The 67,291-nt window shown below is 66.2% G+C and overlaps 3 protein-coding genes across 3 annotated transcripts; 2 read left to right on the forward strand and 1 right to left on the reverse strand.

The window, feature by feature from the left end:
• Positions 1–11,456: 11,456 nt before the first annotated feature.
• HES5 (hes family bHLH transcription factor 5) lies at positions 11,457–12,146 on the forward strand (the record flags this gene model as incomplete). Its single annotated transcript, XM_082659344.1, has 3 exons — positions 11,457–11,510; positions 11,586–11,751; positions 11,869–12,146. The coding sequence occupies 3 exons, from the start codon at positions 11,457–11,459 to the stop codon at positions 12,144–12,146; spliced, it is 498 nt and encodes a 165-aa protein (XP_082515470.1).
• Positions 12,147–14,841: 2,695 nt separating this feature from the next.
• PANK4 (pantothenate kinase 4 (inactive)) lies at positions 14,842–30,807 on the forward strand. Its single transcript, XM_082656813.1, has 19 exons — positions 14,842–14,973; positions 18,565–18,647; positions 18,941–19,155; positions 19,592–19,775; positions 20,129–20,221; positions 20,591–20,744; positions 20,828–21,009; positions 21,653–21,734; positions 22,419–22,519; positions 24,849–25,004; positions 25,914–26,026; positions 26,311–26,398; positions 27,295–27,446; positions 28,259–28,314; positions 28,469–28,518; positions 28,895–28,999; positions 29,359–29,459; positions 29,547–29,615; positions 30,302–30,807. The coding sequence occupies exons 1-19, from the start codon at positions 14,850–14,852 to the stop codon at positions 30,513–30,515; spliced, it is 2,322 nt and encodes a 773-aa protein (XP_082512939.1). The 5' UTR covers positions 14,842–14,849; the 3' UTR covers positions 30,516–30,807.
• A 319-nt stretch (positions 30,808–31,126) lies between these two features.
• PLCH2 (phospholipase C eta 2) lies at positions 31,127–59,758 on the reverse strand (the record flags this gene model as incomplete). The annotated part of the gene is given in 27 exon segments (XM_082677683.1): positions 31,127–31,289; positions 32,710–32,777; positions 33,411–33,523; positions 33,808–34,032; positions 34,460–34,628; positions 34,630–35,459; positions 36,897–37,194; positions 39,328–39,407; positions 39,822–39,968; positions 40,291–40,375; positions 40,455–40,579; positions 41,240–41,347; positions 41,734–41,916; positions 42,003–42,100; positions 42,470–42,552; positions 42,877–42,942; positions 45,745–45,903; positions 46,938–47,045; positions 47,427–47,598; positions 49,180–49,300; positions 49,581–49,784; positions 49,938–50,031; positions 51,481–51,651; positions 55,204–55,332; positions 55,493–55,788; positions 57,566–57,712; positions 59,635–59,758. Coding segments are annotated over 27 exon segments (4,566 nt in total).
• Between the last annotated feature and the right edge of the window lie 7,533 nt (positions 59,759–67,291).

Below are 67,291 nucleotides of genomic sequence, written 5' to 3' on the forward strand. Positions count from 1 at the left end.
CACTGCCAACTCAGGGACAAGCAGAGAAGGGAGGGCCAGATTCCGGAGCCCTCACCTCTACCCAGTACCCCCGGCCCTACCCCGCGCCAGGCTCTGGACACTCTGCCTGGCACAGAGCAGCTACTTCAAGTGGGTCATCACTGCCCAGCTGGGGGTGGGCAGCCTTGCTCCGGCCTCCTCCCCTCAGCTTTCAGCCAGCTGTGAGCCCAGGGCTGGTCTGGCCACACTTGCCTTCATCTGTGGACCATGTCCCCTGCCCCACTGAGTGGGTCCAAGGAGACCCCCAGCCCAGTGGCTGTAGGAGCATCAGATGTGCCCTGGGCCACTGCTGAGCCTCACCGAGGGGTCCCCACAATGGGCTGGAAGCCCAGAGCCCCTGACAGCTGGCTCTGACTGCCAGTCTAATGCGGGGTCTGCAGGAGGTGGGAGCCCCAGCAGGTACCCACAGGGAATGCTGATGAAGTTGTTGTTTGGCGTCAGGGCAGCGGTCCTGTGGGGGGTTGGGGAGGAGCTGGGGCATCCAGGGATCAGGGAGCAATGACCATGAAGGGCATGGAGGCTGAGTCCCACAACTGTGATCCCTCAGGTCCCCATAATACCTGGGAGCCGAGGGTCCCAGCTGGGATGGTACCTGCAGGGCTGGGGTTCTTCTCTCCTTTCAGCCGTCATAGGATGGGGGGAGGCGGGCCTGGATCAGCCCAGTGAGGCAAAGAGAAAGGACTTCCAAGCCCAGCGCCCCAGAGCTGCAGGTCCCCTTCCCACCCCAGCCCCCATAACAGACCCACCAGCAACAGGCAGCCCCCATCCCCCATGGGGCCCTTTGTCCTCTCCTGCCAACCCCTAAAGCCCTCGTCCTCTGAGCCGCTGCCCTCCTGTACTTCCTGCCCCTCAAGAAAGCAGGGTACTCCCACCCCCGTGCTTGTGTTGCAAGCCCCCAGTGACCTGACCAGGAGGCAGGGGAGCTCCCTAAAGTTCAGCCAGGCCAACGCAACCATCAGTGGGGAAAATGAGGCCCAGGGCAGGCTGCCTGGTCTCCAGCAGGCCCACAGCGGGACTGCTGGTGGAGGAAAGGAGTGGACGAGTCAGTCTAGGGCCCCCGATGAGAAAGTGGGGGCAGCTGGTGAAGGTGACCTTAGCCAGGGACGGGGAGCTTGATAATTTTAGGACAAAACGGATCTTCCCCAGGTGTGCAAGAGCACACGTGCTCGGGGAAGTGGGGAGGCACGGTGGGTGTGCAGGGGAAGATTCCCCCCAGGCCGTGGAGGAAGCACAAGGAGGGGCCTGGGGGCTGCGTGACCACCTTGGTGCTTTCTCCGGGGAGGGGGAGCTGCCCCATCTGCCCTAACCCGGGGTCCAGTCTGGCCTCAGCCACCACCTGTACAATGTGCAGGAAGACCCTCAGCCTCAGTAAGGCAGCCACCCCTGAGTGGGGCTCCCACACCAGCCCCAGCGGCAAGAGGGATGGGTGGGGCAACCCCCCTCCCGCCCCCCGCCCCCCGTGGGTGGTAAGGACAGCAGTTACCGCAGCGACAGCGTGGTGGGCGCCATTCCACCCTGCAGGTGGGGCAAACCTGCCCCACAGTAAACACGTTAGGGTTTAGGTGACTGTTTCACGCACTCGACTCTGCCTCGCATCAGGAAAGCAACACTCCTCATAGTAAAGGAATGGCCTGGCTGTGTTCCAGTAAAATGTTATTTCTGTGTGCTGAAATTTGAATTCCATCTCATTTTCACTTGCCTCAAAATATTTTTCTCCTTTGGATGTTTTTTTAAGGATTTAAAAATGTAACAGAGTCCTTCTTGGAAGGCACAAAAATGGTGACGGGCCTGATGCTTGCCCGGCCCTAAAATGGTTTGATCCTCCAAAACCCAGCAGGTGTGCGCAGGCATCGTCCTCGTTTTACAGGTAAGAAAACCGAGGCACCGGTAGGGTACATGGCCTACCCGAGTCATCCGGTGCCGAGACACCCCGGGAGGGGCCTCCGGGACTCCTCCCGCCCCAGGCCCCGACCCGCGAGCCTTCCCCTGGGCGCCGGGCAGCCCCGCCGGGAGCTGCGACGCGCGCGCCCATCCGCGCCCCTCCCGCGGCCGGCGGGCTGTGGGTCCGCGCTGCCAGGCGGTTCCCACACTGCACGGCGGGCGCGGAAGCGTGCCTGCCCCCCGCGGCATTAGTGCCGGGGTCTGCCTCTGAATGAATGGGGGCGGCCGCGGGGGGCGAGGGGGGGCAACTCCCAAAAGACCATCTGGCTCCGCGTTATAATAGAGCAATAAAGGGCTTGTCTGCCTTTCAGAGGTTGGGAACGAGCTGCTCTCTGACACCGCGGGGTTTTTAACCAGCTGGGGACAGCGACCCGGCCCTGCCCCGGCCTCGCGGGGAGGGGGCGGGGCGCGGCCACGTGGGCCCGCGCGGCCCCTAATCCGGAGGCGCCCGTGAGACGCGCGGCTCCCGCGCTTTCCCACCGCCCACCTCTACGCGTCCCTGTGCCCACCGCCCTGGCCTCTGCTTTACACCTGGGAAACCGAGGCCCGGGAAGCGGGGGTTTGAACGAGCCTGGGGTCTATGCCCATGTCTGCCAAGTTTGGAGTGCAGCCCTTTTGGGAACCTGGGGCCTGATTTGGTCCCCAAAAGCGGGGGTCCCCAAGTCTGGCCTGGAGACTTGACAGGACTGCAGAAACTGGCTAACCACCGTCCCCACCCCCCACCCCGCCTTGGAGGGCAGGGGTCCCTCAGATCTACAGACACCCTGCCCCAACCCCACAGTCAGGTCCCAGGGTAGAGCCTGACCTCGGTGAGATGAGAGAAGGGGGTGGGGGGAGCTGGGCAGCCATCCAAGGGCAGCTTCGGGGGAAGGGTCCAAGCCCCCCGAATCACAGAACCTGATTGAGTCATCAGGTTTGTGACCTGACCCCCCAGCTGGCCAGACCCGGGCCAGGCAAGCCGCAGAAACGGACACCCGCAGCCCCAGCCCAGCCCTACCTCCTGGGCACCTGCACACAAGCCTTCCTGAGCAGCCCTCCGGCTCGGAGTCCCCAGCGGCTCCCGCTGCAGAGGGAGAGGTTGCTGCGTGGGCCTGGGGCACGGAGGGCCCTGTCCCATGACTCCGCGCCCCTGACTCGGTGCACTGGCCATACTGCAGGCAAGAGCCACAGGCAGCCCACGTGATCAGCCCCAGCAGTGGGGGCTCCTTCTGGGCCGGGGCGCCCAGCAATGCCCCAGCCCCGCTTTGGCCATCCTCGGTCATCTCCAGCAACCTGGAGCCAGTCCCTCCCTCAGGTGGCCTTAGTAGGGAAAGCCCATGCTACACAGGTAAACTGAGGCCACAGAAAGCCAAGGGCAGAGCCCAGCCTCAACCTGGACACCCCCTGTGCCCATCCTGCCCAGTCCCTCCTACCCTGAAACCCAGCTCCAGGCAGCGCAGCACTGAAATGTCGGAGGGAGGGAGACTTTCTTCAGCGAGGACGATCTGTGTCTACACAGGGGGGGCAGCACAGACCCCAGAAACTGGGAGCCAGCTGCGGAGTCGACCAACCACGGGAAGGGCTTCTTGGTCCCACTCAGCACCCGGGGTGAGGCGCCACCACGGGCCCTGGTTGGCTCCCACTGGCGACCTGGAAACCACCCCGCTTTGGATGGGGCCCACCCTGGAAAACTCGGAGCTGGGGCAGCTGCTGCGAGACAGAGGCTGAGGGTCTGACCCCCAGGGGCGGGCCCAGGCAGGGGCTCTGGGGCCTTAGGGCGCGAGAGGAAAACTCTAGGCAGGAACTAAGGGGGGGGGGTAGAGAGGAGGTGAGCGCAGAAGCCCGCCCCTGCCTCTGCCCCTGGAGCATCCCCTCCTCTGACCCCTGGGCTAGAAGAGCTGCAGGGCCCCAGCTGCCCGGCTCACTCTGTGGCCTTGGGCCAGTCCCCTCCGCTTGCGAAGCTTCAGTTTCCTCATCTGTGCGATGCAAAGGATAAAGATCATCGTTCAGTCCCAGAGCTGCTGTCCAGATACAAAGCCCCTCCTCTGGGGCTCGGCGTGCAGCAGGCGCTCAGTAAATGTCAGCTTTACGTTAGTGCCCTGTGAGCTGGGGGCAGCCCCGCCTCGAGGGCTGACTGGTATCCACCAATAGGATGATAAGATGCCCAACCCCTGACAGAGGAGATGTGGAGACAGGATGGCAGACACCCCCCCTCCCCCAATCACCCCCTGCAGCCTGCTCTCTGTCCTGGGGCTGAATGGGCTCTGCCACCAGGAACCCCCCACCCGGCAGCACCCAGACTCAGCTGCGAAGCTGTCTGCAGCCCCAGCTGCCCTGGGGAGAGGTCTGGGGGCCACCCCTCTGCAGCCCGGCTCCCCTATGGGGGCTCCAGGCCGAGGGGCAGGAGAAGGCATCTGGCCCCTGCCCCCCTTCCTCGGGGCCTCAGGTTCCCGCTGTGTGTAAGCATCCCCCCACCCACCATCACTGGACTCCAAGTCTCCCTCTTGGGTCCAGCATAACCCTGAGGAGGAGGGGCTGGTCCTGAGCACGGAGGGCCGTGCTGGAGGGAAGGCCCCTCCCCGGCCACCCTGAACCCCCAGCCCGCTTCTGGGCTCTGGGGCTGACTGACCCACCATGTGGCCCAGGACCACAGCCCACTCCCAGGTAGGGTGGTGGCAGTCCACGGCCACAGGCCTTTGGGCAGGCTATTGCACCCTCAACACCTCAGCTTCCTCGGTTTCCCCCATGAAACAGGGGTAATCCTTCCTGCCTCTGAACGTTGCTGGAGGCCTGGATGAGCCATGGTGCCGCACTGGGCAGGGCACTGACCCCTAGACAGTGCAGGAGAGGGGCTGCTGACAGACAGGGTCTTCCTCACACCCACCCAGGGCCCAGGGTCCACCTACTCCAGGAGGGATGCCCAGAGCAGCGCTCCGCCCAACTCAGGCGCCCCTCCCGTCGGGGCCTCTAATGCTGGGCAGTGGGCAGGGAGGAGAGGACGCCTGAGGTGTGTCCACGCGTTGACCCGCCAAGGAAAGCGGGCCAAGCTGAGGGGCCGGGGGGCAGTGCCAGGCCCTTTACCTCCAGAGCCCAGGCACGGGTGTGTATTCACAGGCACGCACGCAGGGGAGCCCCTTCCAGCCATTCTTGGACACTTCTGGTGCCTGCTTCTGCTCACCCCCAGGTCCGTGTCCCACCATTCTCTTTTCCTGGATAAAGCTTCCCAGAATTCCTCACCTGGACACACCCAGGCTCCCTTCAAGGACCTCCTCGGGCATCACCTCCTCCAGGAAGCCCTCCCTTGGCAACCCTGCCTTTCCCTTCATCGCCCTACATCCAGGGCTCTTCTGAAAAACGTCAGTGTCTCAAGCCTTCCCCAAGACGCCCCCTTGTTCCCTGGGGCCCCTGTGGGAGCCTAAACGTGCCTTTTTAGAAATTATACAAACAGTAGACACTCCTTCCAGAAAATCTGGAGAAAGCAGACATAAGAAAAACTAACCAAGCTTCTGGTCCCCAAAATGTCAGCATTCGGGAGGTTCCCTCCATCTCTCTGCCAATGTCAGGTGGACGCTCGGTCTTCGATGTAACTCCATGGTGGGCTAACTACACCCCCAAAGTGACCTCCTACGTGCAAGGTCTCCCCAGCCCCAAGTTCAGCCCCCGTCCACCCACCAGGGCAAGGTCCAGGCCTCAGTCCCTTCTCAGCCCAGGTGTGCCCAGGTGTCCGCTGCCCCAGGGAAGGGAAGGGAAGGGAAGAGTCCCGCAGCTGGGAGGGAGGAAAGAGCCCCCTCTCGCATCCACTTCTTTGGTCTGGTTCTGGGGGGCGCGGGGAGCTAGGGCAGAAGGGGGCTGGGGAGTGGAGAGCGGGGTTTCCTCCCACCCCCCAGAGCACCCCTCCCCCAGAGCGGCCACGCAGCCGGAGGTTCCCACACTCTGGACCCTCCGCCTGCGGGGCTCGCAGGCCGCCTGGGAGCGGCCGCCCTTTGTCCACGGTCCTGGCCACCCGCCATCTGGAGCAAGAGTCCGACTGGGGATGGAGGGATCAATGAGGCTGCTCCTGCGTGCCACGGGGGAGACGCATGCCACCCCTCCCCGCTTCACTCTCCGCGGCAGGCTCCACTCACGCCAGCGCCCCAGGCCCACAGTCCAGGCGCTGCGCCCCTTCCCCTCCCCCATCCCATCTCCGCGGGTCCAAGTCCCAGCTCCCACCCTCACCCTCCAAGTGGCCTCAGCAACCTCTCGGTGCCTGGGGGCTCTTGGAAAAAGGAAGTAATAATACTGCCTGGTCCCCAGGCAGGTCTAGCCTGGGAAATATACCAGAGCTGTTAGCCCTGCCTAGTACGTAATAATAATAATAAATGCTCAAAAACCCTCTGGTTCCTATCTGTGAAGTGGGGCAGGGACACTCCCCTCACAGGGCAGTTCTAAGAAGGCAGATTCCTGTTCCCTGCCTGGTGCCTAGTAGATTCTCAGAAACCGGGAATCTTACCCCAATCCAGCTCCCGCCCGAATCCCCAAGGAGAGACCCCAAACCCCCTCCCCACCTCCAGACAAACTCAGCAACCTATAGCCACCGCCTCTCCAGTGCTCCCAGGGGCCTGCCTGGCTGGGGGCAACTGGGAGTGGCACCCAGTCCAGCCTTGCCCCTTCACACCTGGGGACCCGAGCCGGGCGCCTTCCTGCTGTCCTGGGTGCTCTTTCAGTGGCCACCGCAGGTGGACCGGCTGGTGACGGAGGTCTGGCCGGGGGCCCCGCTGGGAGCCACTGGAGGGCAGGAGAGGGGCACAGCACTGAGTTTGGATGGGCCCAGGGCGAGAGCCATGGCACAGAACCACCCCAGGGGGCACCAGTCTCTGGTCTGTGCGCAGCCTGAGGTCCTTGTGGTGGCACATGGCAGTGTCACAGTGGGTTGTCACTGTCTCTTTTCTCCCAGAAGGCCAGCCTGCCCACTCCCCACAGCCCAAGAAGGAAACCCTCCTGGGGCCAGAAACACCCAGGTTGTGGACAGCCTGGGGCTTCACAGAACCCTGTGGATGGCACGACCTGCTCCAGGGAACCTGGCCCCAGGCTGAGGTGGAGGCGGCAGAGGCCAGTGGGTACAGCAGTGTCCCTTCCACACCAGTCCAGCCTGCAGGGCCCTGGGAGGTCCAGGGCAGGGTCACTTGGGGCTGGATGGGGGGTGGGTGGGAGGGAGCGTGTGGCTCTTCTCCAAGGAGTCCTCCTTTTTTAATTTTTTTTTAATTGTGGTAAAATACACATAACATAAAACAACCTTAATTATTTATAAGTGCACAACTCAGTGCATTAAGCACAGGCGTGCTGTTGTGCAAACGTCACCACCATCATCTCCAGAACTTTCTCATCTTCCCAAAATGACACTCTGCCCCCATGAGACACTCACTGCCCACCCCCGCCCCCAGCCCCCGGCCCCACCCTCCTCCTTTCTGTCTCTGTGAGTGTGACTCCTCCAGGGACGTCACAGAAGCAGGATCATGTAGGATGTGTCCTTTCTGGCTGGCTCATCTCGCTCAGCACAGTGTCCTCAGGGTCCATCCACGTTGGAGCAGGTGTCAGAATCACCTTCCTTTCTAACGCTGAATAACATTCTGTCATAGGGATGGACCACATTTCACTTATCCATTCACCTGTTGATGGACACATGTTGTTTTTACCTCTTGGTGATTGTGAATAATGCTTCTGTGAACATGGATATGCGAGGGTCTCTTTGAGACCCCGCTTTCAATTCTCTTGGGTACAGAGCACAGGTGGAATTGCCATGTCACATGGTAATTCTACGTTAAATTTTGGAGGAACGACCACACTGTTTACCACAGCAGCTGCACCATCCCTATGAGAAGACCTCCCTTGTCATGGGGAGCAAATGCCCCTGGATCACCGCCCCCATCATGGTGCCCTTTGCTTTGCAGTCAGCCTGGGAGGGGTGGAATTGGGGTGTGGGTTATTTAGAAATAGGTTATGGGGCTTCCCTGGTGGTGCAGGGGTTAGGAATCCGCCTGCCAGTGCAGGGGACACGGGTTCGAGCCCTGGTCCGGGAAGATCCCACATGCTGCGGAGCAACAAAGCCCCTGCGCCACAACTACTGAGCCTGCGTTCTAGAGCCCGTGAGCCACAACTACTGAAGCCCGCGAGCCACAACTACTAAGCCCGCGCACCTAGAGCCCGTGCTCCGCAACAAGAGAAGCCACCGCAATGAGAAGCCCCGCACACCGCAATGAAGAGTAGCCCCCGCTTGCCGCAACTAGAGAAAGCCTGCGTGCAGCAATGAAGACCCAACACAGCCAAAGATAAATAAATAAATAATTTTTAAAAGAAAAAAGAAACGGGTTGTGGTCCTAGATCCCTGAATTCTAGCATAATCATACCCAGCTCGTGGGTTTGGCCTGGAGCCCCACATCCACAGCAGGCACCTTGCCTCAGCGGCTGTTTCTAGACACCTCACCCCACCCTAGACTTACCGAGCTCTCCAGGGTGGGGGCAGGACGAACTCTCCCCGCCCTCCCCCCAGCTGCTGGGGGCAGCCAAAACGGAGGGTTCGAGCCCCCTCCACGCTCTGGGATGCTTCCGCGCTAAGCCTGCCAGCCAGGAGAGGCCCTGGGCTCTTCCCGCCTCCTCCCTCCTCCGCAGCCCCCCCAGGCTGCTGGGCCACTCACCTCGGACGGACGTGTGAGCCAGGAGCCCAGCGACTTTCCCACACTTTGGCCCCATTCACAGTGTTAAACGGCCCACAAAGGCCAGGCGTGTGCCTCGGAGGCCGCGCTGCCATCTGGCCCGCACTCGGGGCGGGATCAAGCCTTTCATCGGCCGGGCTGAGATTTAACACCATTCATTTCATATTTCCCACAACTCAAAATTGGATCAAAGCTGCTACTGTCCAGGCGGAGGGGGGAGGGGAGGAAGGCGGGAGGAGTCAGCCTCCCACAGCCCACCCGCCACCCTCACCTCCACCCTGGCCCACTGCGGGTGGGCGTGCAGCTGGGGTGGGGTGGGGTAGGGCCTGGACCACGTCTCTGGCACGTGTCTCCCTTGGGCCGAGAGCTGGCTTGGGGGAGGTGGCCAACTGCCCCTCTGAAGCTGGCGGGGTGGGGGACAGGGGGACGGGCCCGGCCCGCGTGCTGCCCTCAGTTCCGGGCAGAGCCCTGGGGCCCCCGCTGCCCGCAGCGAGGCAGTCGAGCACACGCCCCTCGTCCCTGCATTCCCTCTTCCTTGGCCAAGCTCCTCCTTGGCGCCAGGTGCCGGGCTGGCAGGGTGTGGGCGACAGGCACACAGGCAACTAAGCCATGCCCTTCCCCCGACAGTCCACCCCCAGGGAGTCCATAGGCAGGCGAGGGACCCACCAAAACGTGCTGGTCGCCCAGCGCAAGCCCCACTTTTGGTGCAAAAATGGCTCCACTGAGCGTCACCGGGTGCCCCTTGCAGCCTGTGGGATATGCCAGCCCACGCTGACAGTGCCAGCCAGGGCTGTGGAGCAGAGGACAGAGCACATGTCTCCAGCACGCCCATCCCAGTTTGCCTGGGTGCCCTCTGCCCTTTTGCATCAAACCTGATCGGGCCGGATATCTGTGGTAGAGGGTCCACCTGCTCGAGAGGAGCCCAGGGCTCAGGGTCACCCACCTCCCAAAGCCAGCCTGGGGCCTGTTTCTCCTTCAAGAGAGGTGCTCTGGGGGTAGAGCAGGTGCCAAGGGGTGAATGGGGCTGCCCTCCACTCCCTTCCAAAGTCACCTATAGGTTCCCCCCCGGGAGCCCCCCAGCCTAATCCATCCCAGTGGGTGACCAGCAGGCTCTTGGGGCTGCCCTGGCCGTCCTGACACCATCCTCCTGCTTCCCGGATGGGCCCATCTCCAGGTCCCCAAAGGCTCTTGTGCTGCGGACCTCTTGAGCAGGTCCACCAAGCAGGCCACTCATAGCTGTGAGTCACTGCCAAGACCCTCGTTAAGGCCCTGCAATTCCCAGCTGCGCTCGGACGTGGCTGCCGTCCAGGGAACTGTGCTCCTGGGTTTCGACTCCGGCTCACGCACCATGATGCCAGCCGCTGGCTCCCCGGGCTGAAGCCCTGCCTCCTCTTTGGACCTTGCTGGGTCCCGCCTTGCCCCTAGAAGGTACTCCCAGCCCCACCCCCTCCCGCAGTCCCCGCAGAACTGGATTCCTGGCTGCAGAGAATCCAAGTAAAGTGATTGTTTTGGGTGGAGGGGTGCTCCCAACAAGCCCTCCCCTAGGGACCCAGGGTGGGGTTGGTGGTCCCCCAAGCAGCGGCTGGCCCTCAGCTGGGCTGACCAAGTACCGGGATCAGCGGTTCCTCCAGGGCGTCTGAGTAGGTACAGCGTTCGTGTGGGCTCCAGGCAGGAGCCTCATGTCTGCCACCTGGCACCCCCTTCCTCAGCACTGGCAAAATGCCTAGGGACAGCAAGCCCTCCAAGTGCCCCTCAGGCAGTGCAGAGCGGAGCATGCGGCCAAGGCTTCCCCCGAGTCACGCAGGAGCAGTGACCACACAGCTGTACAGAGCACGCCCGCAGCCACGCGCCCTCCCGTGCTCCGTGGACAGCCACGGTCAGACTCCCATCCAGATGGGGGTGGGGTGGGACCCTGGAGGCCACCTGCTGATTCAGAGCACCCCAGTTGCCACAGTCTGCTGAACTGCTCCAGGGAGGAGGGAGTGCAGCTCCTGGGGGGACGGCCTAGGTGCCGGGCTCCATGCTGGGCGTTTCGGGTACTCTGGCTCCCTGAAGCTACCCAGAGCCCAGCCAGGGAGGCGTGGCAGCCCATTTTCTAGCTCTGAAGTCACGTGTCCCAGGTGACAGCCTGGGGAGACTTGCCACATGTGCCAGTAGGTCTGATCCTGAGAGCCTGGGCCCCTCTTCCACCTGTGCAGAGGGAGGTGACTGTGTCTGTTCAGGAAAAGGGCGGCTTCCTCCGTCCCCCTCGCCTGTCAGGGACGGTGCCCACCCTCCTGGAAGCCGCCCGCACTTGTGCATTCTAAAGCTTCCCCTTATCTGGGCTCCCGGCCTCTACCAGCCAGCAGCGGGGAGTCGCTGGGGAGGGGGGGGGACGGGAGAGAAGAGGGGGAGGGAGGGAAGGGGAGGGGAGGGGCGCAGCTCCTTCCTGCCCCCACCCTTGTCCCCGCGGCCTGGGAAAAGGCAGCATATTGAGGCGCGGGGCTCCCAGCATCAGGCCCCGGGATGCTAATGAGGGCGAGCGCGTTCCCACAGCCCGGACATTGTGCCGCGCGGCCCACCTGCTCCTCGGGGAGCGCCCATTGTGCCCGCGCCAATTCACAGGCAATTTAGCGTGCGCTAATGGGCCGGCGCCTTTGTGCGGCCCGCGCCGCCATTGGCCGCGGAGTGTGGGAACGGCCGCGGCGCCCGGGCCCCAGGCGCCAGCCCGCCGCCCGCGCCTATATAGGGGCCGGGGCCCGCGCCAGCACGGGACGCGCCCGCTCTGCTCCCTGCTTCCTCGCCTCCTCGCCTCTCCCCGCGCCAGGCATGGCCCCCAGCACCGTGGCCGTGGAGCTGCTCAGCCCCAAAGAGAAAAACCGAGTAAGTGCGCGGCCGCGGCCCCTGCGGCCCCCGCGCTGGCGCGGCCGCGCTGACGCCCCCTCCTCCCGCCCGCAGCTGCGGAAGCCGGTGGTGGAGAAGATGCGCCGCGACCGCATCAACAGCAGCATCGAGCAGCTGAAGCTGCTGCTAGAGCAGGAGTTCGCGCGCCACCAGCCCAACTCCAAGCTGGAGAAGGCCGACATCCTGGAGATGGCCGTCAGCTACCTGAAACACAGCAAAGGTGAGCCGCCCGGCGCCCTGGAGCCCCGGCCCGCGCGACCCCCGCCCCGCCCCGCTCCCCGCCGCCCCGCGCCCCGGGCTCCCCGGCCCCGCTCACCGCCGCCCCGATTCCCCGCAGCCTTCGCCGCCGCCGCCGCCGGCCCCAAGAGCCTGCACCAGGACTACAGCGAGGGCTACTCGTGGTGCCTGCAGGAGGCCGTGCAGTTCCTGACGCTGCACGCGGCCAGCGACACGCAGATGAAGCTGCTCTACCACTTCCAGCGCCCGCCGGCCGCGCCGGCCGCGCCCGCCAAGGAGCCCAAGGCGCCTGGCTCCGCGCCCGCGCCCGCCCCGGCCAAGGCCGCCGCCGCCGCTTCTGCGCGCCAGCCCGCCTGCGGCCTCTGGCGGCCGTGGTGACCCGCGGGCGGCAGCCCTGCCCGGAGGACCAGAGGGCCAGCGCGTTCCTCTGGCAGAGGGAAGGGCCTCCCCATCGTCCGTGCCGCCCCTGGCTTGGACTGGCCCCTTCTCCGGAAGGCTCTCTCTCCAGGCTGGCGGGCCAGCAGGAGGGTCATTCTCAGAGAATGTGCGTGCAGTGTCCTTGTCATTTAGGGCCCACCTTCTGCCAAAAGTCTGACCCCATGGGGTTGCTCTGTGTTTGCATTTCAGCAAGTGACTTCTGGGAAGTCCCCACTGCCGGGGTTCTATGATATTTGTAGGCGGCGGGGCTCGGCCAGCCGGCGCCCCATGCGTAGAGGGCTTTCTTCAGATCCGGTGCTGCCAGGCCAGTGGGCCTGGCGCAGGCCGTGCCGTGGGCACATTTGCCTTTTGTGAAGGCGGAACTCAAGGTGTATCCTCGTAGGAACGACAGTGTCAGCCTGGATGGGCGTGGAAGGACAGGGCAGAGCCGTGGGCGCAAAGCCCCTGGGGATGCTTTGCTGTCTGGTCGGGGCTCACAACAGGGCTGTGTGGGGCGGCTGGGGGTCTCCACCACGATCCTTAAAGGATTCCCGTGTGGGTGGGTGCGCGTGGGCACAACTCTGTACTCAGAATTTGAACTCTCAGTCACGTGGGAGCCACGGGACTGCTCTAAAGACTTCTAATAAAATCCGACGAGTTCAGCCCCCTCCACTGTCTGTCTCTTGTGCCTCACACGTGTCCTCGGTGGCCACCGGGCAGGCGGGTCTGCAGGGATGACGGGGAGTGGGGACTATCATGGTCTGCAGCCACGGGTGGGCAGTGTCCTTGCCAGCGACCCCCTGGACACAAGAAGAAGGGCTGGGCTCCTGCTGAAGGGAGGGGGGAGGGAGGAGGGCAGGCAGAGGAGAAGCCCGGAGGGAGGAAGCAGAGGTGACAGGCAGGGAGGGAGGGAGGGGGCGGAGCAGAAGGTGGAAATGACGGGTGAGGGGTCAGGTCAGGAGGCTGGGGAGAAACGGGCTTTCGGGGAGAAAGTGAGTGAGAGGCAGGGAAGCAGGGGAGAGGCAGGCCAGAAGGGAGAGGGCCTCACGGAACACATCAGGTCCCCCGTGTGCAGTAGGAGGGGACATGGCGGGGAACCTGGGTTCCCGCCCTAGACCTCTCACTATAGCTCCCTGCAGGTGGGGGTGGTGGCAAAGTGACAGGAATGTCCAGCTCCGTCCAGCTGAGAGCAGCCCAAAAGCCACAGCCTGCAGCAGACCTCTTGCTGCAGCAAAAAGGGGGTAGCTGGGCCAAACACACAGAAGGTGTTTGCCCCGCCACGGTCCTCCCTGCCCGGCGGCCCTGTCCTGGGACAAGCTCCTGGGGTAACTTTCTCGGCCGGCCCACAGATGGCCAGCTGCCCTGCCTTCCTGCAGGTGGACCGCTCACCAAGGCTGAAACAGGCAGTGCTGGCAATGAGCCTGCCAAGGGCAGGCCCTGGTCTCAGAAAGGGCACCTATTTTTAGGCAGGCCCGGGGTGTTGGTTGAGTCTGCAGGGACCCAGAGGTACCCAGACTTGCCCTCCCTCGTTTCTGTTTGGCACCTCTCCTTGCTCTGCCTTCCATCCCTTTCTGTCCACTCTGCAGCGGAGGTCCGTAGCACCCCTTCCAGGCCAGTACTGCTAGTGGCCTCTGGGGTCCCTGCTGAGCCCTGGGAGTGGTGAGCAAGGGATGGGAAGCCCCTCTCACACCCCTCACGTTTATTGCTTGTGCGGCAGGCACACCATTGAACTTAGCGGGGGCAATCGCTGTTCTCGTGGGTGTACCTCCTGGTCAGGCTGACCTGGTCAGGCAGCTGGTGGCATGCTCAGACCGAGGCTGAGGTCCAGAGGCTCCAAGTAACTGGCCCAGGGTCACCTAGGAGGCAGGTGCCAAAGCCACCGCGGGCCCTCGGCATGCTTCCAACACTGGGCTCTTTTGCAAAGTGCCCACTGCCTTTGAGGGGTACACGCCTCTTAAGAAGAGCCCCCACGCCTTCCCAGAGACTAGCCCTGAAAGTCTGTCCCCAACACCACATGGAAGCTTTCTCAGCTTGTTCCCTGCAAACTCCCACAGACTCCCTCTTTTGCCAGAAAACGGCCTCCTCCAGGAAGGCTACTCGGCTTTCCCCTGCAATTTCTGAGGATCTCACCATCATTCACACATCTCGCCCAGCTGCAAGGGTAGCTCCTACTCCGGGCGGGGTGAGAAAGGCTTCTAGAGGGCGGGGTCCGCAACTCCCCCTGTTTGCATAGGGTTTTTTAACACCCACGGTCCTGCACTCCTAGGGAACCAAGCTGGTGGGTCCCAAGCGTCTTCACGTGCAGGTGCCAGGCTCACAACAGCAGTCACTAAAGAAACCGATTACCCTGGTGGTCTCCAAACCCCAGGTGCCCCCTCTGCACTAGCTCATATCATTGGAGGTCAGCATCCGGCCAACTCAGTGAAGGAACAACAAAGACGACGACAGCCCAGAGGTTTTGTGTTGAGCTGCCTCGCGGTCCGGTCTGGGGGACCCGCGCCCACCTGCCTGAGTCGGCCCTCCAGCCGCCACCGCCGCGGCGGCGGGAGGGGCGAGGGCCGGCCCGAACGCTCATTAGCATAATCTATGCGCGGGAGGCGTTTAGCAGTCAAATATATGCGCATATATCTCCATGGCTGATGAGGCTGGCCAAGCACATTCAAAATGGCGGAGTGTGGAGCGAGCGGCAGCGGGAGCAGCGGGGACAGCCTGGACAAGAGCATCACACTGCCCCCCGACGAGATCTTCCGCAACCTGGAGAACGCCAAGCGCTTCGCCATAGACATAGGTCGCCGCGGGCGGGCGCGGGGAGCGGGGCGGCGGGGGCGGGCGCGGGCGCGGGCAGCGAGGCCGGCGGGCCGGGGCGGTGGCAAGGACGAAGGGCGGGGCGCGGGCCGTCGGCGCGCACGGCCTGTCGGGCCTTGTAGTCCGCGGGCAGCCGGCGGCGCCCGCTCTCTGCGGCAGCCGGACTACAGCTCCCGGCAGGCGCCGCGCGGCCGGAGCGGGGCATGCAGGGGCTCGTAGTCCCGCGGGAGAGGCGGCCTGGCTGCCCCTCTGGCATCCCGCCTCGGGAGCGGGGGTGGGGGTCGGCCGCCGGGCGGCGCAGCTCCCCGCCTGCCGGAGATCGGGGGTCGGGTGTCTGGGGCCGGGGCTTTGGAGGACCTGGGCGCAGACCTCAGGTCGGAAGCACCCCCGAGCCCCGCCCCCCGCAGGGCCCTCCTTCCCTCTCCGACGCGTTGACGCCTCCCGCCGACCGCTTTCTCAGATGTGGACGCTGAGGCGCGGATACCCGGGCGGTTCGGGGCCGGTCCATGACCTCCGGCCCGGGACCCCCGCGCGCCTGGCCCGCCGTGGCCGCTCAGTGAGTGCAGGGACAGACCGTGCGCTTCTCCCCGGAGGGGTTGGGCCGCCCCGCTCCCCTGTCCTTGGGGGGGGGGGCGGTGTCCAGGGAAGTGGGGAGCGTCCTGAGCCCCCACCTGCAAAGCCAGAGGCCGGGCGGAGCCAGGCAGAGGGCGGGCGAGGGCAGCTGTGAGCCTGAGGTCGGCCCCCCGAAGGGGACGCGCCAGAACGGTGCCCGGCTGGACGTTGGGCCAGAGACGGTGAGCGCGAGGAACCGCCTGGGGGCTCAAGTCAGCCCCTCGGGGCCCTGCCGCTGTCCTCGGAGCCCTGTGCACTCCGGATGTGATGGCAGTCCAGTGGCCGTGTGCTCGGAGCTTCCGCACTTGATGCTGCTGCCCTGACCCTGGGGGCTCTGCTCCAACGGGTCGGCCCCTAACGTTTCTGAAGCGCCCCCGAAAATTGGCTGGCCACAGGGCTTACCTGGGTCGTTCTGCGTGGCCCTACCTTGTGGCGCGGAAGGGGGAGTGCCTGCCTGTCCTCCAGGGCCGAGCCCGGTCAGGGTTCCTTAGCAGAAAGACACTCAAAGGCATAGTTTCAGTGTCCATGTTTATTTCCTCTCTGAAATTTTCCCCCGGCTCTGAGTCCTCTGTCTGGTTCTTTAAAAGACACGTTCATTGCTACTAAGGACAGACATTTGTGGGTTTATTTTGGGGGGGGGCGGGGTTTGGCCACCCTGCGAGGTTTGTGGGGTCTTCGTTCTCCGCCCAGGGATTGAACCTGGGCCCTCAGCAGTGAGAGCGCAGAGTCCTAACCACTGGACCGCCAGGGAATTCATAAGGATAGACTTTTGTTAGTGTAGCTGATGGGAGGTCACGGGGCTCAGGGCAGGGGTCCTCCACCCAGGAATCCACAAAGCCAGAGTGCTGTCAGTGGTTCACAAGCAGGTTTCCGGTTTCCTCTCCCCTCCCCAAGCCCTCAGTCCAGCTCTGACGGGGCGCCCCTCTCCGCGGGTGGAGTCCCTGCTTCAAAAGCCTCAGGGATGCTTTGGGTCAACACATACCTGAAGCTGACTTGACTCCAGGTTTCTGCTGGGCAGAGGGAGGGTCCCTTGGGTGAAGCAGAAGGGGCCACAGGGCAGGGATGTGCACGGAGGTGCCTGGAGTGGAAGGACAGCCCCGCACCATGCCCCGGGGTTCTGGATGAACTGGCGGGTCTTGGCTCAGGTCCCTCCCATCAGTCGGGGATGCTGTGGGCCCCAGGGTGGAGCATGGGGTGGGGTGGCCCGGAGAGCCCGTGGCGTCCACCAGAGAGCGCGAGACTGCTGGCCGCCTGGTCACTGCCCTCGTCAGGTGTGACGTGTGCGGCCCCGGCCCGAGTTGGCATTCACTCTAATTGCAAGGGACCCTGAGAGCAGGTAGGCTCCCACAGGCGCCCCCTGTGCTGCTCTGTGAACTCACCCTGGCTCAGACTGACCGCACTGCTCTGCTCGCAGCCCCGTGCCCCATCCGCTGTCTCCTGGCTCGGGTGGGAGACAAGTCTGGGCAGTGCCGGGCTTCGCCCCACTCGGGGTGCACGGTGTGCGGTGCGCAGGACCCAGCTCACTCGCCACGGCCCCCCACAAACCCCAACACTGTGTATTTGGGTTGTGATTTATAGCTGACTTGAAGAGCACACTGTCTGGAATTGGATTTCTGTGACCTGGGTAACTTATGATGAGCTTCTCAAAACATGTCTTCATCCCTTTGCGTTGCCTGTCTTTTTAGGAAACGATTTGTTCACAGAGGTGCATCGGGCAACAAGCATTTCAGTGGAAGATGCTCCGTGCCAGGCCGGGATTGGGGGCAGGGAGGAGGGATAAGGAGGCTTAAGGCCAGGTTCTGTGTCTTAAGCTGACGGTCTGGGGATGAGAGCAAGCCCAGGACGACGGGGTTCAGTGACCAAACGTGGCCCCGCGAGGCCAGGTCGCAGGACGTCCCGGGAGGCCCTGTCCACACTGCCAGACAGGTGGCTCCGATGGGACAGGTGTGACTGGCCTCGGAAGCTGGGCTTTGATTTTTCTTACCTGGAGGAGCTTTGGCCTTCGGATACCGTGTTTCCGAATCTGTGTTTCTGACTTGAGTGTTTGTGGAACACTCCCTTAGTGTTTTGCCACAAAACAACAGTTGTTAATAGTTTTAGCCGCCTTCTCCAGACAAGGGGTTTCCCCCTTATTTTTGTCGGGCCTCCTAGGAAGCACAGTTGGTTCCAAGGTCACTTTGCAGAGCTGAGCCTGCTGCCTCTCTCTGCTCCGCCGTTCGTGGCTTTCACAGCCGTGAATCACCTATAGCCTCCGACGCCTCCTCTCTGACTCAGGAGTGGGGCTCGCCAGAACTCCTCCTCCAGGAGGACTGCTCTGGGGATCTTTTTAACTTGCCCAAAGGCCTTATCTGCTTCCTGATATTCTGTCCCTCGTCACAGGCCAGGGGCATCCAGGCTTCCCAGGGGCATTAACAAGTCCCCGCCGCCCTCTGCAGGGCCTCCTCGGTGAGTCCGGGCCTCAGCTGCTGCTCTCCGGCCCCTTCCTTGCACATTCCTGGTGAAAACAGCCCCTCCCTCGCCTGCATTGCCTTCTCCACCTCCTTCTGCGGACCGTCAGTTGTATGCTTTTCAGTGAAAACAGTGCATTTGTCAGCGTTTTCCTTTGGTTCATCCTCAAGATCAGAGTCTGAAACAGAATTTTCCTAAACCACTGAGGGTCGCCGAGCCACCCAGAAACAGCAGGTCCCGTGCTCGTCAAGGACTCAGTGCTGGTGGAGAAACGGACGATCTCCATTTCAGTCTGGGCCCGGAGGAGGAACAGAGCTTTTCAAGGAAGGCAGAGTGTGTTTAGGTCTCCCAGTTCATTCCTTTCCTCTGTTTGGTGCCCTGCAGGGTTTTCACGTTCAGGTAGCACCAGACTCCTTGTGGGCAGGACCCAGGGCTGGCAGAGGAGGCCTGTGGAAGGGCAGCCTCGGGTCCCTTCCAGCCACCTCTGAATCCGCGGCATCTGTCTCCCCTGTAGGCGGCTCGCTGACCAAGCTGGCCTACTACTCCACCGTGCAGCACAAAGTGGCCAGAGTGCGGTCCTTCGACCACTCAGACAAGGTGAGCCTCCTGGAGGACCCCGGGCAGGCCCTGGAAGCTTCTAGTGCCGATGCCCCTCCCTCACGCTCCCAGCTTAGTTCCCCTTCCATCCCAGCCCTGGCAAGAGCACCCCCGCCTCCCGCCTGCTCGTGCCTCCCCCCCGAATCTCCCACCTGCGTCGCCATCAGGACTCCCACGGACTTCAGGGTAGGCAGAAATCGTCGCCGCTGCTGAGGGTGCCCAGGGGCTGTGTGTCAGCGTCGTCCCCTCCCCGAGGCAGTGCACACACGCGGGTTCCCCACCCTCACCCCCAGGACACAGGGCAGGACCACGAGCCGCCCTATGAGATCTCCGTCCAGGAGGAGGTCACCGCCAGGCTGCACTTCGTCAAGTTTGAGAACACCTACATGGAAGCCTGCCTGGACTTCATCAAAGACCACCTGGTCAACACCGAGACCAAGGTCATCCAGGCGACCGGGGGCGGGGCGTACAAGTTCAAAGACCTCATCGAAGAGAAGCTGCAGCTGAAGTGAGTGGGGACCTCGGGGCGGGGAGGGGAGCGTGGGGGCCGGTTGGCCTCCGCTCCCGGGGTCGGGCCCTGACTTGGCGGCCGCAGTGGCCCCTCTCCTGCACCAGCCCGTTCGCCCGGCTCTGGGGGTTCCTAAGACCTCAGGACCCAGTGAGGCTCCGGGTGGCTGGTGGGTGGCCGCGGGCCTGAGGCCAAGCTCTGGGCCGGCTGCAGTGGGATTCAGGTGGCCGAAACTCAGGAAGGCTCGGGGGACTGAAGATGGTGGGTGGGGAGAGGCAAGGGCTGAAAGGAAGGGAACGGAGCCCCGAGACCGAGTCGCGCCCGCTCCCGCGGGACGGGGGGTCCCGGGGCCACGGCCCTGCCGGGGGGCGGGGAGGCAGGGGCCATTCGTGCCGTGGCCCGTGCCGGTGCCAGTGGCTGGGCTGCTCCCTGGCAGGGTTGACAAGGAGGACGTGATGACCTGCCTGATCAAGGGCTGCAACTTCGTGCTGAAGAACATCCCGCACGAGGCCTTCGTGTACCAGAAGGGCTCCAACCCCGAGTTCCGGTTTCAGACCAACCACCCCAGCGTTTTCCCGTACCTCCTAGTCAGCATCGGCTCTGGGGTCTCTATCGTGAAGGTGGGGCCTGGCTCGTGGGAGACGACGGGCCTCTGCAGCGCTTTGTTGAGCACTGGCTGCATGTCGGAGCCGTGCCGGGCACAGGCACGCGGGCACAGGGAGGCGGACACAGACCCAGGCCTGCCTCTGGCGCTCACGGCGCGAGGCCGCATGCGGAGTGCCTGGCGCGGGCGGTCTGCGGGGAGGTGGGCCCTCTGCTTCCAGCACGAGCACCTGCCGAGCCCACCGGACTCGGCCTTCAAGGGCGCCGCCACGCAGGGCAGGGGATACCCCTGAGCCGCCGCGTCCCCGGGACTTGCTGGGCAGTGGCTGGGGGCCCCCTTGCTAACGCACCTGCCCTCGTTTCGCTCCAGGTGGAGACAGAGGACAGGTTCGAGTGGATCGGCGGCAGCTCCATCGGGGGTGGCACCTTCTGGGGGCTTGGGGCTCTGCTCACCAAAACGAAGGTATTTGGGCAGCTCTGGGAGGATGCTCCTGGCTCCACGGAGCAGCCTGTTTCCTGGTCCCCTCAGGAGAGGGTTGGCGGCTGTGGGGTCGGAGGCTTGTGCTTGGCTGGGGTTGTTGTGAAAGTGGCTCTTCCCTGTACCTCGTCCTGCGTCCCGAGTCTCCGAAGGATGGGCGTCCAGGTGGCCAGAGTGTCGCCCAGCTGGGTGGTGCACAGAGGCTGCCCGTCTCCCCCCACCTCTGGGCCATAACAGGAGAGGGCCTTCCCTACCCAGCGCGGCGGCTGGCCTCCTTCCGTGGGCTCGTCCAGGGCCGTGGGGTTCTCCCAGCTTGCGGCTCCTCAGGTGCTCCCGTCTGCTCTGTCCCCACAGAAGTTTGACGAGCTGCTGCATCTGGCTTCCAGAGGCCAGCACACGAACGTGGACATGCTGGTGCAGGACATCTACGGAGGGGCCCACCAGACCCTGGGGCTGAGCGGCAACCTCATCGCGAGCAGCTTCGGGAAGTCGGCCACCGCGGACACAGGTACGGCCTCTCGCCCGCTCTGGCTGTCGGAGGCGCGTGGCGCCCACCTGGCCGCTTGCCCAGCGTGCCGCTTCCGCCCCCAGAGTTCTCCAAGGAGGACATGGCCAAGAGCCTGCTGCACATGATCAGCAACGACATCGGGCAGCTCGCCTGCCTGTACGCCAGGCTCCACTGCTTGGACCGGGTGTACTTTGGGGGCTTCTTCATCCGCGGCCACCCTGTCACCATGCGCACCATCACCTACAGCATCAACTTCTTCTCCAAGGTAACGGGCCACCGCGTCCTTCCTCTGCTCTGCCCGCCCCTGGCCCGGGCCCCCGTGTCTCCAAACTCTCAGGCCTGAGAGGGGACGGGAGCAAGGCGGGACCCAGCTGAGCACCCCCAAGCCCCTGCCCGCAGCCCCTTCCCACCCACTAGCTCCGGGCATCCTGCGCTTGGGGCGCCGTGGCCATCCCTGAGTTTGGCACGTTGCCGGGGGTGGGGTCTAGAGACCGCCTCCCACTGTCCGCGAGCTCCAGGTGAGCTTCTAGGTGTCGGTCACGGCGTGGGGGGGTGTGGCCCCCAGCAAGCATGGGGAACTGGGTGGGTATCCGTTTTGTGGAAGAAGTTACCCTCTGAACCGGGGCTCCCCACGCCCCGGGCTGCTCCCCATCGCGCGCGTTACCACCCGAACCATCATGCCCCCCGCCCTCCCCCGACGCCACCCCCGTCTATGGAAAAGTGGCCTTCCATGAAACCGGTCTCTGGTGCCAAAAAGGCCGGGGACCGCTGCTCTAAACGGTGGGCCCTTGAATTCCGCGTGTGCGTACAGCCCCGTGGACAAGCGCCGAGTCGGGAGGGAGGCCACCTGTGTCGGGTGGACTTGCAGCCTTGGGCTGAGTGGCGCTTCAGGGGCGTCTCCGTGGCAGGGGGAGGTCCAGGCGCTGTTCTTGAGGCACGAAGGCTACCTGGGCGCCATAGGAGCGTTTCTTAAAGGAGCCGAGCAGGACAGTGAGTACAGCGCGGCCTATGTTGGGCAGCGGCATCGGGAGGCGGGGAGGCCTTGGGGAGTGACTGGAATGGCTGCTCGTGTTAAGCGATGATCAAGGGCTGTGGGTGGACATGGTGTCTTCGTGGGCTCTCCCCAGCAGTGGCAGGAGCCTTTGCTGTGATTCTCCTGAGGGGCCGGTGGAAACCGACTCGCGTGGGTGCCACGTAATCAACCCATGGGTCCTTAAGTGACGGGGCTCCGTGCAGGGGCTGCGCGCACGGCCTCGCCTCCGAAGGCCTCGGCCCGCCGGCTCCTCCCGGCCGTCTGCCCAGCTGTCGCTTCAGATGCGCATCCGGTCTGTCCTCTTTGAAGGACACGTGAAGGAATCGCAGGCGTGATTCTGCGCGAGGAAGCACAGGGCAGACTGCGTGGGGGTCAGCGCCAGTCAGAGCAGCCCAGGCAGACCTTCACTGCGTCCCTAAGTCCAGCTTCTCACTTGAGATAAACCACGGGTACCTTTCGGAAGCTGCCGCTCAGCTTGAGAGGTTTCTGTGCCAGTAAGGAATAACACAACAGAACAACGCCCCCGGCCCGCCCGGCGCCAGGGAGGCCTTCGGCAGCCGGTCCTCCCAGAGGCAGTCCCGCCGCCCAAGGTTTGCCGAGCCGCTCGCCCCTCGGTTGACGCCGGGTCTCTTGTCCCACAGACCCAAACCAGTACAGTTGGGAAGAGAACTACGCCGGCAGCTCCGGGCTCATGAGCTCCTCGCCCGAGCTCTGCCCAACACAGCGGCCGAGGAGCGGCACCGTGAGTACGGGCGTGGGTGGCCCTGGGTCCCACGTGCGCCGCCTCCTCTGTGGCCTCCTGGTGGTCCCCGAGGAGAGCCGCCGTGGCCGGGCTCGAAGGCGCCTCCTCCTGGTGCAGGCCGGTCGTGAACCACAGACTCTGGGGCCGAAGAGAGACGTTTGCAGCCTGCAGCTGGCTGTTCTCATTCCTCCCGTAGTGTCTCACATTCTTCGGGTGTTCAGCCGGAGCCCTCAGGGCCACGCGGTCCCTGCCGGGCTTGCAGGGAGAATATAAAGTTTCGGGACCACAGGGGGTCTTTCCTAGGGCTCTGGGACCGTTCACAGCAGAATCGGGGTAAAACTGGGGGTCGCGGGCACCAGCCTGGGCCCCTTCTCTTAGAACACGTTCTCTGCGTGATGGTTTCAAGGCGGTACCGAGCCTGCAGAGTCTGCGAATTTCCTCAGGCGATTCCACCTTTTCCTCAGTCGCCCCTTGGGGTGAGGCCCACCATGTCTGGATGGGAGCTCCCCCCGCCAGCCGAGCCGGTGTGGAGAGGGTCTCCCAGCTGGGACGGGATGGTACTGCCGTGGCCCCGTCCTGGCCCAGATCATCGTTGGATGAGCTGTTGCCATCTTTTTTTTTTTGGCGGTACGCGGGCCTCTCACTGTTGTGGCCTCTCCCGTGGCGGAGCACAGGCTCCGGACGTGCAGGCCCAGCGGCCATGGCTCACAGGCCCAGCCGCTCCACGGCATGTGGGATCTTCCCGGACCAGGACACAAACCCGTGTCCCCTGCATCGGCAGGCGGACTCTTAACCACTGCGCCACCAGGGAAGCCCGTTACCGTCTTATTGACATCACGTCCCTGATAACCCAGGAAGTGGTTTATCAGAATCGCACGTGGGGCTGGAGGACAGGCCGAGACCTGCAGCGGCCTGGCCTGGCCTGGCCTGGCCTGGGCACACAGGTCGGGATGCTACCTTCAGGACAGGTTGCTAGCCAGTTTGGAGGGAAAGTTGGTTTTCAGTTGTAGATGCAGATTCTCTTGTAAATCAGTGTAAACATGGCAAGAATGTGCCTCATCCGCCTCTCACTTCCTGGGGAGAGTCCCCCCCACGTGTGGCACCCCCAGTTCCCACAGCTCCACACCGCATCCTTTGCAGCCGGCTGTGCGGGGGTAGCTGGGCCCTTCCCAAAGGCAGGCACCAGGGGCAGGGTTGGCAAGGCCCAGGCCCGCCGTGACGGGTGTACAGAGAAAGGCGTTAACGTCTCTGACTTGTCGAAGGACGACGTGGATGCCGGCCACACGGACGGCAAAATGAAATGGGTGGGCGGGCCAGAAACCTTTCAGCCAACGCTGATGTGCAACGCGGCCCCTCTCCGTGACAGCTTGGGCACCCCACGCGCCTGTCGTGCTGGGGTGTCCCTGCGAGTGGGCGTGGGGATCCCCAGGGGCAGGGGGCCAGGCCGAGCTCAGATGTGAGCTCCCACTCATCGGAGGACAGGGCGGCCCCTGCCGGCCAGCCGGGCAGCAGGCAGCCATTGCTGCCTTTGACCCCCGTGGAGACACACCGGCTCCTTCCCTGCTAAACGTGCGCTCACGTGGCGCGTCCCCAAAGCCCATCTCTCCCTCGTGGGGTGGATCTTCTCATCCAGACCATCCCTGGTCCGAGCACACCTGCCGCCTCACCCTGCTAGTGGGCCAGTCAGCAACACAGGGCCAAGTCCCAGGTGGGCAGCTCCCTGGAGGGTGGGGGGCAGGAGCGGTGCCTGGAGGACGAGCCCTGAGCTCACTCGCTTGTCACGTCCCTGGAGCAGCTGCCTGACACAGTTCTCATCCGAGAACGGGGCCAGGCGCACAGGACCCTTCGTTTGAAAGACCCTGGCGTGGGCATCGAGCGTCCCGGCTTTGCTGAGCATGGCAGGGGCAGTGGGTCTGGATGCGGGGCGTGGGGGGACGGGGCGGTGTGTCCCCCCCCGGGAACTGACCCCGGGCAGGAGCCGCAGGACAGAGCCCGGTGGGCAGGGCGGTTGGACCAGAAGGGCGGTCGGTGTGCGTGCTTCAGAGCGCGGAGCAGAGAGCATGGGGCGCGGCAGGAAGACGGGTGCGTGAGCAGACCCAGGGTCGGGGCGTCGGGCTCAGGGCCCCGGACAAGTGGAGGGCTCGCCCGGGCTGAGAGAGGCCGTGAGAGGCAGGCAGGGCCCAGGGCCGGGGAGGAGCCGGGCTCTCCATTAGCCGTGCACGGCAGCCTCCCTTCGTGCGGGGAAGCCGGTTCCAAGACCTGTAGAAGGGGCTTTTGGTCTTTCAGAAAGGACACGGCTGACGTGCCCGCCTGCTTCTCGTCCTCCCAGTTCGACTTGCTGGAAATGGACCGTCTGGAGAGGCCGCTCGTCAACCTGCCTCTCCTTCTGGACCCGTCCTCCTACGTGCCTGACACGGTCGACCTCACGGACGACGCGCTGGCCCGAAAGTACTGGCTCACCTGCTTTGAGGAGGCCCTGGACGGGGTGAGGGCCTGGGGCGGGGGTGAGGTTGGGATGAGGGCTGGGGGCGGGGCTGGACACCCCCAGGAAGAAGACACCCGTCCGTCCAGGAATTGGGCTGTGGGCCTTTGAGGTCCTGGCTACCTCTGACTGTTTCAGGTTCCCAAGGGGCAGTGAGAGGCGGGATGGGGGAGAACAGGGGTTTCCAGGAGCCTCTTATTTGAGGTGTAATTCATAGTTCCCAGGTGGGAGCCTGACTGAGTAGTTTGTTGGGACGTGGTGTCAGTGAGGTGCGTCCTCATCAGCTCGCAAGTGGCTTTCCCGGCTGCCGTGTCTCTTTAAAAAGCAAGCAGTTTGCCCAGGGCTCAGGGGCAGCGGCGGCTGGCCTCCGGCTCCAGGCTTGGGGGCAGCAGTGGCTGGCCTCCGGCTCCAGGCTCAGGGGCAGCGGTGGCTGGCCTCCGGCTCCAGGCTCGGGGCAGCGGTGGCTGGCCTCCGGCTCCAGGCTCAGGGGCAGCGGTGGCTGGTCTCTGGCTCCAGGCTCGGGGCAGCGGTGGCTGGCCTCCGGCTCCAGGCTCGGGGCAGCGGTGGCTGGCCTCCGGCTCCAGGCTCGGGGGTCAAGGCCATGGGAGCCTCCTGGGAACGCCCATTCCTCCACGACGCCCCTCAGAGAGGCCCGTGGGGTCTGTCTTCAGAGCGAGGGGTCCCACAGACTTGGAGATGCTCCAGAACCACCAGTTCCCCCAGCAGAGCAGGAGCTGGTGTCCAGTGGGCCCTGGGGTTGGTATCAGAGGACACGGACATGAGCTTTGGGTCAGGGCTGGCGGCAACCCCGTTCCCACCTGGCAAGGGAAGCCCCCAGTGGCTGCCACCAACGCCTGCCGTCCACGGGCTGGGGGCTGCCCTGAGCACTGCTGGCCGCCCCGTCCTTGGTAGGTCGTGAAGCGCGCCGTGGCGAGCCAGCCAGGCTCCGTGGATGCAGCCGAGAGGGCCGAGAAGTTCCGCCAGAAGTACTGGAACAAGCTGCAGACGCTGAGGCAGCAGCCCTTGTGAGTGGCCCACCTGCTCGCTCGCTGCTTGTGAGGGCCCCGAGAGGCGGCCTCTACGGGGACGCGCGCTCGCACCCGAGGGCCGAGTCCCTCGAAGTTCTCCAGGAAGCTCTGTGCCCCTCCCCGGCACACACTCGGGGATGCTCAGCACCCCGCTGGCCTCCTGGGCTTCTCCTTTTGGCGCCTGGACGCCACGAGGACGCCCCTGGGTGGGGAGAGTGCGATGGGCAGTGCAGTCGGCCGTCCAGCCCACTCAGCCGCCCTCCGCCCGGCTCTGTCTTCAGCGCTTATGGGACCCTGACCGTGCGCAGCCTCCTGGACACGAGGGAGCACTGTTTGAACGAGTTCAACTTCCCGGACCCCTACTCCAAGGTGAGCGCCCCCTTCTCGTGGGTGGGCACATGCTTGCAGAGGGCCGTGGGGAACGGGGCATCAGTCCCGTCCTGTCCAGCGAGCGGGTGTGCTGGCAGCCCTGACCCCCGGCACTGGCGACAGGCTGCATCCTGGAGCCGCCCTGGTGAGGGTCCATCTCCCAGGAGCTCTGGGCCGCAGCCCCTCGGTCGGCAGCACCGGCTGTGGACCGATGCCGGCGCCACTGTGACCTCGTCAGCAGCGTGTCCTGGGGGTTCTAACCCGCAGCCGGTGAGGGTGGCGGGCATGTGGCACTGAGGCCCCCTCGCCTCTTCCTGGCCTCCTGAACTCAGCCTGGAAACTCAAGGGTTGGTGCCTGAGGATGTCCGTCCTGGCCACGAGCCTTCCAGGGCCTGGCTGGTGGCCTGGAGGTGCCTCCCTGGGCTCTTTGACCAGGAAGCCGCGTGCCCTGGAGCCGCGGGCGGGGTCCGGAGCCCACCGACCTCAACTCCCTGTCGTCTCCTCCCTGCCCTCGCACGGGGTGTCTGGGGACAGTGGGTCAGGGTGCCGAGGGTCTCACGGTCAGGGCAGCGGGCACCCACGGGGTGTGGGTCCTCCGTGCTCGGCCACGGCACCGTCACACCTGAGCCTCTGTCCTCAGTGCACGCTTCAAACCTGCACCGATACCAGCGTGCCCCCCATGCTTGCCCTCAGCCCGCGTTGCTCCGAGTCAGCGCTGCTTTTAACCTGACGCGATCTGTGTTTGTCTAGCCTCCCGCAGTGACGTCACATGGGAGTCTTCTGTCCCCTAGAACGGGCTCGCTGTTGGTGCTCTCCCGGCGCGGTGCTCTCCTCTCCCTGCTCTGCCGGGGGCCTGGGGGAGGCCAGACCACGTCTTCATTCGCATCTCCCCGCAGGTGAAGCAGAAGGACAACGGCGTGGCATTAAAGTGTTTCCAGAGGGTGATCCACTCTCTGGATGCCCTGGGCTGGGAGGAGAGGCAGCTGGCCCTGGTGAAAGGGCTCCTGGCTGGCAACGTCTTCGACTGGGGAGCGAAAGCCGTCTCTGAGTAGGTGCCCGCTGTCCTCACAGCCCCTGCAGGCCCATCCCCTCCCCTCCTCCTTCCGGCTCGGCCGTAGAGCCACAGCCCCTGGGCCCGAACTGACGCCTGGGCCACACGTGGCTCCGGCAGTCCCAGCCTCGGCCGGCCCAGCTTGGCCCTCGAGGAGGTGGCAGAGGGGGCACCGGGGGTTCTCGGGGGATGGGGTACTGCTGGGGGCTTGCTGGGCACGTGTGGCCTCGGGAACGGATGGGACAGGTGCTGGGACCCAGCCTCCCTGCCCGCACACAAGAGCAGGCGCGTAGAGGGCTGCGGGTGTGGGTGTTGTCAGTGTGAAACTCCGCGTCACAGTGACCGTGTGGGGTGGGCTTAGACGCTGTTGGGTGTTTGGAGTGAATAGGTGCCTCGTGAAGTTCAGCGGTGGGCACGCGTCTCCCCGTCCCCCCAAGGGTCCTGTCCCGGGGCCTGCTGTCTGGTGCCTTCCCTGGGGCTCCCGTGCAGGGGACTTGCTGGGTCACCCAACGTGCGCTTTCGGACCCGGGCACCCGGGACAGCCATCGCCCCCTCCCTGCCCTCAGCACTGGCTGCCCCTTGGGCGGCACGTTGGGGCGAGGCTGGTGGCCGGTGCTCCCCAGGGGCCTGGCCTGTGGCTGCAAGCACGGAGGCTTCCCCGTGCCACCTCCCCCGTCCTCGAGCCGACGCGGCAGCAGTGACGGGGGACAGCATGCTCGTCCAGCTCGGGAGGGGCTTCGTGGCCCACGGGAGCGACGGAGGCCAAGGTCCGGGGCTTTGGTGACTTTGTCTTCTCCTCCCCTGTGCAGCGTCCTTGAATCTGACCCCCAGTTTGGGTTTGAGGAGGCAAAGAGGAAGCTGCAAGGTAGGGGCGCCCAGGGCTCTCCTCCAGTGCCAGGACTCGGGCCGGTGGGGGGAAGCAGCGAGGCGGCCGCGCGTGCCCGCTGAGCCGGGGGGAGGCGAGGACCGGCTCCCCGGAGAGGCCGGCGGGCGGGTGACCGCGTCCCTGTGTCCCGCAGAGCGGCCCTGGCTCGTGGACTCCTACAGCAAGTGGCTTCAGAGACTGAAGGTACATGGAGCTGTCCCCGCCTCTGTCCTGTGCCCTAGGGGCCCGGGCAGGGTTCACGGGTGGGGAGGTGGCGCGGGCCCGCGCGGTGCACCGAGGGCCCCCCAGAGTGTCCCCCTCAGCCCCCCGCCCCGAGCTACAAGCATGAGCTGGCGTCCCTGCTCCAAGCCTGACTTCGGCGGGACAGCGATGAGGTCACTGGCCTCAGGTCAGAGGTCCTTCGGGCTAGCAGTTCTGGAAGAGGCCGGGGCTGCCCCTGTGCCCCCAGTGCCTGCAGGACCCAGCAGCCCTCGCCCGGCCGTGGGGAGTGGAGTGTGGAGGTGTCTGGAACGCTTGGACGCGCCTGTTCCCAACTGAACGTCCTGGTTTTGTCTTACAGGGGCCCCCTCACAAATGTGCCTTAATTTTCGCAGATAACAGTGGAGTAGACGTCATTTTGGGAGTCTTCCCCTTTGTCAGGGAGCTTCTCTCTAGAGGGACGGAGGTGAGTGTGGAGGGCCGCATGGCGGGTCCCTTGCCCAGCTCCTGTGCTCGGTGGGGTTGGCATCGCCCTGGGCCCCTCCGTGTGCAGGTAGGTGCCGGGTAGGCAGTGGCACGGCAGGAGCAGAGGAGACCTGGCCGGTCGCGTCCTGGGGCTTAGGTCAGCCTGACCGCGGGGCCCTGGGGCCGTCTCCATCCTGCCCCAAGAGCCGGCCCAGCCGTGAGAGGTCACCAGAGGCCGTGCTCCTCCGCTGGCAGCCCCAGGTGGGGGGGTGGGTGGCGGGCGGGCAGGCGGGTGAGCCCAGGCTGGCTCAGTACTGCCGGTGGCCAAGGTCCCTAAGGAGCCCGGGCGTCCTGCCGCAGGTCATCTTGGCGTGCAACTCGGGCCCCGCCTTGAACGACGTGACCTACAGTGAGTCCCTCATTGTGGCTGAGCGCATCGCGGCCATGGACCCCGTCGTCCGGTAAGCTGGGCGGGGGGCTGGGGCGCGGCGGGGCAGCTTCCGGGGGCGCCGCCTCACGGGTGACCTCACGGGTGCTGTGCTCGACAGCTCGGCGCTTGGAGAAGGGAGGCTGCTGCTCATGCAGACTGGCTCCAGCTCCCCGTGTCTCGACCTCAGGTAACGTGGCCCCTCTGCCCCCGGGTGCCCCGGTCCCCTGCGGAAGCCAGCTGTGCCAGCCACAGCCCCGGGCAGGGTCCAGCACCTCTTCCCTCGGGACCCTGGGAGGAAGAAGCAAGGGGGGCGTGTCCCCACCTTGGATAATTGTCCTTGGATAATCAGCTCGTCACCACAGTGCTTTCCACGCCGGGGCTTCTAGAACCTGGAGCGGCCCGTGTAAAGGAGGGCACATCTGGGCTCTGGACTGTTGGCCTCTCAGTCTGTTCCAGTGCTGATTCTCCAGTATTGACTTAATCCCCTTCCAGGTCCACTATTAAGCAACAAGGAGGGACAATAAAAAGCTATAGAAAGGACTCAGATTCTTTAAAGTTCAAAATACAAAAGTATCGTTAAGGCCCAGTTTTCAGAACCGGCTTCCTTGTAGCAACGGGAGCGCAGCTGCCAGGGGTCCCCAAGACCCTGGGCCCCGGGCCCCGGGAGGGTAGCTGCCGGGCTGGCTGTCCGGGGATCAGGCTGGACCCAAGGCCCACGTAGTTGGGGGGGCCGAGGGTCGGGGGTCTCCGGCGTTCCCGCCAGTTGCCGCCCTTGGCTGGAGGCAGGGTGTGGCGTCTGCCCCGGGTGCAGCTCAGTGCAGGGTGCCAGGCCCCCCGCCTGCACCCTCCTCACTGCCCCCTTCCTCCCCGAAGCCGCCTGGACAAGGGGCTGGCCGTGCTGGTGCGGGAGCGCGGCGCCGACCTGGTGGTCATCGAGGGCATGGGCCGCGCCGTCCACACCAACTACCACGCGGCCCTGCGCTGCGAGAGCCTCAAGCTGGCCGTCATCAAGAACTCGTGGCTGGCCGAGCGGCTGGGGGGCCGGCTCTTCAGCGTCATCTTCAAGTACGAGGTCCCGGCCGAGTGAGGCGCCACCGCCGCCGGGCTGCTCCGCCCGTCGCCTCAGGAACGTATCTCGACGGCAACAGGGACCCGCGTTCAAATCAGAGTATTTATATTGTGCTTCTGTGAGAGACCGGCTGCACCCAGGTGTGGGCTCAGCGCTCGTGGCCTCGGGCTCGGTGTTTCTTCAGTGCTGACGTGTTCGTGGTGGGGAGACACGACTTTTGTCCCGTGAGACGTTCTTATTGGAATATATTTAACTGTTAAATAATCTTTTATATATATATACATATATACATATATATATATATATATATATAAAAATATAAATATATACGTATACGCCTCTGACAGGACGCTGAGGTCAGGGCACGGCAAATAGCTTCCAGAGTGAGAACAGAGCGTTTCTGCCTTGGCTCGTTGGTGTGAGGGTGGGCAGCCCCCCCCGGGGGCCCTGCCCACGCCTCCCCCAGGGAGCACAGCAGTGGGGTCTCTCCCTAGGTGATCTCTAGAACTCTTAGGCCCACCTTGGCCCGTGGGCCATGGCCGCTGCCCTGTCACGTGGCCTCCAGCATCGCTCCCCGGCGTGTCTATCTGGAGAAGGCCTCCCCCGCGCCCCTGCCCCGCCTGGCCCCGCTACGCACGGGAAGGACAGACAGGTTGCTGAGAGGAGGCCGCGGGCTTCGAGGGCCCTCGAGGACTTTCAGGGACTTGGTGGCTGGTCCAGTCCTCCTGCTCGGAGCCCTCAGACCACGTGGGTTCTGTCGCCACGGCCTTGCGCCCATGCCCAGAGCCCTGCCTGACGGCAGGCGGGTGGGGGGTTCACTGGGCCCGGTGATGGAGGTGCTGTGAGATGGCAGGGGCTCCTCCCCCACTGGACCCGTCCCTCGGGGTGCAGACCTGAGCCTCAGACGCCACATCGCGGCAGGAGAACTGGCCACGGAGCTGCGAGGCCGCCTGTGCGTGCCATTGGTCTCAGGAACGAAGAGCTGCGCGGGGGCCCTGCTGCCGTGGCCCCGGGCCCTGTGCACTGAGGAAGCCCCACTGCCCAGCACCCAGGTCCCTCACTGCTGGAGCACCCAGCAACGTGAGGACGGGCGGGATGAGGAAGGCCGTCGGGGCTGCCCCTGCAGGGACCTGAGCCCCACCCTCTTTGCCCAAGATCCCCTCGCACTTGCCCCGCTGGGCCAGGGAAACCGGGGCCCTGCACCCCCTTCCGGGAGCCTGAGCTCAGCGGTCTGGGACCTGCACTGAACCTCGGGGTGCTCGACCTGTCCTGCACCACAGCAGCCCCCCCGGGTGACCCACGTGCTGCACTCCACTCCTGGATGGATGGGCCCTGGATGGAGAGGGCCCTGGCCTTCCTGTGAGCAGCCGCCAGGGGGGGCAGGGGGCACGGCCATCCAGAGGGCACAGGCTGGGCCTGTCCAGTGGGTGGTCCATGGATCCCCTTTCCGCAAAGGCTCACCCACCTTGACCCCAACACAGCCCCTCGCCACCCCCCGGCCTGCACCTACGCACGGCTCAGCTTCCTGTGGTCGCCTCTGTGAGGCCTGGCCTGCGCCCTCTTCTGCCCAGGCCACCCTCTGTCCTCCCGTCCCTGGTGTCGCAGCAGCATCATCCCAGCTGGTCTGGGGCTCCCTGTGCAGGGCGTGCCCTGCCCAGACACCCAGGGGGACTCCAGAGGTCCAATCAGAGCCCAGCTCGGCCTGTGTCATGATGCCTCGCTGGGCCTCCCTCCTGTCAGGCCCTGGCGCTCCCCCGAGGGTCGCTGGACAGGCGGGGGGAGCCTGCGGTGGCCCCACGGTGAGGAGGGCACCAGGGCTCTGAGCACCTGCCCTGCCCTCAGGTACCCCTCTTGCGATGCCCTGTCCCTCTCTCAGCTGGGACAGGAAGGGTCTGGGCCTCCCAGCAGCTGAGAGCAGCCCCTGGGAGGTAATGGAACAAGAGGCAGCGCCCACCCGGGGCTGGAGAAGGGCTGGCACCCCCCCGCCGTATCTCGTGAGCCCTGGCAGATTGCCCCAGGCTGTGTCCTTCCCTGCCCCCCGCCTCCCCTTCACTTCTCCCAAGATTCTAGTAGCCCAGACGCAGTGCCTTGGGGACCCCTCCCTTCCGGGGTTGGGCCACAGCTCCCCCAGGCTGAGCTCCCCCAACCAGAGGAAGGAGGAGGGCCTTCCCGGTTCCGAGGGGCCTGACTGGTCCTGGGAGGAAAGTGGCACTGGCACAACTGCCCATCCCCCAGGCCTTTGCTGAGTTTGGGCAAGTGGCTGGCGTGGGTCCCTGGGGCCTACGAGGGACACAGCAAGAGACAGAGCGCCTGGCGCCCACCAACACCCAGCCTTTCAGACGCCTTGCCCGGCGCCCACCGTCCCCAGGGCCTCCGACCCTGGACAGTAGGGCTGATCCTGGTGTGGGGCCCGAGGCCTCCCCGAGCTGAGCCATGGGTGGGCTGCCCCCAGCCCCTGCTTGTTGTACCAAGTGAGTCCACCCTTGGGGGGGCTTCTGACACCTCAGCTGGCTTCTGTGCAGGCCAGGTGCCCGGGTGGGGAGGGCAGTCAGCCCCCCAGCTTCTCGAGGGAGGGGGCGGCCCTGACGGTCCTCTGTGCGCAGAGACTCCAGGAGCAGCAGCCCCACAGCTGGGGACCCTCTGGCCTGGGGCCCTGCCAGGGCCAATGTCTGCCCCCGATAAGTGGGGCGGGAGAAGGGGAGGGAAAGAACAGGGGTGTGTTCGGGGCTTGTGGCCCTGACCCTGGGCGCGGTCCAGCCAAGCCATCCGCGGGCAGAGGGTGGGGGGCATCTTCTGGGTTCCGGCCCCGCGACACCGGGTACGCGGCCACAGAGGGAGCCCACTCGGAGCAAGCGCAAGCGTGTTTATTGGAGCTGTGTTCAGGAGTTTACAAGAGTCTACAATGTCCCGTACAGAGCAGTGTGTGCAGAACAAGCCAGCAGTCGGGCCGGGGAAGCCACGCTCCAGGTCACTGGGCGCCTCGCATGGCAGGGCCCGGCAGACGCGCGCCCGCACACGCCCCGCAGCTGAAACCAGGGGAAAGTGGAAAAGGACACGGCACCATTTTCTTATTGTAGAAGCTTTGCCTCTAAAAATTTAAGTATCTTTCTATGTGTACGTGGATCTTAAAAGATCGTGAAAACTCTGCCCTGCCCCAGGGTGGGCTCCTTCCTCCCAGGAGGAGGGGCAGGGCCGAGGGGCACAGCCACACCGGACAGGCGGCAGCCTCGGGGGCAGCAGCTCCGCACCCTGAGCAAACACGGGCCCCGCCCAGCCCTGGGCTGCAGCAGGAGGCCAGTGGCGGCAGCACCTGACAGCTGGTTGGTGGCGCCCTTGGCGGGGGCCGGCACATCCCCACAGCCCTCTTGGCCCACGCAGCAGGCACCCTCAGGGGTGCCCCGCTCCTTCTCTGGGGAGCCCCTCGGGCCCTGCAGCCGCTGCTGCCGCTCCCGGGCCCGGTGGGCCCGGCTGGTGATGGCGCGCACACGGCTCTGGCTGCGGGAGGAGGAACGCCGCAGGAAGCCCGGGGCCCCCGCTGCCCCCTCCCCAGCCGGGACCCCCGCTGCGCCCTCCCCAGCCGGGACCCCTGCTGCGCCCTCCCCAGCCGGGACCCCGCTGCGCCCTCCCCAGCCGGGACCCCCGCTGCCCCCTCCCCAGCCGGGACCCCCGCTGCCCCCTCCCCAGCCGGGACCCCGCTGCGCCCTCCCCAGCCGGGATCCCCGCTGCGCCCTCCCCAGCCGGGACCCCCGCTGCCACCTCCCCAGCCGGGACCCCCGCTGCCCCCTCCCCAGCCGGGACCCCCGCTGCCCCCTCCCCAGCCGGGACCCCGCTGCGCCCTCCCCAGCCGGGATCCCCGCTGCGCCCTCCCCAGCCGGGACCCCCGCTGCCCTCTCCCCAGCCGGGACCCCCGCTGCCCCCTCCCTAGCCTGGCCCCCGCTGCCCCCTCCCCAGCCGGGCCCCCGCTGCCCCCTCCCCAGCCGGGCCCCCGCTGGTGGGCAACGTGATGCCCCCAGCCTGCTGGAACCCCGTGAGCCTGCGCAGCTGCTCCGTCAGGGCGTCCAGCCGCGCCCCCCGCCCTGCCGGCCTCTCCCCGGCCAGGCCCAGGCCACGGCCCGGGCTCTCCACGCGGGGGGGCAACGTCGTCCACGGTCAGGTCCCCAAGGTTCTTGGACTTGGCAGCCACAGTGCAGTCCGGGAGGCCCACCAGGGGGTGGTGGGCCCAGGGTGGCCATGGGGCCAGGGGGCGGGGCTGCAGCTCGTCAGGCCCCACAGGCAGCTGGCCAGCAGCCTGCAGGTTGGGGTTGGATTTGCTCTTGGTCACAGCGGGCAGGTCCAGGCAGGCGGCCGAGGCCAAGCAGGGCCACAGGGGCCGGCGTCCCGCCGGGGCCCCCGGGAGGCTGTCAAGTCCCAAGCCCAGGCCCTGCAGGGAGAGGTCGATGGCCGTGTCACCAGACGACAGGCTGGAGGACGGGGACACGCTGCCACAGTGGCTGCCTGGCTCCAGCGCCTGCCATAGCTGGTCACCGCCAGTGGCATCCAAGGACACGACGGGGCGGGGCCTGGCCAGGGGCCACCGTCCACCCAGGGACTCCGAGGGGACCTGCCCCTCGCTCCTGGCCCTTCTGAGCACGTGGCCCAGAGCCCGGGGGTGGCCCCTGCCGTCCGTCTGGCTACCGGGGGCGCCCTTGCAGGCCCCAGCAGGGCCCCCGCCGTGGCACGCCGACTGCCTGCTTTCAGGGGCTGGCTCAGCGTTCCCTTGGCTCCCGGTCCCGAGCTGGAGGGGCCCGGAAGCTCCCAGAGCCACCCTTGGGGGGCTCGCCGAGCTGGTGCTGGGCCCCGCAGAGCACTGGGGCCCTCCAGGGGCGTGGCTGGGGGAGACGGCCCCCGGCGGTGGGGGGCCAGGACCCCAGGCTGGCTCCTCGGCAATGGTTTCCAGGCTGCACAGGGAGAAGGGGTGGGCGTCTGCGGGGAGAGGGAGAGGCAGATGTCAGGGGTGCCCGCGGGGCTCCAGGCCCCTCCACATGCTCACAGCTGCCCCCACCCTGCCCCCCCGCTCCGCTGCTGCTGGGGGAAGAGATGGGCCTGGGCGCACAGGCAGGGCCCTCCTGGGGCCGGCGCAGCTCAGGGCCCACGCGCGGCCGGGCCCCGTTACCTGGCACTCAGCCGCTCTCAATCCCTGACTAGGAAGGCAGCGTGGGGACAGAAAGGAGAAGAGGGTGGTCAGCGCCGGGGTGGGGCTGGCCGTGGACAGACGGACGCAAGGCTGGGTGGGTACGTAGGGGGAGCGGGAGGGTGGCCCAGCTTCCAGCACGCCCTCCCGAGGCTCGGATTGTGACCAGGGGCCACAGGCAGATCTGCCACGACCAGCCCTGGGGCCGGGTGGGGGCTCCGGAGCAGAGCTGCTCATACATGCGTCCCCAGGGCCAAGGGCCACGGCCAAGCTGCTCCCCTCACACTGCAAACAGAGGCCTCTACGTCGAGACTCTGAGCCCCAGCCAGGAACCCAGGCCAGACTCCCCAGAGGACTGCGGTGCCGGCCAGGGGGAGGCAGGAGGAGGGCCTGGAAGCTGCCCCCGGGCCCTGGCAGTCAGGCTGGGCTCCAGAGGCCACCCTTTGGGCTGCAGGCCTCAGCAAGTGGACCCGGCTCAGACTCCCCAGTCCCCAGCCCGGGGTGAGGACGGCTGCGGCCAGAGCTGCAATCACTTTCCCAGCCCCTGGGGAGCATTGCGGGCCTGCGGGGCAAATCATGGTCAGACGGGGGTCTGGGGACTGAGGGGCCCATGGGACCAGCCGGTGGAACAAGGAAACGAAGGCCAGTGAACACACGGAGGCCACAGTTCTGGACACGGAAGCACAGCGGGGACGCCAGCCAGGCCATGCGGGGGCAGCGTGGGAGCCACCACGGGGACACTGCAGAGGAGCGTCTGGGCTTACCGGTGGAGAGCACGGGGGACTTACTCCTAATCTCCTCCAGCTTTTGAATGAACAGGGCGTTCATCTCCCTCTGCAGGGCCCCCGCCTGCCTGCGGGCGCCCTCGGGACAGCGGGGGGTCCCCTCGGGGCTGCCCGGGCTGCTGGAGTCCAAGGACACGAAGCCGCGGCCGCCCGGCCCCGGCTGCTGGGACCCAGGGCCCTTGGGGGCCCCTCTGCTTCTCCCGGAGGCAGTGTGGGGCGCCCCCCGCAAGCCCGCCCAGGCGCGGGGCTGCTGGCTGATGGCCGCGTGCCTGCTCTCGGGCCCCGGGCTGGGCAGCTGCCCCCTCCGCAGGCCCTCGGCGTCCTCACCGGTGCAGGAGCCCACCACACACTTCATGCAGGTGGTGGCCATCCTGGCAGGCCCAGGGCCCTCGGGGGCCCGCGGGGGCCGCACCTGCACCGGGCTCCTCTCCACCGGTGCCTTACCTCGAGGGCTGCGGCTGCCCAGCTCCTCCAGGGCCGGGGCCTCGGGAGCGGGGCCGGGGCTGGAAGGTGCCGCGTCGCTGGCCTCCCCCTCAGAGCCCAGGTCCTGCGGGCCCAGGACCAGCTCTGGGAAGGCCTTGCGGCCTGGCTTCTGACTCTTGGTTGGGGCGCTGGCCGTGCGCCGCAGGAGCCGCTGGCTAACAGAGGGCCGGGGCGGGGGCCGCCCAGCAGCATGACTGTCCAGGGAGCCGGGCTTTGGGCCTCGGAGGAACAGGCCTTTTAGGCCCAGAGCCTGCTTGACCTGCAAGAGAAGGAGACACATAGCCGGCAGCTGGGCACCAGGGGCCGGAGGCTGCCCAGCCCCGTCCAGCTGTGCTCCGGAGGCCGTGGCCCGGGAGAGCCTGCTGCGGCCCCACGGGCCTGCGTGCTTGGGGCACCACTCAGGGCTGTGTGTAAGGAGGACGGTCTCCAGGGAGGCTCTACCAGGGGCGGCGGAGTCTGTGGCCTCAGCACAGCGTGGACGGCGCCTGCCTGCACCAGGGTGGAGGGAGTGGGCGCTGGCGGAGGGTCTGTGGCTCTCAGGGCAGGTGGCCAGGGAGTGCTGGAGCGGGGAGGCCCCCCCAGGGTCTCCCGAACAGAGACCTGGCCCCCAGCCCTGTGCCCACCGCACTCTTCACCCCTCCAGCCCCTGGGGCCCCAGCTCCAGCAGGGCAGGCTGTCAGGGCAGGCTGGCACAGGGCCCCCAGGGTGGGCCTGGTGTGGAGAGCAAGACGGGGTGTGAACCAGACAGAGCACCGGTCCCGCCCGCCCCCAGGCACCGCGGCCAAGGAAGCAGGCACAGCCAGGTGCAGCCCCACGGTCGGCTCACCCGTGCTCCTGCCCGGCCCTCTCCCCTGGAGTGCTGCCTCTTCCGGGAAGCCTTTCCAGTTGCCTGCCAGGCAGTCCTTCCCAGACGGCCGGGCCCGGGAGGCCCCTACAAGGCCTCTCCCCCCAGCCTCCCGGCCTGAGGACGGCAGCCAGGGTCCCCAGGACCGGCTGGCACGTGCCTGGGTCAACACCGGAGAGGCCGGCAGGGTCCTCACATGCAGAGACCCTGGAGACAGCCACGGTCCCCGCGACACGGGGGCACATCTGGGCAGAGGCGTTAGCGGCCAGCACTTGAATCAGTTCTCTGATTCAAGATCCCAAATCCAGAGCAATTTGGTCAAAGTTGGCTAGAAGGTCATTTAGAAGAAGGTCCAGAATTCAAGCTCGGAGCTCCTGGTCCCTGGGGTCTACCCCGCCCCCACCCACCCGCCCTCCCCCTCCAGCACTGGGCGTGGAAGCACAGACAGATCAGAGGGGCACACAGGCAGGCAGAGCGCAGAGGGAGGTGGGGGAGAGGGAGAGGGCACGGGTACTGGGAGCGCCGGCAGCTAGAGGACTGGACACAGGGAGGCGCAGGGCAGGGCGGGGGGTGGGGGAGGTGCAGGAGTCGGAAAGGCCAAGGGTAGGAGGAGATGGGCCAGACCTCGGGGCGGACACACAGGAGGCCTGGCTGAGGTCCTGGACCTGCCTCGTAAATGCTGCTCTGTGCCTGAGGATGGCCCAGGGGACCCGGAACCACGTCCCGACCCATGTCCCATGAGCTGACAGTCTCCAAAATGCTACCAGGAATTCACGGATGCTAACGGGGTGGCCTGAGCATGCAGGTGGGGGGCGGGCAGGCCACGCCGCCCCCGCGCTGGGGTACCTTCGAGCTCCTAACAGGGCCGTGCTTCTAAAAGTAGACTTTGGACATACAGAAGCCCACTGCAAGACCAAAGAGACAGAGTGAGGCCGTGAGACACGAACAGCGGGCGTGGAGCACGGAGACGGAGACACAGGACCGACAGGGTGACCACGGACGCACGACGGAGCTGGGAGGCCTGCGGGGCCTCCGTCGGCAGCACCCAGGGCCGAGGAGCACGGCAGGAGAGAGACGGTTAGTGCCGGAAGCCACGTGGACGACCACCACGTGCAGCCTTGCTAGGCCCCAAGCTTAGAACCAGGGACCCCTGGGCTCTGCAGACTGCGGAAGTCGGAGGGAGACCCCGTCCTGGGGCAAATGTACTGGGAGCAGGTGGGGGACGGGGCAAAGCCAGGCAGACGCCTTTGAGGAGGGACAGAGAACCAGGGCACCCCGAGCAGTAGAAGGGGAGGCTCAGGAGAGACGCGAGGGGCCGGGGCTGCCCAGGAAGGGCCAGGGCTTCCATGTGCTGGTGGCCACACTGGCCCCGGGACACAGAGGCGCGCCCGGGGGCCCCGCCACTCATTTCGTGGATGGAGACACGGGCCCGTCAAGGTAAGCACTAGGCCTCATGGCCCCAGGGACACGGATGGGCTGGGGCTGGGGCTGGGGCTGGGGCTGGGGCACCCCTTCCCAACAGCAAGTGACCTTGCAGGTGACACTCACCTTACCACTGATGTCACTGACGGCCACGTGGACAAAGATGGAGGCCTCTTCCATCCCCTCCAGGTACACGTGCCGATAGCCTGAAACAGCCGGGGTCATGCTCACCATGGCTCCTACCCACCCACGTCCCCCACACTCTACTTAAAGGTCCCAAAGCCCTGAATACAACCTGTGAGCCTGGTCCTGGGGCTGCTACCTCCTCCAGAAAGCCTACCAGGATTGCTCTCGCCTGCAGACCAACCATCTTCTGGGGGCTAAGGGGCTCCGCAGCTGGTGCTACCATCCCCCACCCTGACCACAAAGTGCTGTGGCCTTGAACCCTCCTCCTCAGCTCCCTCGGTATCCCCAGGCCCACCCGTGGCAGAAGGCAACTCGCAGGAGGAAGCTGAGCCCCACCCTGTCCTGGCGTCCTCTGCTGGCCTGTGGGGGACACGCTACGGGGGGCACTGGCCCAGGGCTCTGCCCTCCCCCACCCCCACTGGCCCCCTGCCCACCTGGCATCATGCTGCTGAAGGCCAGCGTCCTTTGGCCTATGAAGTCACGCCCAATGGGGTCATGGTCCCAGACGAGGAAGCGCACCAGCGCTATCTCAGGCATGTGCACCGTGAACACCAGGGTCTCCTCCCACATGGGGTTGAATCCTGGAGGCCACCAGGAGGAGGTGTCTGTCACCTTTGCCCCACCCCCACCTCTCAGACAGGCCAGTCCCATCCGCACCACAGCTCCAGCCTGGAGGCCACACGCCCTTTCCCAGCACCTCCTCCTAGGCTGGCCACCGGCTGAAAGAAGCAACACCGGAAGGCCAGGCGGCTGTCACTGGGCGTCCAGCCGAGGGGGCATCCTGGACAGTTACGTGGGTCACAGGCGGTGGCCCTCACCCTTCCCTTCCCGGTCAGACTGGTGTCAGCAGCACAGGAGCTGTGACGGGGTCTCCGGGCGCCCCCGGCCCTCCCGCGTCCTCACCGTTGTCGTCCACCACGCGCGTCTGCTCCTTGCTGCAGTCCACGGGGAGCCCAATGACCTCCACCTCCACGAAGGGGTCGATGATCTGGCGCAGAGTGCAGGGTGGCACCGGGGCCCAGGCCAACGGCCCGGCCCTCCCCGGCCCCCCAGGCCCTCCCTCCTACCTCCCCTCGGTCCCCCAGCATGGAGTCCCGCGGCTTAGGGAGCTGCTGTCCACTGATGATCCGAAGCACCAGCTGCTTCTTGAGCTGACCGGGCAAAGGGTCCTCGGAGTTGGGGTTGAAGACGCCTGAGGGGGGCCAGGGTGAGGCTGAGCAGGCAGGGCAAACCCACCACCGGCTCCCGGGGCAGCCCCAGTGTGTCCACTCCCTCCTCCACCCCATCCACTGGATGGGAGCCCCGGGTGCGGGAGGGGGAGGGGAGGCAGCCTTCCAGGGCAGGGGTGGGCGCGGGGGGCCGTAGGCCGGTCGCCTCTGCGGCCTCCCCATGATGTGGGCCCAGCTCGCTCCTCCCACAGGTGGACCACGGGGGCTCAGTGCGAGGCCACACCGCCTCTGGGTGGGGGGGCCGGGTGCCCGGGGACAGGGTCCAGGGTGGGGGGCCCTGGGGCTGCGCACGTCGATAACTCGAAGAGGCCACTGCAGATAAATGCTGCACAGCGCAAGCCGAGAGGCCCGTGGGACGACGGGTCGGGGTTACGACGGGAAGAAACCCACAGGTCGTTTTCGGCACATCGGGGAGAAAACTGAGGCGACCAAGAAGGGGGGAAGCGCCGGGTGGACCTCACCCAGGGCGCCTCGCCCGGGGCCTTGCGGGGCAGCACGGGGAGGGCCGCAGATGCCCGGCAGGGTGGCGGCGCTTCCCTGTGCCCCAGCCTGACCCGCCAGCTGGCCTCGCCGTGGCCGCCCCCTGCCACCCCCGTGTCCCCGTCCTGGGGCCACAGCCTCACCCTGGCACATGCACTGGGGCTTGAGCACGTAGCCACAGCTGCCGTTGGCGCTGAACTTGGCCCGGTTCAGCTGGAGCATCCGCCCCTCCGACTGGTAGTTCAGGGCGACTGTGGGGAAGGATGTGAGGTGGCTGGCTCAGCGCCCAGCCCGTGTGTCCCGCCCCGCCGCTTCCTGTGAGCCCGCGTCCACTACGTGAGCAGGGGCCCTGGGGCTCACGTCGGGCACGACCAGGGCCGTGCGTCCCGGCAGGACTTCCCGCAGAGCCGGCACAGCGGCCCCGCGCACCTGAGGAGCCTGGACGCGCACCTGTGTCTTTCCTGCCTTGCCCTGGGGTCCTAAGGCCCCCGCCCCAGCAGCCCCCACCCCGGCGCCATCCTGGTGAAGTTGGCTGGATGCCGCGAAGGTTCTCCAGAGCCAAGGGCAAGCGGAGAGGCCGCGGAGAACCCAGCTGCACCCCCTCGCCAGCCCGGCCGCCCCAGGCCCTGGCGCCCACCCATCTGGCAGCCGGTGTTCCAGAAGGGCTGCGGGTTGTAGTTGCTGGAATCCACTCGGTAGGAGGAGGGGTAGATGCGAGAGAGCTGGTGCTGGTTGAAGCGCAGGTACTGAGCCGGCTTCTGCTGCAGGATCTGCTGGGCCTTGGTCTCACTGAAGGAAGACACCTGCCAGCTGGACGCCACTGCCGGGTGAGACGGGCGGCGTCAGGGCACCGGGTCAGCCACCCCCCCAGGGCCCCGATTCCCCCGCCCCCCAGGGGCCCCTCACCCTCCATCTCCACGTCGTGGATGCCCACGGACTTGGTGTATTTGACCAGGTCTGAGAGGGCCCGGGACAGCTTCACGGTCTTCTTCTGCCGGGTGGCCCTGCGGGAGGGGTGGGGTCAGGACCTGGGTCGCACGCCTCCCTGTTCAGGCTCCGGGGAGCGTCCCTCAGGCGTCCACTATGCCCCCGTGTTCCAGGTGTCAGGACATGCGGCGGACGTGCTGAGAGGTGACACTGGGGGAGGGGGCAGGTGGCCGACCGCGACAGCTGCTACAGAAACGAGCACGGGGACCCACGCTGGCCAGTCTGGTCCTGCACCCCGGGGTCCCTGCCCTGGGCCCCCACGGCCGCTCCCCACCGTGCGGGTCCCTGAGCCTGCGCATGTGACGCTGACCGTCGCCAGGACAAGGGTCCCAGCGCGTGCCGCCGCGCTGCCTCTTCGGGGGCCCGGCATGGAGGCAGGCACTGACCCTCGGCTCTGGCTGCCCTGGGCGTCCGGGCCCTCGTCCCCCTCCTCCACGCTGGCCGCCTTCTTCAGCTTGCTGCTCTTTTTCTGTGCAGAACCAGGGCAGAGTCAGGACTGCTGGAGCGCCAGGCCCAGCCGGGCTGTCTGCAGAGACCAGGACACTGCGAGGGAAGGGCCTGCAGCCCTGGGGTCCCGGCGCCCACCCTGCAGCCGGGCCTGCCCCCTCTGCAGTGCCCTGCTTGGCCCGGGCCCTGGGTGACCTGCACTCCGGGCGTCGACCATGGACCGGGGGAGGGCCATCGAGGCACCTGCTCCATCCAGCCCCGACCAGGGCCTCAGGAATCCCAGAGGCCCTCGGTCCTGGAGGAGACCCCCCAGCTCTGGCTGGCGCACGTGGGGAGCCCGGCAGACCTTGCGCTTCGAGAAGCTGCGCGCGAGGAGCCGGCTGTTCTGTCTGCTGGTTCCGGCCTCCTCGGCCTGGGAGGAGAGACAGGCAGGGGGGCTGGGTTGGGATGGGCAGCTCCCCCCAGAGGCCCCAGGCTGCCTTCCTGGAAGGGAGGGAGATGGGAGGGGCGTGGAGGAAGTGTGCGGGGAGCAGAGGCCTGAGAACAGCGCTTGCTCGCGCGCCCGTATCAGCTCCCCACGATGTGCCGTTCGACACTCCTCCAGTGCCTAGTCTTGATTTCTTCCCATGGATGGTGACGGCCCAATAAATGCCGCTTGTGTGTCCGGAACATTCCTCGGCGTGCCCGCTTAGGTAATCCTCATACGGGGGTCCCGCAGCTCAGGAGTCCCCGCCTGCTTCTTGCAGCGGCAAAGCTATTACCTACTTAGACGATCCCCTGGGCTGTGGCCGTTACCGTTACCGTTTGCACTCGGGGCTACGGGGAGCCTCCTGCAGCTGCAGGACCAGCTTCTTCGCTGCTGTTTACAGAACATGCGCGTTGGCGGCTCCCCTCCTGCCCCCACCCGAGGGGCCCCCGGGCCTGTCCCTCCCCCCTCTGGGGCCGAGGCACAAAGCTCTCATCCATCCTGAAGCTCAGTCACACCTCTGGAGCGGCTGGGAGTCTGTGCCAGTGTCCCCGAGGTCCCTCGTCACAGCCGTCACCAGCCGCCCCCCAGCCCCTTCCACAGATGCCCCGCCCCCGCCCCCGAACTCTCCCAACTTTGCTCAGGACGTGCCCACCAGGGCGGGAGCCGGCTTCGCAGCCGAGGTTCCCTGTCAAGGAGGGGCTTCAGCCAGGGGCACACACATCTGCACGTATCTGCACACGCACCCTGCGTGCACCCACGCGAGCTTGTGCGCACCCCCCTGTGGGCGCCCCTGCGCACACACGCCTCCCTCGGCCATGCCCCTGCCTGGCTCGCTGGCCTCACCCAGGAAATGAGCAGAACCGCCGAGCAGGGAGCATGGAGCTCAAGGGCGAGCTGTGAGGCCCCCCCAGGCCCGGCCAAGGAGGGCAGAGGGGTAGGGACAGCCACGGGGCCACCCCCCACCCCCTCCTCCGCCCCCTGGGGAGTGCTGTCTCCCACCCGCCGGCTGGCTGCCCGGAGGGGCGCTGGTCCAGAGCCCAAGGCGCAGCAACGGAGGCGCTCAGAAAACCCGCGAGCTGGCAGAGGTCGGGAAGCGGCGTTCACGGTGTGTCAGGAGCTGGCGGGGTTGACCCACCCCTTGGCTCTTTACACCCCGTGGTCACCCAGCACACGAGCACCCCTGAACCTGGCCACAAGTGCGGAGAGGCGCCTGCTGGCCCAGATCCTGGAGAAGTGCTGCGGCCACAGTCAGGATCTGCTGTCACCCACTCCCACCGCGCGCACCCCAAGCTCAGCAGGGGAGGCGGCACCCGCGTGCCGTCCTCGGGGGGTGTGGGAAGCCCCTCCCACCAGGACACAGCGCCTGACGGGCCTCGTGCTCGCAAAATGGGGTCTGCGGGGCCCACGGGCACCCTCCTGGCCCCGAGGCCAGCTGCCCCGCCCATCACAGCCCGCTCAGGGCGCCGGCTTTCGGGCCACTCAGCTCATGGCGCCACATCTCCAGCGTTTGCCGGCCCCTCCAGACGGCCCCACAACTGCTCAGCCGCACTGGCCCGGCCCCCATATGCTTCACGTCCGCCCTGACGGCCCCCACACTGTTCTCCCACAGAGGAACCTCCCAGAGCTCGGCGGCCCTTCCCTGTGCGGCTGGAGGGCCTCCGGGTGGGGGGCTGCACAGCTGCCCAGGATCACTCAGCTCTGAGAGCCTGGAGCCCCTCCCTGTCACCACCAGACCCCCCAGGCCACACCCAGGTCCTCTTCGGCAAGGAGCTGCAGGTGCCCGGGGGCTGCCAGCCCACTCCTGCCCACAGGCAGGGAGGGTGTGGGCTAGAGGAGCTGTCCGTAGGCCTCCAGGGGACAGGCTGTCAGCCACACACAGGGCAGCCCCTCCCTGGCCATCTGCCTGTGACAGGGTGACAGCTGGGGGTCCCTCGTGGTGAGAACTGGAACAGCCAAGTGTGAGCTCCTGGAGGACCCGGGGTGGAGATGTGCACCAGGGGCAGTGTGTGTGTATGCGGGCAGGTGTGTGTGTGTGTGTGTGCAGGTGTGTGTGTGTGTGCAGGTGTGTGCAGGTGTGTGTGTGTGGCCAGGTTTGGCGGGACAGGTGTGTGTGCGTGCAGGTGTGTGTGTGTGCAGGTGTGTGTGCAGGTGTGTGCAGGTGTCTGTGTGTGGCCAGGTTTGGGGGGTCAGGTGTGTGTGCGTGCAGGTGTGTGTGTGCGTGCAGGTATGTGTGTGTGCAGGTGTGTGTGTGCAGGTGTGTGTGTGTGTGCAGGTATGTGTGTGTGGCCAGGTGGGGGGGGTCAGGTGTGTGTGCGTGCAGGTGTGTGTGTGCGTGCAGGTATGTGTGTGTGCAGGTGTGTGTGTGCAGGTGTGTGTGTGTGCAGGTATGTGTGTGTGGCCAGGTGGGGGGGCAGGTGTGTGTGTGTGCAGGTGTGTGTGTGCAGGTGTGTGCAGCTGTATGTGTGTGTGGCCAGGTTTGGGGGGGCAGGTGTGTGTGTGTGCAGGTGTGTGTGTGCAGGTGTGTGCAGCTGTATGTGTGTGTGGCCAGGTTTGGGGGGGCAGGTGTGTGTGCGTGCAGGTGTGTGTGCGTGCAGGTGTGTGTGTGTGTGCAGGTATGTGTGTGTGGCCAGGTTGGGGGGGGCAGGTGTGTGTGTGTGCAGGTGTGTGTGCACAGCTATGCAGAAACCTCACGCTCCGGCCCCTCTCCCAGCTGCAGGCCGACCCCGCCTGCCTCGGGGCTCCCACCTTTTTGGCCTCTGCCGTGTGCCCGAGTTTGCCAGGCGGGGGCAGTGTGGACGCGGTGAAGTCACTGGGGTCTTCGCAGTCCCGAATCTTCGCCTCCTTCATTAGGGAATCCAGTTTCCTCTTGGCAATGTTTTCCACACGCTTCAGACTGGTGGAGGCCTGCAAGAGGCGGACGGCCAGCCCCTTGGCCTCGGTCCCCAGCTTGCGGGCAGCAGCGGGGACAGCGTCCGGTCTCGGGCAGGGCCAGCACCACTTCACGCTCACCCCACGTGAGCTCCAGCTCACGCCTGGAGCTGGCTCCAGGCTCGCTCCCACATCACCTTGCTGTGCGCCCCGGCATGTGATTTGTCCCGGGGCCTCAGACAGTGCCGAGCAGGCCCTGAGCCCAGGCCCATCTGATTCTAACACCTGTCTCCTTCAGGTGCACGATGCTGCCCGCCGGCCCAAGTGGACCGCTCACCGGGCACTCGGCGGCCGCTCTGGGCTCTGAGAGCCGCTCAGCAGCTCAGGATCTGGGAACCCACCACCAGCCACCGTGCACCTCAAGGAGATGGATGGGGTGGGGACAGACCCCAGCGTGGCCCTGACCAACTGGAACCCTCCAGGCAGGGCCTGGGCCTTGGGCATCTGGGCACCTGCATGCCCAGCCAGGCTGGAGTGGGTGCAAGGTGGCCACCACAGACCGAGGGCTTACTATCACCCCTGGCCAGGCAGGAAAACCTGCTCCAGGGAAACCTGCAAACCCACCCAGAGCGGCAGGAATCCACTGCCTCAGGGCTTTCTAAAACAATTAGCCAGCCACACAATTATTTTCCCATCCGATGGCCCCTCAGGGAGAAATAATACCTTGGCGGTACCCAGAAGAGGGAAGAGGCTAATTAGAGAGTCCCCACCCCCACCCCCGCCTGCCCCTCGGCTGCTCAAAGCCCTTGTGGACTCCTCAGCCTCCCAGCATTGCCCCTGGTCCCAGCGACTCTCTGAGAAGAGGTGACAGCCGCTAGCTGGGAACTCGGGGTTCGTGCCCTGTGTGGAGGGCTGGGCAGGGGGGTGCCCAGCAGCCTGGCAGCTTTGCAAATCACCCTCAGAATCTGCCCCCTGCCCCTCTGTCCCTGCCACCTCCCTTCTACGAGGCTTGAGCTGGCTGTTCAGGTCTGCAGCTCCCCCGGCCCCCAAAGCCCCCCACCCCCACTCACATCCCCGTTGAGGAGCTTGCAGTCCTCATCGATCTCGTCTGCACTGTCCTCATCAGACACCTCGCCCTCCTCAGCGTCCTCGCTGATGTTGGCTGGGAGCTTCTTGCCCTGGGGGAGGAGGTGGACCTCGGCAGGGGCCCTGTGGGAAGTGCTGGGGGGCCGGCACCCACAGGAGCAGCAGCAAAGCGTAGGAGCCTTTCCCAAGCTTGCTTGTGGCTCTCAGGCCGGGGGCAGGGCCAGCCCACCCATCCTTGCGGCAGCGGCGTGGGAGGGACATGCCCGGGTGTGATGCCAAAGGCCCCAAGTTGATTGACAGCCACGGGGAGAAGGAGGCCAGGTCAGGGGCAGGGCTTGCCCTGTGGCCCCTCAAATCTATCGCAGATGGCGCGGAACCCCAGCAGGGCCTTGCCCTTGACCTGACTGCAGGTTAGAGGTCGGAGGTCGGAGGCTCAGCAGGACGCTGGCCCCAGGGGGGTAGGCAGGGCTCACCTTCACCAGGATCTTGCCCTTGAGCATCTGTGGAGAGGGTAGCGTGGTGGCATCCTCGCTGCTAACTGATGACAAGTCCAGCTTGTCCCCAAGGATGTCGGTCAGATACTGGGCCATCTTCTTCTGCTGGACGACACTGCAGTGGTTCTCGATGGACAGAATCACTGGATACCTGTGGCCCCGAGAGGGAAGGAGCAGAATAAGGCCAGGGGAAGGCTAGGTCTCACCTATGTAGGACTGCAGGTCACCTGCACCACTGGATGAGGAGGAATCTTCACAGGAGCCCAGGATAGACGGGGCTGCCAGCCACTCTGGGAAGGGGCCCACCAATGGCTTTCAAAAGCAAGAGAGTGTGGGGGAAAGGAGCTGGGAGACCTTAGGGATGGGTAACGGAGGCATGTACTTCTTCTCCCAATAAGAAAATAACAAAGGCGAACAGAAACTCCAGGAAAAACAAAAGGAAACGTTCAAGCAAGTCATGGTTTGAAAATGACGTGGGGGACCTCCCTGGTGGTCCAGGGTTAGGGCTCTGCCCTTGCACTGCAGGGAGCCCAGGGATAGGGTTAGTCCCCCTCTGGTGGGGGAACTAAGATCCCACAAGCCACAGAGCACGGCCAAAAAAAAATGGTGTGGACTACACCGAGGTGCAATGGATAGACTGTGAGAGAGATAATCCCATTCACCGAGATACTGCAGACGCTGTCCTGTGCGTGGCCCTGGGGCCCAATAAGGAGGGAGACATAGCCTGGTACACACCATCGGGGGAACGTCATTATTACCTACGTGGTGCAGAGTGGGGAGTGCAGAGTGGGGAGTGCAGCGCGCGGACTTTCATGGTAAGTTCTCCAGTTGTTAATTTCTTTAGTCACGTGCACATTTACTTGGATTTTTGCCAAAAGGCAACATAATCCCTTTAGAAAATGTAAATGACCCAGACCTAGAGGTCAGAAACTAGAGCAGGAAGGGGGCGAGTCCTGCGACGTGAGAGGCACGGCCTGGGGCAAAGGTCCGCCCCGCCCCATCTCCCAGTCAGGGCGCCGAGGCCTGGGGGAGGACCTTGTGCCCACAGAGATTATGCTGGCATGGGAGGTGCAAGCCCTGTCCTGAGACCCCAGCAGGAGACCTGTGTGTCCCAGCCCCCCTGCCCTGAGACGCCCCCTCACCTGCAATTCCAGAGGCCAGAAGGCCCTGCAGAGATCCCTCCCTCCCACTCCCTTCCAAGACACAGCCTGTGCCAGGTCTTCCCAGGGGGGCAACTCTGTTTCTACTTCTTAAATCAGTCTCGCTTCCCCTGCCCCCTCCTTCACTCTCACCCGCGAGCCTCACTGAGCTGAGACTCGAGGGTAGCAGTGTGGGGAGGCCGTCTTCTATTCCCAGAAACTAAACTGGATTTTGTTCAACAGTGTCTCTAGCCGTTCTGAGTGACGCAAGTTGAGTCTGGACACAGAGTAACTTCTTAAGAGCAATTAGTGCCACCACTGTGGAAGGCCTCTGACACCAGGTGTCTGTGGCCCGGAGCCGCTGACACACACGCCCTGCCTGGCCCAGCGGCTGCTCCTGCGTCCACCGCCTTCCCTCTCCTCTGCCCCTGCCCTGCCCCCAACCCTCAACAAGAAACCAGCCGCCAAAAGGCTGCACTGCTCCGCAGAAAGGATGTACCTGAGGGGCAGGATGAGGCCCTTGAGCCCCTCCCCCCACCCCGGGCCAGCCCCCCCCCCCCCCCCCCCCCCCCCCCCCCGTCCCAGCCACTCACTCGCTCTTGACAAAGGCGTATTTGTTGATGGTTTCAATGACGTCTTTGAAGAGGATCTTGGAGGTCAGAGTGTAGCCATGGTGCACAATGGGCTCCCCGTCAGGCCCATCCCAGCAGTCCACTGCAGGCACACAGGCCTGAGTGGGTGCCAGGGCCCGGACCACCACTGCCCAGAGACCCCCAGCCCGTGGACACTAACCGGAGGCGGTCCTCCTGCGCCGCAGTTAACACCAGGAGAGACGTATCCCGGCCCCGGCCAGGCAGAGGGCACGAACCGTGCCCAGGGACTCCAGAGGGCTCCTCGGGGCCACCCCGCCCTCCCACAGGAGACATCAGCCCACGGCCTAGGCCCGGCCCCTGGGGCCGAGGGGCGTGCTGGGTCCCAGAGCCCCAGCACTCACCCTCCACGCAGCGGCAGCCGGACTGCAGGACCCAGGCGTACATGTCCACCCTCGACTGGGACATGAGCTGGTCGCCCACGAGGTAGGTGTTGTGAGACGAGGTGATGAAATAGTGGCTCAGCGGCCACGTCATGTCCTGGTGTACGCGGTGGTGCTCCGGGTTGAAGATGTCGCCAGCGGGGCTCCGAGTGTAGTTGGTGAAACCTGCTGGGGGGGCGTGGTGGGGGCAAGGGGCTCAGCCCCGTGTGCCAGCCCCGCCGTGGGCTCATCTCGGGACCGCCCACCCCCGTGCCGCGTGGACCCCTCCGCACCCCGCTGATCCGGCAGCGCAGCTGGGCCGGCGTGGCGCCCACTCACCGTCAATGCCCATGGTCCCCTTACTCTTGTTCTCCGGGCAGGGCTCAAACTGCTCGATGATGTCACGGCAGCTCTCGAGGGTCACGCCCGTCATCTAGGCCAGAGCAGGGGCTTGAGGCCAGGCTGGCCCATCTCCGGCCCCACCGCGGGCCGCCTCCCGCACGGGCGCTGACCACGCGAGGCTGAGGCCCTGGTCCCTGCGGCTGCTCCCCCGATTGGGGGCTCACTGACCACCCCCAGTGGCATGAGACTTGGGACTCAGGGACCAGCAGACTCCAGAGGGTCCCCTGGGTTTGGAGGAGCTGGCGCTGACCAAGGACCCTTGGCATCATCAGCCGGGCCACCCGCCACCGCTGCTGTGTTAGAGGTCTCGAGGGCTGTGGACCAGGGCGGGCTGGCAGGGAACGAGGCCTGCTGTGAGAAGGACCACGTCCCACCTTGGAGGAGCCCAGGGAGCTCACCTGGCCCCTCCTGTCGCCTCCCCAAGTCCCTCGCAAGAAAGCTGTGCGTGGCAGCCGAGCCCAAGGTGGCCTTGCCCATTGGACCCGTGTGTCAGAGGCTGAGTGATTTCCCAGGGCCCCACAGTGCAGCCCCCGGGAGCCTCCCACTCCCAGAGGCAGGCCCACCAGCAGGGCTACCTGGACGTCCCCAGGAATGTGGGGATGGGTATGTAGTGGGGGGAGGGGGCAAATGGGGTCAGAGCTTGGAGCAGCTGTGGACCCAGGAGGCCCAGAGTCAGGGGCCAGGGCTCAAACCCCCCAGCCAGTGGATAGTTTGGGCCGCAGACGGTAAGAAGAGCTCTGGAGAGCTTAGGGCGAAGGTCAGGGAGCAACGGGTCAGTTCTACCCATCCCAGCCCGGGCCGCGTTCCCTCCCTCCACCCCTGTCGGAACAGCGGCCCCTCAGCCTCACTCGGGCGCTGCCCACGGTAGCCGCACCCACGCCGTCTGCGGTCCGAGCCCCCCTGTGGCAGCGCTGTCCCCTCAGGGGGTGGCCTTCCCCCCCCCCAACCCGGGCCTGGGAGGAGGGGTCCAGACCCCTGAGCCAGGCGGGGAGCACTCGGCCTCTCAGGACGGATGGGGCGCCTGGGGCCGGGGACAGTAGAGGCAGGCACACCCTGCTGGCACCCAGAAGCACCTGCACGTCTGCTGGACAAATGTTGGAGTGAGTTGGCAGTGGGCCCAGAGCCCTGGGGGTGGGAGCCGGCCAGACCCACGAGGCTGGACCAGGCCTGAAGGCTGGGCCAAGGGACCTAGGCCAGAAGATGCTCGACGCCAATGTCGGGGCCGGGGTCAAGCACGGGCTCCCCTCTGGGAGCTCCGGGGGGGCCACGGTCAGGGCTGAGCCCCTCTCCTTCCCCACCGGCTTGGAGGCTGTGGCCCGAGCCAGGAACCGAGGCAGGTGCAGTAAGGGGGCCTCAAATGCCAGACTGGTGCCCACACTTCCCCAAGCTCTCAGCCACACTGTGGACGGGCTCAAATGCCCCGGGAGGCCGCGGTGAGGCCGCAGCCGCCAGGAGCCCGGCTCCTGCCGGGGACGCTCACCTTCTGCTCCACCTCTAGAAAGCGCTGCAGGTCGGCGGCGTCCAGGTGGTCTTTGTGCTCGCTGTAGGCCAGCATGAGCAGGTAGAGGTCCCGGCGGGTGGACATCATCTTGTAGAAGGCACAGAACTCCTCGAAGCCCAGTGTCCCCTGGTGGTCGTCTGTGTCTGCTTCCTGTAACGCAAGGCCTCCGGGTCCCCTCACATCCCACCCAGGGCCTCAGCCGCGAGGGTACCTCCAAGCTCCCCATCCCTCAGTCAAGCCTGAGTCGAATCACCCCTCCCGCTTCCAGCACCACTGCCCACGCCACGGGCTCACGATTGCTCCCCAAGCCCGGCAGCGGCGTCCTCACTGGGCTCCCCCTCGCCTCTCCCGCCAAGAAGCCACCGAGTGACCCGTTAACACAGCTCTCACCCCACCTCCCCCTTTCCGAGCCTTCCCAGGTCAACCTGCAACTGAACCCAGCAAAGTCACCCCACCCTGGAGAAACACCCCACCCTGCAGCCAACGACACCCCCCCAGGAGCTAATGCCTACGCTGGGCTGTGATCTGTAACTAGGGTTGGCCGTCCATTGACTGGAGAAGCACAGGGCCCCCGGGCATGCAGGAATCCCAGACTCTGGCTGCCACAGCAGAGATGCGAGGACCGTGGCTGAGACCAGAGAGCAGCTCACGCAATACCCACAGGAACCCCCCAGGCAAACCCACCAGGCTGCTAATGAGACCACAGACTCCTTCATGAATCCACTCACTCAGGGAGCACCTGCTGAGGTGTCAGACCCTGGGGACACCAAGAGCCCAGGCCAGGGACAGACCCAGAGGGCAAGGGCACCCAGTGCTGGAGGCCAGGCTGCCCTTAGGAAGTCATGGGGGTCCCTGGAGCTGGGCCAGAAGGACCATGTGGAAGGTACTCAAGACCCTGAGTGCCGAGGTTAGGTCCTTAGCCTGGTGAGCAGGGTGGGGGGTGGGGGGTGGGGGTGGGTGCGACTGCCCGGCAAAAAGAGACCCCAGGTTCAGCACCATGGAGAGCAGCGCACGCCAGCCTCTCGGGGCGTCTGCATTCTTTTCTCCTATGGCCACACAATCTGGCGTGGCTGGAGATGGGAATGAGGCCCCCCTCTGAACCAGAAGCATCACCAGCGAGCCAGGTGCAGGCTACAGCCACCCCCATGTCCCTGGCCCCGGAGAGAGTAGGGCTCCTGGGAAGGCTGCCCTGCCTGCCCCGGCTTGGCCCCTAGGTGGGCGCCCAGCACAGCCCGAGCGTCTCCCTCCAGGACCCGGGTGCCCATGCCGGGTGCTCACACCAAGGCCAGGACAGGGCCAGCTTGGTATGAGGGGCCCAGCCCAGGGCCACTTGCACGGGGCCAGCAGATGCCACCCTGTGTCTGTGCCAGGTTTGGGGGCAGCCCTGTGTCTAGAGCTGGTGGGACGGACCCGGGCAGGGCACTCGCTGCAGGTCAAAGGGCCCCTCTGGGACGGAGTCGGGCTGGTAGCCCTCCCAGGGGCCGTGGCTGCAGCTGGGCAGAGATGCAGGGTGATCTGGCCTCTCCGCGGGCTCCGGGCTGGGCCGCATGCCGAGGTGGTGGCTGAAAATGCTCTGTGACGACGAGGCCCTCAGGGGCCCAAAAGGCGGCTCTGAGCCCTCGGCCCCAGAAACGCCTCTCTATGTGGTCACGCAGCCGCTCTCCTCTCCACGAAGGGAAACCGCGGCGGCTAAAAGCACACGCCGGCCGGAGCTGTGCTGCTGGGCCAGGCCTCAGAGCCGCCCAGGGTGCGGCCTGGCCTGTGATCCACGGTTATTTTAGGCTTAATGAAATTACGCTCAAGCCACTCGTTGCCCACCGTACAGATCTCCCCTTTGGTTAGGGCAGTTCCAGGCAGTGGAAACAATATTGAGATTTCTCGACCATAACATCGTTACTAATTATCAGAGCCGCTCTGCCCGGCTGGAGGCCAGCCCTCCTTCCCTGGGCTCCCGAGTGCCCACAGAGGGCCCCGTGCAGATGGGCAGGGAGGCCCAGGTGCTCAGGGACCACCATGGACAGCGCCCACTTGGGGCTGAGCTGCCCAGGGTCTGGGGTCAGCAGCTCTGGCCCACAGCCCCCTGCTGGCCTTTCTCCAGGCCCCTGGCAGGTCCTCCTTGAAGCGGTCTGGACAGCGCCCGGACACCGCTAGTCCTGGGGCTGGTCAGAGGGCTATGTGGGCAGCCCCTTTTGTGCCCCTTTGTGGGGAGCTCCTTACAGGAGGGGCGGGGGGCGTGGGCTCTCCGGAGCTCCAGCAGGGGGGCATTTTCAAGGAAGGCCCCAGAAGCCTGTGCCCACTCGCACCCATTCCGTGGGGGGCACTCGTCTCTCGTCCTGCCTCTGAGGCCGATCTGAGCCCCTGACACCCTCACCGTTCTGGAAGGCACTGCTGACCCCCGAGCTGCCCCTGGAAGCAGGGCAGGCAGGGAACGGTGGGGCTGCTCTGCGGGCCTGAGCTGTCTGCCGGGCCCTCACTGCCCAGGCCGGCTCTGTCCCCGCTGGGGCCTTCAGGAGGGGCCCTGTGAGCCGCCCAGTACTCACCCAGCAGTCCGAGAGCACGCTGCTCACACCACCCCGCCCCCGCGGTTCACGCACGGACCCACGCGCTCCGGGCCGGCCAGCTCCCCTCGCTCCAGCCAAGCACCACCTCCCGTCCCTTGCGAGAGCCCAGCAGGGGGCAGCCGGGCGCCGAGCCTCTGGAGCGGTTGGCTGTGTGTGTGTGTGTGTCTGTGTGTGTGTGTGTGTGTGTCTGTGTGTGTGTGTCTGTGTGTGTGTGTGTGTATGTCTGTGTGTGTCTGTGTGTGTGTCTGTGTGTGTCTGTGTGTGTGTGTGTCTGTGTGTGTGTGTGTATGTCTGTGTGTGTGTGTCTGTGTGTGTCTGTGTGTGTGTGTGTCTGTGTGTGTGTGTCTGTGTGTGTGTCTGTGTGTGTGTGTGTCTGTGTGTGTCTGTGTGTGTGTGTGTCTGTGTGTGTGTGTCTGTGTGTGTGTGTGTATGTCTGTGTGTGTGTGTCTGTGTGTCTGTGTGTGTCTGTGTGTGTGTGTGTGTGTGTGTGTGTGTGTGTGTGTGTGTGTGTTGGGGCACAGGGCCTGGTTCAAGCTCGTGGAACCCTCTTCCCAGGTGGCAGCAAGACAGTGAGGCCTGAGTGAGGTGGAGTTTGCTCGCCCGTCCCCACCCGGATCCAGGACCTGCTGACACCGCCTTCCTCCCCCGGCCCAGCAGCGGTTCCGCAAAGAGAGAAACTAATTACAGACAATAAAGGCCGCCGCTCAGCTGAGGATGCATTTTCATAACTGCTAACACCGGGGTGGCTGGGGACCACAGGCTGTGCAGTGGGTAACCAGAGCTGCTGCCCAAAAGGCAGGGCCCGTGCACCCCACTAAGTCTGGGGAATCACGGGGCAGTGTGGGACGTGGGGTGCAGGTCCTGCGGGTGGTTCCCCTCGCTGACCCGGCGCCTGCCCACATGTCCGGTCCGCCGGCCTGGGGAGGCCCCGGGAGCTGCTGCAGTGGTGCCGGCACAGCTGCGAACAGGGGGCAGCTTGGGGCGTCTGACTGACCGCCCCGGACAGGTGCAGGACGGCTGCTTCCCTGCCATTTCCTGCAGCCTGGATGGCACTGCCCGGGACCTCCTGCAGCTTGGACAGGGCTGGCCTGCTGCCGGACACATGCCTGTCCCCAGGACCCTGGCGGCCCCGTGGCCTCACCTTGAACATCTGCTTCACCCTCTGCCGCGGCAGGTTCACGTTCAGCTTGTGCAGCAGCTGCAGGACCTCCCCGATGCTCAGGCTGCCGTCGCCGTTCTTGTCGGCCTCGTCAAACGTCTGCTTCAGCCACTTTGGGACCAAGTTAGGGGCCAACGGAGGTGCAGCAAGGCCAGCTGCGCCTCCCTCCCCTCCCCTCCCCTCCCCTCCCCGGGCAGGAAGGCGTGGAGGACCCCGCCCAAGTTCCCCTTCCCGAAATATGTGAGCCAGCTGGGGCTCACCTGCCCCCCACGGTGGACAGTGAGGGGTGGTCCCCGGGGCCCTCCCGCCGTCCGTGAGGATATTGGTCCCGGGTGCGCTGGCGGCGGGCCAGGCTGTCCTCGTCACGGATGCCAGCCATGAGGTAGCGCAAGCCGGTGACCCAGGTGCGCGCCTCGTCGCCGCTGGGCGAGACCAGGTCCAGCGACTCTCGGTGGCTGCCGTGGTAGATGCTGAAGCAGCAGCTGGGGTCGAAGCTGCTGTCGGGGAAGCGCTGGAAGACCTCTGACTGCCGCCCCTCGCTCACCTCCTGGATGGAGTCGATGGAGACTGCAGGGGGCGGGGGGCACGGTCACGGCCCTCCCCGGGGCCAGGCGTCCTCCACCCACAGGCCCCAAGGCGCTTTCAGCAACAGCTGGGGCCCTTTGGGTTTCCCGCCCCGTCTGAGCCTGGGGCCGCCTCGGTAATCAAGGCTGGCACCAGGTGGGGGCCGGGGGCAGCGGGGCCCGGCTCGGCGCGCGCCAGCTCAGGCGTCATCGGGAATTTCAGCACTGGCTGCAGCGCCTGCAGCTCCGTGGGGCCTCCGTTCAGAAGCTGAGTCACCGCGAGGAGATGAGCTGAGAAGGGCGTTTGTAGGGCCTGTTCCCGTGCCTGAGGCAGGGCCCCTTCTCAGGCAGTCGGGGCACAGGTGGGCAGCATCCCCACTGGGAGCAAGCACCCTGGGCTCGGCACAGCCAGGGACTCCAGCACTGCACCCCCTGCCCGGCTCCTGCCCCCAGCGGCAGGCTCGGCACCACCCTGGACGTTATCGTGTCCCGTGCAGTAACGATGGGTCTTCCCCACTTGCACAGTGAAGGGTGCGCGAGTTCTTCTGTCTTCTGCCCCCACTACCCCCTCCCCGGGAGCTCCCGCCTCCCCAGCTCCCTGTGTGCACGCATGTTCGTGGTGGGGGTGGGGGTTCTGGGCCCCCAGATTAGGGGGCGCTGACAGTCAGGAGACAGCTGCCCCCACATTGTTCCTCCCTCCTGGGGACCCCTCCATGGCCAGAGTCAGCTGGTCTCCCCCCGTCCTAGCCTGCTGGTCTCTGCCCTGTCACCCCTTCCCCAGAGGGGCCTCCACGACCCCCACCCACCTGCTCCCCTCTATTTGCCATCCTGTGTTCTCGTCACTCAGCATGACGTGAAGTTATCCTACCGTTAGGTGGTGTCACCCACCTCGCACTCAAAAGACCAGCTTCATGGCGGCTCAGTTCCCAAAGGATGCCCAGTGCTGGGAACAGTGCCTGGCACAGAGCAGGCTCTCCGGATGGAGCACAGGGGCTCCTGCCTGAGCAGCCAGTGGCGGTTCCACCTCCCCGGGGCCCACAGGGCAGTCCCAGCCCCCTCCTCCAAGACACCCTCCCAGGGGGCTCCACAGCGTGGCTCTCTCCTGGGCCCCATGGTGGCAGCAGTGCCCTTAGCAACCATGGGGCTGAGGCCCTGCCCCGGCACACCTGCGTCTCTCCAGTCGCCAAAGCCAGAGGAGGGGCCATAAAGTCCCCTCTCTCGCCTGTAAGGACTCACGTGTCTCTTCCTGACCCCCAGGACCCCCAGCCTGGTCCCTGCCCAAATCCTCACAGCTCATTACCCGCCACCATCCATCCAGACAGCTCTGCAGCCTCCACACGCCTGTCAGCTGCTCACACCCCAGGCTGCCTGGGCCAGCATTCGGCAGGCACCAGGGTCGCACCCTCAGGGTGCCCAGCAGGGTCTCTCTCTGCTCACGAGCGTCTTATCTCCCCGGCTAGACTGAAGGACTTTTGCCTCTCAGCGCATCTCAGCATCCGGTGCAGGGCTGGGCACTGGGGCTACTCAGTCTCCACTGAGTCCCAAGGGCTCTGCTAGGTGGGCAGCAGGGCCAGGGCCCTCACCCCACCGCGTCCAGATGTCACCGAGGATCTCCAAGGCCAGCTGAGCCCATGGGCCAGGCCTGGGACTTCCAGGGCTCAGGTCTTGCTGCCCCTTCAGCTGCCCAGTGGCTGCTCTGGGAGGGTCCTCTGGCCCCCTGCGTGCTGGTCTGGGGGCTCTGCCCTGCCCACCGCTCCCCCACGCAGGGCCACCCCACTCACTCTTGGCCTTCTCGTTCTTGCGTGAGGGCCGCCAGCGGATGCAGGAGCGATGTTCGTCCAGGAAGTAGAAGCGGGCCAGGCCCTTGGAGCCGCCACGGAGCTTCACCATCTGCGTCCCCGCCTGCATGGCACTCATACATCGCTCCACTGGCGGCCGCCGACCCGGCACACAGACGGACCGACGCAGACAGACACAGACAGACACAGACGGGTGCCGGTGAGCGCTGCAGCGGCCCCTCTGTGCTCACTGCAGCCTCAGCCCCACCCCCCACGTGCTCAAGGGGGTGCAGAGACCACCCACCCACCAGGGCACCGAACTCAGACCCCAGGCCTGCCTGAGGCCCCAGGTGCTGGCCCAGGTCACAGATCCAATCTGGGACCCTGATGAGAGGCCAGAGTCCACACAGAGAATTGGACCGATTCTGCCCAGCCGGGCTCCTGTTGGCCTCCCCAATGGTCCTGGCGAGGTCCCAGACGGGACCCTTCCCACCCCCCAGCTCTGCCCTGCTTCAGCGGCCTCCCACCCACCCCCTCCCACCACCATGACCTGCCCCAAAGCCTATGACACACGAGAGGACACAGGGATGGTGGCCGAGCCCGCTGTCAGGAGCTGCTAGGCAACGAGGTCCCGGGCCAGGCACAGGGTGGACCCAGGTGGGCGGCATGCAGGCAGCCCCCCACGATGCCCAGCCTGGCTCACTGGCCCGGCCACAGGCGCTCCTGAGAGCCTGCATCCCCTTCCCGTGGCATCTTCAGGAAAGCCGCCCTCCTCACACGCACGCACATCCACCCGGAGGCCACAGAGGAGGCGCCACGAGGCCAAGGCCCCACACAGGTCTGGGAAGGTGCAGAGCCCACACCTTCCCCCAGGGGGCCCCACTGCCTCTCCCCTCCCCTCCCCTCCCCTCCCCTCCCCTCCCTTCCCTTTCTTCCTCCTCCCCTCCCCTCCCCTCTCCTCCCCTCCCCTCCTCCCCTCCTCCCCTCCTCCCCCTCCCCTCCCCTCCCCTCCTCCCCTCCCCTCCCCTCCCCTCCCCTTCCCCTCCCTCCTCCTCCTCCTCCCCTCCCTCCCCTCCCCTCCCCTTCCCCTCCCTCCTCCTCCTCCTCCCCTCCCTCCCCTCCCCTCCCCTCCCCTCCTCCCCTCCCCTTCCCTCCTCCCCTCCCCTTCCCCTCCCTCCTCCTCCTCCCCCTCTCCTGCCCCTGGTGAAGCATGAAGTAATTAGCCCACGAGGCCCCCCCCGGCCCCGATGAGGAGCCTCAGGTGGTGGTGTGGAGGCCCGTGGGCAGTGTCAGCCCGAGGGAACAGGCAGTGAGGACTTCTCAGAGGAAGCCAGCCTCTGACCTTCAACTGCAGGCATTGGGTGGGGGGCACAGAGGGGAGCCGTGCACAGGGAGGCTGGGCTCCAGGGGAGACATCGGGAGGTAAAGACACGGTATGGCTGCCAGGACGCAGGTAGCAGGTGGGAGGGGGGAGGCCGGGGATGGGGACAGGGGCGGGCCCCCGAGGCCTAGAACCAGGTTCTGGAAGGCGGTACCTGGGCCAGGCCCCATCTGCCAGTTGGAACAGAGAGCCGGAGGGGCCCCGCCAAGACAGACACTCTACCCTCCAGAGTCTCACCGCGGTGTCGGGCACTCTGCCGGCCTCTAAGGGCCGACACGTCTGGCACCAGCATGCTGGCCTCACCACACCTGGGCGGAAGGTGCCACTGCCCTCCACAGTAACAGGGACCCCCTCAGGGAGTGTCCAGGCGCACATCCACCAGGACCGTGGCCCTGGCCCCTCCTTTACCCCTGACTCCCCCAGCCCTTCCTTCCCCACTGCCCGCCTGGGGTTCAGCCTCCAGGCCCTGAGCGGGGGGTCAGAGAGGCGCACCGGGGGACACTGCCGGAGCCCCGTGACCCCCAGAGGGAGACCCAAGGGGTCAGAAGGCAACAGGTTTGCATGGAGGTGGGGTGGGAGCAGCCCCCCCCCAATCTCCTGAGCCCAGTGACCCCGGGGGCTGGGCAGGGCTCTAGCCAGGGAGGAGCAGGCCGGCCCCGCCCCAGATGACCAGACAGGGCTGCTCCCTTACCTAGTGGGCCAAGCTGCCACTGCGAGGACACAGCCACGCTGCCGCCCACCCAGAGGAGAGCCTCCGCCCGGCAGGCCACCATTCCCTCGGTCCGGCTGGGGTTAAATGGCCAGGGGACAGACATGCCCCGATGATGGCCAGGGGTGGGCTCACGGAGGCCAGAGAGGGCCAGCCCCCAGCCCCACCTCAGCGGCAGGTCAGGCGGTGCAGGCAGCCCGGGGGTTCCACAGGGCCCCCTTCTCTCCTCGGCTTCTTCCTCCCCCTCACTGCCCACCGAGGCCCCCCGCAGGGCTGCTCCCAGGCGCCTCTGGCATTGGCCTCTCACCTGCTGTCCCCAATGGCCCCCGAGCCAGCCCACCCGCCACCAGGGCCACAAAGGGGTCCCAGGAGAAGCAACGCCCCAGGGTCTGAGGTGGGGAAGCTGCAGGGCCTCTGCCCGCCCCACCCACCCTCTGCCCAATCCCCGCGCTAATCCACGCCTGGATCCAGCCCAGCTGGCAGAGGATTTAGGCCAAGGGAACTCCCGGCCGGGGACCGGGAGGGGACCAGGCAGGTGGCAGTGTCGGCCAAGGCCCCAGGCCACCAGCCCCCACACCCCAGCTGAGTAACGACAGGCAGGAGAGACAGGTGGTCTCCCTGGGGACCTGAAGACCACAGCTGTAAGGCCTGGGGTGGTCCTCACGGGACCCCCACCGGGGCGCACTCTCAGGCCCTACCGGGAGGTCTCCCTACCCCCCTCCGCAGGCTGGATGCTCTGCTCCATCCCAGCCTGGGCCCCAGGAGGAGGCCCTGATCCCACCCCACAGCTCTCGTACTCCAGGGGAACTCCGAGTGGATTCCTGAGGTCCCAGTGGGCCTGGAGGTGGGACGGAAGCAGTAGTACCCTGCCCCCCAGCACCCAGCTCCCTGCGGGCTGGCGCCCTACAGCCAAGCCGGGCGGGACTGCCTGGCCGGGCCTGTTTGGCCCACGGGCGACCCGGGGTCTACTGGGCCCCTTTGTGCTGCGACTCCCAGCACTGGCTGAAGGATGCAGGTCCCCAAGCCTGGGTCTAGCCCTCCTTGCCTCCGTCACCCAGCTCCAGGCCCCTGGCGTGCAGCTGCAGTCCCCGAGGACCAGCCCTCAAGACTGACCTTTCCCAGCGGAGGGGGCACATTCCTCACAGCATTCTGCCCCCAGAGGCTGGGCTGGCCTGGGCCAGCTGCCCTGCTCATGACCGACCTGTCCTGGGGGAGGAGGGCCGGGCCTAGGGAAGACTCGCCTGCTGCCTGCTGACCGGACACAAGGCCCAATCAAGGCCACCCAGCTAAGGCCCAGACGAGGGGCAACCAGCAGAGGCAGAGTGGGCGGCACCCCCTCCTCTTCTGGGCCAGGGGCTGCCGGGCGTCGGAGGCTCCCAGGGCAGGCCAGCCTGGTAGACAAGGGGGCACAGGCCGGGGGGCAGAACCCCACCCCAGTCACGGCAGCGGGGAGGACTGGGGTCTTGCCCCGAAGACCTCACGTTCCTCCTGCCGCTGGGCCCGCGAACCCCCAGCCCACCCTGTGCCCCCTGCCCAGGCCCCGCAGGGACAGCATGAACCCGTGTCCCAGGCCGCCTGTGGCAGTGCTGGGTCTGCACCCCTCAGTCCTCACTGCCCTAAACCCCACTGCTCCTGGGCTGTGCCGGGGCCCGTCCGCCTTCCCTCCCCAGCCAGAGGGGCGGAGCCCGGGCCAGGCCACAGAGCCAGGGCCAGAGGGCACCAGAGACCGGGCAGCCCGGGACACTCCCTTGGGTCCAGGGTCAGGGAGGGTAGGTGGCGCAGGCTCTGGGGAGACAGGACGGGTCACCTGGGCTGAGCACAAGAACCAGGGTCCCGTCATCAACTCAGAATCAAGTACCCAAACCCAGTTAGGAACTTTGCCCAGGAGGCACTGGCTCCGTCCCTGCAGGAGGTGGCTCTGCGCGGAACTGGAAAGGGGACTCCGTCCTGGGCGTCCTCAGGAAGACACAGGCTGCCGGAGCCCCTGTGACGGGCGGGGGGGAAGGGGAACCAGAAAGCCCCGGGAGCATCAGGCCAGAGCAAGGCCGGGGTAGCCCCGGCAGAGGCCCAGTGACCCACACGCTCGGTGCCCTGGGCCCCGTGTGATACCCACCCCTCCTTCCTGCTGACCCTGCTTGTGGTCACCGCTCTCATCCCCTCCGTGGCCCTGGACCACACACTCCCGCCCCAGAGCCTGCGTCTCCTCGAACCCAGCTCACACCTGTCCCTCCTCCTCTCCCCTCCCCAAAGCTGGCTCCAGTCTGGAGGTGCCCTCGCCTCCCCCCCGCAAAGCTCCCCCATCCCAAGCTCTCCCCCCAGGCCACGCCCTTGGGCTCTCAGCCACTGGTTGATCAAGGGTCTCCCGCCGCCACCCCGGGGGGCTTCGGTGCCCCCATCCTCCTGGGCAGGGGCTCTGGGAGGGGGCCCGGCCCCTGCATCCCAGGCTCCCTGAGTCTCCACGGCTGCCCCAGGCCATAATCCTCCACTGACCAGGCAGATGAGGTCCGGCTAATCTGCCTCAGCGGGCTCTGCTGGCGAGGCCGCTGCCCAGGGGACCCCCACTCCTCCTCTGATGCTCCAGGAGTCAGGGGGGCGCAGAACCACAGCTGCTGTGCGAGACGGGGATGCCCCAGGGCTGCAGGACGCCGGCGGGGAGCACCCCTCCCAGGGGTGGCTGTGTCACCCGCACGGTGCCGCTGAGCACCCTGGGTGCAGAGGCCACACCCCCGGTAATCGCCAAGCCGGAGGCGACCCCCTACGGGCCCCAAGCCCACATGGCTCAGCCCCCAAACCAGGAGGTGTGGGACCCCTGCCTCGCACCCCCAGCAGCCCCCCAAAGGTGCCAGGCCAGCAACACCAGCTGGGACCCCCACTCCCTCAGAGTCACACTCGGGGCCCAGGTCCCAAGGCCTGAGAAACAGCCCCCCAGGGGGCTGCCTGGGAGCAGACTTGGGTGACCCCTGGAGGGAGCAGGGCCTAGCGCCCCACCTGGCCCCATAACGGGGGCCACAGATGGGGCCCTGGAGCGCCCTTCACACCTGGGCCAGGTTCACCCCACCCCCACAAAGGCAGGTAACCTGGTGTGCTCCCCCCATTGCCTGGGACCCACACACCCCTCCCCGGGGTGGGGGGCTGCCATTCCTCACAAGGCCCCAGACCCCAACTGTGGTCGACGCCCTCGGTCAGGGGCCTCCCTGCTCGAGCCTGGACACCTGCTGCAGGTGCCCAGTCCGCCACCCTGGCCCAGCCCTGAGGGGCTCAGGTGGGAGGAAGCAGCACACCTGGCCTCCAGGCCCTCGTACCTGTCCCACCCTGAATGACAGGCCCACCCGGGAGGCCTGCCCTGCACTGGGACCCCCTGCACCCCCAGGCCAGGACAGCTGGGGGCCAGCTACCCAGGTCAGGAAGGGGCAGGAGGGCTCCGTCGCAGAGGGGGTCCCCAGGCCCCTCCATCCTCACGCCCACCCTGCACCCAGAGGGGCCCTCCCCTGTGCTCCCCTCTCCAGGTCCTGTCCCGTGACCCTGGGGGATTCCTTCAAGGCTCCTCACGCTGCCCCGTGGCTGCTGACAGGACCACGCGTATTCGCCTGCACACTGTGTGCTCCAGGGAGGGGACGTCCGGGCCTGTCCGGCTCTGCCCCTGCACCAGCTGGGACCAGGCGCTCGAGTGGGGGTGGGCACAGGGCCCGGGCCACCAAGCCAGCTCCAGGAGGTGACACGGAGCCGGCGTCTGGCCTGGCCGTCCAGCCTTCCAGGGCTCAGCCTTACCAGGCAGCACCGACACCTCCAGCCGCAGAGCCTGGCGTGCAGACGCGCCCAGCAGACGGGACGGGCAGGGCCAGCTCCTGAGGCGAGGAGAGAGCACAGCACCCTCGACCCCACACGACCCCCAGGGGAGAGGCGCCCGGGGCCCTCCTCGCCTCGGCCGCTGCCCTGCGGCGGAACCGCCGCCCAGGACGCCTGGCCCAGCAGCGCCAGGAAACGGAGGCCTCAGATGGGCGTCGCCCGGCCCCCTGCCTCAGGCCCCCAGCTGTCGGAAGGCGGCCCCCAGCCCCTGGCTCCTTCCTGCCCCAAGCCCCACGGAGGACGGCGGCCGGCCGCGGGACACTGGCGGCCATGGCTCCAAGGAAGGAGCGCCCTTACGGTCAGAAGCCGGGGAGCTCTGGCTTCATTTTGTTTTTATGGCCGAGGTTGATCTTGTCCTAACGCGGCAGCAACAAGGGAGCAGTGACAGCGGCATCTCCACCTCTCCCCCAGGGAAGGCTGGGAAATCAATTTAATCTTCCAATAAAATCCACAAATTACACCCACAGCCTTCCCAGCACGAGCGCACACACACACACACGCACACACGCGCGCACACACACACGCACACACGCACGTGTGCCCGCATGGACTCCTGCGGAGCCGCAGGCCCGCCCAGAAGGGACACACACCATGTTCGCTTGCCCTTCGTGGGCAAACCAGCATCTGCCCTCCCCGCTTGTCTGCTTCCAGCCCTTTCCGCCTCCGAAGCTTCTTTGCCTTCTTGAAGGACCTTCCAGTGGACCCTCCCCGTGTCCACTTTACTCAGAATGGTCAGTAACAGCGGGACACACAGGGTCCTCAGCCCCCCCCAGCCTCCCCAACACTGCATGGGGGGCCCAGCTCAGCGTGCAGTAGGCGCTCAGACAGCGCTCAGGTGGAGAAGGGGAAGGAGGCCGGGGCCTCCAGGAGGGAGGGACGGGCCCACTCGCGTATGCTGGAGATGATTTAAACGTCTAGTCTGAGAAGCGGCGCGCCCCCGCGCGTCTGGGTGTCTCCTCCGCAACTATTTTATTTTATCAGGCAGTGTGAGCTGCCTCCTTCGGGCCCACCCTCCCAGGCAAGACCTCAAGGTGGCTGTGCTCCGGGCCGGGGGACACAGGAGCCCTGGCTGGCCCAAGGGGTCTGCACCACGGCAGTGGAGCCGGAGGGTCCTTTGGCCGGGTCAGCAAGGCCTGGGCCTGGCCCCAGACAAGCCTGGGGGAGAGCTGAGGGTCCGGGGGGCAGGGCAGCAGCCAGGGAGGGAGACACCCTGTCACCAGGATGTGCCCTTTTCCTCCTGTAGGGCCCCCCCCCACCCCACAGGGCACGCAGCGGGGGAGATGAGCGTTCAGTGGGCGGGGGCCTGGCCCCCCTGTATCGTCCAGCTGGGCCGTGAGGAGGGCCAGAGGGGGACGGGGCGCGAGTGGGCCAGGCTCTGCTCTGCCCCTTTGGGCTGCCCTCTCTGGGCCTGTACTCCTCAGGGAGTCGGGCACAGAGCGTGTCCTAGAGGGTGGGGACAGACTGGTGGCCAGCCACACTCCATCCAGCAGGCCGACCGACCAGCCAGGCTGGGCCTGCACCTTCCACCTGCCCACAGAGGCCCCTGCTGCTCCTGTTCTGGGTGGGGATGGCAGCAGCCTGCCCCCTGCCCCTCCGGCCGCGGCCTGAGCTCCTTCCAGGATCAGCCCTGGGTGGCCAGCGGGAGCTCTCTGTCTACCACCCCACAGAGAGTGACGGAGCAGAAGCGTTCGTGATGGTCACAGCTGTCCTCAGCTGTTCCGGCCTCCTGTGGCAGTGGGCACTGGTGGACACCTGCCCCCTGGACAAGCCCCTCCCCCGCAGTGGGCCCCCACGCTGCCATGGAGCCGTCTGAGCACCACGGGGGGCCGGGGGGTCTCCAGCACAGCGGGGTCCCAACGTTTGGTCTTCCTCTGCCCACCCAGCAGAGCCGGGGCCTCCTCGCACTGGCCAGGGACAGGCCCAGCCCTGGCGGTCCCCCGCTGAGCTACAGCGGCGGCATTAATCACATCCGACAGACCTTCGGGAGAGGACTCCGCTAGCAGCCGTCCACGGCCTCCTGCCCTCAAAGCTGCCCTGGTGCCTGTGTTCTGGGGGCTCCTGCCCTGGCATCACTTGGGTGAGGCTGCGAGGGCGGGCAGGCGGTGGGGGGCCGAGGCTGGTGCCGGCCCACATCGGGAGGGGCCCAGGGAGCCCCAGGGACTGGCTGCAGAGGGAGAGAGAGGCTCACAGCGGCACCGGGGATGGGGGGGTACTTCCCTGAAAAGTCACCAGATGGAACCTGGTCCGCCTGTGGGGAGGAGAGGAAACTCCTGCAGGGCTGGGGGACAGCTCCAGGGGAGGCGTCCTCGCGGTACTGGCCAGCCGGCCCCGCCCCAGCCCTCACCCGCCCAGGCCCGTGCGGGGAGTCCGGGGGCAGCAGCCGGTGGGGCTGGACGGCCGCCAGGCAGAGCCACAGGGGGAGACAAGAAACAGAAGAAGGCTGAGCCCTTCCCCCAGCCCGGCCACGCCTCCCAGCCAGGGTGGCCAGCCACCTCCAAGGCAGCTGCGGAGAGAGCCCTGGGGCCTCAGCACAGAGGGGACGTTCCAGAACCGGGCAGGTCCTCCAAGTCTGACTAGTGTCCCACATCTCGTGCAGGACGCCCCTCCCACCCCACTTGGGGGCTGGGCCAGCTGCCGGCCCCTGCTCCCGCCCCGGGGGCCCGGTGGACCTGCCTGGGCCACACACTGACCCCCCTCCATGAAGCCCCCAGATGCACACTGCTGACTGGGAAGGATGCCCAGGAAGAGCCGCCTGCACCCGGCCCACAGTCAGCTCCACCGCGGGGGCCTGACCGCCAGGGAGAGCTTCCAAAGGAAGCAGCAGCTCCGCTGAGGCAGGGCCCGAGGCACGGGCCAGGCCAGGTCCCGTTCAGTGTGAAATCGGGACCGCCCTGAGTCACCCGGAGGCTTGTCTGTGGGTCCCCAGACCTGGGCAGGCTGAGGGGACCCCCAGGACAGGGTGGCCCTCTGTCCCTGAGCAGTGGCTTCATCATGGCTCCCGAGGACCCGCCTGAGGACGGAGCCTTCCTGGGCCGCCACGCCTGCATTCCCCACCCTCGGGACACTGAGCTTGGGGGTCCACGGGCTCTGGCGCTGCTCGAGCAGGCAGACTCCTAGCAGCTCGGTCCCCTCAGCTGACCGGCTGGCACACGAGGCCCCAGCCTGGGACCTTCCGCACACGCAGCCCCGGCGGGTGTGGAAACCCTGGTCGAGGGCTGCCCGGGTGGGGGACTTCCTCTCCCCACAGCTCGCAGGAGCCACGGAAACGTCCTGTCCTGGGGCGGGCATCCGCTGCCCCACCTGGAGGCCCACGCCCACCGGCCTTTCCCACACAGGACGTCCGTCCAGTCCGCGGGAGCCCACGAGCTGGAAGCAAAGTCCCAGGAAGAAACAGACATTTCCGATTACTCATGCCCCACCTCAACCCCCCTCCCACCGACAGCTCTCAGAGAACGTGGAGCCGGCCCGGCCCGGCACAGGATGGGGCCCCGCGTGCCCCTCACCCGCACCCTGCCCCTGCTTCCCGGTGGGGGCCGGACCACTGGCTGTTCAGGAGACAGGTGACAGGAGAGCCGAAACCTCGGCCGTCGGCTCATCAGCTGTGCAGCTGGAAGCCGGACCCAAGACTCCAGCCATCTGCTCCATCCTCAGCTGCACGTTTGAGACTGCTCCCTCCCTGGGAGGGGGGCCCAGCACGATCGACCCAGAAGATAAGGGCCACGCCGCACATCCCCACCCTCGAGGCTGGCCGAGCCCTCAGCCCAGAGGACAGGGCACGAGGTGGGCTCACGGC

The sequence above is a fragment of the Grampus griseus genome (genome assembly GCF_964374135.1).
Source record: "Grampus griseus genome assembly, chromosome: 1".
Lineage (NCBI taxonomy): Eukaryota > Metazoa > Chordata > Mammalia > Artiodactyla > Delphinidae > Grampus > Grampus griseus.

Coding starts and splice junctions, on each gene's coding strand:
- PANK4 (XM_082656813.1), top strand. CDS start 14,850: ATGGCGGAGTGTGGAGCGAGCGGCAGCGGGAGCAGCGGGGACAGCCTG. Junction 14,974..18,564: donor GCGCTTCGCCATAGACATAG/GTCGCCGCGGGC, acceptor TCTCCCCTGTAG/GCGGCTCGCTGACCAAGCTG. Junction 28,315..28,468: donor GGCAAAGAGGAAGCTGCAAG/GTAGGGGCGCCC, acceptor TGTGTCCCGCAG/AGCGGCCCTGGCTCGTGGAC.